The sequence below is a fragment of the Lagopus muta genome, chromosome 1 (assembly GCF_023343835.1).
Source record: "Lagopus muta isolate bLagMut1 chromosome 1, bLagMut1 primary, whole genome shotgun sequence".
Taxonomy (NCBI): domain Eukaryota; kingdom Metazoa; phylum Chordata; class Aves; order Galliformes; family Phasianidae; genus Lagopus; species Lagopus muta.
The window spans coordinates 68324170-68385117 of record NC_064433.1 but is presented as its reverse complement, the minus strand read 5'-3'; the positions used below and the strand labels follow the sequence as shown (position 1 = coordinate 68385117).

The 60948-nt window shown below is 39.6% G+C and overlaps 2 protein-coding genes across 3 annotated transcripts; both read right to left on the bottom strand.

Annotated features, from left to right (window-relative positions):
* Window positions 1-201: 201 nt before the first annotated feature.
* SAMM50 (SAMM50 sorting and assembly machinery component) lies at window positions 202-21153 on the bottom strand. Of its 2 annotated transcripts, XM_048964211.1 has the most exons (15): window positions 21020-21153; window positions 19003-19113; window positions 18013-18114; window positions 16957-17044; window positions 15079-15185; window positions 13203-13333; window positions 12900-12987; window positions 12230-12358; window positions 11258-11329; window positions 10178-10264; window positions 8205-8275; window positions 7545-7612; window positions 6320-6466; window positions 4849-4990; window positions 202-4034 (listed from the first exon to the last, which is right to left on the bottom strand). In XM_048964211.1, the coding sequence occupies exons 1-15, from the start codon at window positions 21038-21040 to the stop codon at window positions 3989-3991; spliced, it is 1410 nt and encodes a 469-aa protein (XP_048820168.1). In that variant the 5' UTR covers window positions 21041-21153; the 3' UTR covers window positions 202-3988. The 2 variants fall into 2 exon arrangements, with proteins under 2 accessions (XP_048820168.1, XP_048820178.1); XM_048964221.1 differs by lacking the exons at window positions 19003-19113; window positions 21020-21153 and adding an exon at window positions 18707-18877.
* Window positions 21154-21281: 128 nt separating this feature from the next.
* On the bottom strand, window positions 21282-38671 carry LOC125701748 (1-acylglycerol-3-phosphate O-acyltransferase Pnpla3-like). Its single transcript, XM_048964199.1, has 9 exons — window positions 38378-38671; window positions 34440-34672; window positions 33628-33693; window positions 30661-30870; window positions 29518-29578; window positions 27481-27693; window positions 26394-26526; window positions 25185-25301; window positions 21282-23350 (listed from the first exon to the last, which is right to left on the bottom strand). Exons 1-9 carry the CDS (start codon window positions 38562-38564, stop codon window positions 23059-23061), a joined length of 1512 nt encoding a protein of 503 aa, XP_048820156.1. The 5' UTR covers window positions 38565-38671; the 3' UTR covers window positions 21282-23058.
* Window positions 38672-60948: the final 22277 nt, after the last annotated feature.

Below are 60948 nucleotides of genomic sequence, written 5' to 3'. Positions count from 1 at the left end.
AGAGCTCAAGGCCAAGCATGCATCGTCTCCACAGACAGCAATAGTTTCTGCTGTTATTTCCACTCTTTAAGTTAACATTAAGATCGATATTTTGGGTAAACAGAAAAAAAATACACACAATAAAACAAATCAGTGGTAGGGGTTAGGGGAGTGGGAATGAACAGTAGCTTTACTTATGCCAAAGAATGATGTTCATTGCTTAATTGCCCGTTTCATTTATTACACATCTTTTTGAAGAAAAAAAAATCGTGCAAAATTAAACAATTAGCAAGGAAGTCATTTGCATTCTATTGCCAGGTTAGACCATTTACAGAGGTAATTTCCAGTGCATCCAAAATAACCCGAATGTGTACAACAATTACAGGTCACACTGAGGCACACAGATGTTGATCTGCAGCAGGACTGCATGGTGGATGTTTCATGTCATAACATTAACACTGTAGTCTTAGCTTACACTTAGCTTTAAGGCATTATTGCTATCCAACCCCTAGAGAAAATAAAAGTCAATTGCTTCTCATGGCAGAATTGTTTTTTATGAAACTGTAATCAGAAAAGCTGAATACAAACTCCAACCAAGAAAGCAGGGGCTGGTTCACAAGCTATGCACAGTCCAATGACATATGAAACTGAACTGACCGAAGTAAAGCACTTGAAATGTAAAGACTTATATGCAAATATCTGTCAATAATTGAAAGAAAACTACAGAGATACATTCATTCACCTCCCGCTTTGGTATCTTGTTTGTTTATAAAAGAAACTTTTCAATTTGCTGCATAAATAAAAGCATATCAACCTATTGCAAAATGAAAGGAAGCTGGATTGTTTGAGATCAAAAAAAGAACCTCTATGGCAAAAGAAAGCAAGATCACACTTCAAAAATCAAAGCAAAATGTGGAGTTCAAACAAACAGTGATCTTCTAAATAGGAAATGAAGAACTTATGTCAGGACTTCATCAAGTGTTTGTTAGTCTTTAACAATCTAGCTGGCCAACAGCCATGCAGTGACACAGCTGCTGAGTGGCCCTCCATCTGCAAAGCGTATGCTGTGTGCAGAACAGCTTTGGGGATGCAGCTCCATCATGCATCTGCAGCCCCTAGGAGGAACTATAAGCACTGAAGTAACTACACAGATGAAGAAACTGCCTCGGATGGTACCTGCCACCTCAGCACTGTTCACACAACATTAAGGGCCTGCAGCCATGAGGTCCAGCACTTGCAGATATTTATCACCCTCTCACTGTCACAAACTGGGACCGTGGCTGTAAAAGCAGTAACAGCTCAACTTCTCTGTAAGTACTGTGGTATCCAAGACTGTCCATTTAAGCAAACATCATGCTTCTGAATTGCAGTTATTACTGCAGGCGTTCCTTACACCATTTATCCTTTTCCAGTCATTCACTCTATGACCAGAAATGCACTGACTGGTTTTGTTTAGCATTACAGCCAGTTCTGCAAGGATTCTGCTTTCTACCTATCTTATCCATCCCGACTACAAACATCTGCAACAAATTTCAAATAGGACTAAGGATTAAATTATTCTTATCTATATTATACTCAAGTAATAGCACGATTTGGCTGTTGGTTCCAAAGGAATACGGGAATGCATTCCTCTATATTTTGTGCATTTTTAAATGCCATAGGAAAATGTGGTCTTTCAACATAATGCAATACAGGCAGGGAAACAGTGACTCAGGTAAAGGCTTGTGATTTTTCCCCAGTTTATTATCACTGGTAATCCTATAGTGTGTGGTAAAGCACAGGCTGTCAGTGGATGTGCTTAAAACATCTGTTCAGCCTTTAACAAAGTTCCCCTGACCATTCCTTCTTCTATTGCAGAGATCACAGTTTTCTCAACTGTGGACCAGCTTACTAGTGTGCAGAGACTGAAGCTGACACAATTTCTACTCAGGAAGGCTGCCTTGCCATTTAAATGGCCAAGCGATGATAGCTTAGGAATCTAAAGGACTGAACTTGAGCAGACCTTAATAGCAACATCCACAAGCCCAAGTTCAAAGGCAATAAAATACATCTAATTTTATCAATATGAGCAAAATGAACTTCGAACTCCTGGGAGAAAATCCTAACAGAATTGTGGTATCTAAACATTTCCATTCTTCACACTAAAAATATTTCTCTATGTCAAAATGTGGATGGTGTTGGAGGAAAAAAACTAACATTTGTTGACATTCTTAACATAGTGTCATCTTTTATCTTACAATAACAAAAACTCAGAAATGCTTTGTTAAACATATTTGCTATAAAGGCTGTCAGATACACACACTGAAAAGATGTTCTTTACATTAAATGTTATTTGAAATAGACTTCTGTCATTCACACAAATTTTTGTTTTGAACATCTGTGATCCTGTTTATGTAAATTAATAAAACTTTATAAAAAGGGGAAGGATGTTAAGAGGAGCTCTGCACAGACATATCCTAAGCTTTGTATTTTAGAAAGTGAGCTAGCAACAGGACCAGATTTAGTCACTGTATTATTGCAAAAGCAATACATACCAGCGGTAATAGTAATGCATACAATTGTAGTCTCTTTAAAGAGAGTGCAATGTCAGTGCTAAATTAGAATCATAGAATGGTTTGGGTTGGAAGGGACCTTTAAGATCACCTTCTTCCAACCCCCTGCTATAGGCAGGGACACCTCCCTCTAGACCAGGTTGCTGAAACTTCCATCCAGTCTGGCCTTCAATGTTTACAGGGAGGGGACATTCACAACCTCTCTGGGCAACCTGTTCCAGTGTCTCACAACCCTCACAGTAAAGAATTTCTTTCTCATATGTAGTCCAAATCTACCCTCTTTCAGTTTAAAGCCGTTTTCCCTTGTCCTGTCACTGCATGTCCTTATAAAAAGTCCCTCCCTGGCTCTCCTTCAGGCCCTGTTCAGGTACCAGAAGGCCACTATCAGGTCTCCTTACAGCCTTCTCTTCTCCAGGCTGAAAAGCCCCAGCTTGCTTAGCCTGTTCTCGTAGGGGAGGTACACCAGCCTTCTTATCACCTTCACGGCCCTCCTCTAGACCTGCTCCAATAGCTCAATGTCTTTCTTGTGTAGGGGACCAAGAACTGGACGCAGTACTCCAGGTGGGGTCTCATGAGAGCACAGTAGAGGGGCAGAATCCCCTCCCTCGACCTGCTGGTGACACTTCTCTTGATGCAACCCAGGATACATTTGCCTTTCTGGACTGCAAGCACACATTGCCTGCTCATGTTGAATATTTCATCAACCAACATTCTCAGGCCATTCTCTGCCCAACCTGTACCTGTGCTTGGGATTACCCCGACCCAGGTACAGGACCTTGTACTTGGCCTTGTTGAACTTCATGAACTTCCTCTCAAGCCTGTCCAGGTGCCTCTGGATTGCATCCCTTCCCTCTAGCATGTCATATTCTTGGATTTTAGTACTTACTATGATAGATAGCTGGAGTTGAACATTTACAGTATGCAATTCAGATTGTATGAGGCACTTAAGTATAGGTCATTTTACAGAAGTGAAACACATTTGAAACAGCACATTTTATTTTACCTATAACCACTAATTTTGCATCAAATCATTTTTATGCACTTTGATGATGGTAAAAAAACTGACCATACACAAGCTTGGTCATCCCAACACTCGTGAGACTTGCAATTAGAAGTCTGAAGGCTGCGCAGGCCAATGACAACTACAACCACATGGAAAGAATCCAAGAACCAGTCTCCAATGAAGTTCTGGTATTTTAAGAAGCAAAAGATAAGTAAAAGCTGTAAACTAAAATAGCTAGCATCCCACAAATATTCTCCCATCTTTGACAAGAATCAGAGGTACAAAGAACTTTTAAAGCATAATTTTTTAATGTAGTTTCTTGTGGAGTTGGAGGCAAATCATTCAGATGTCTACCAGTATTTCAAGAAAAAATTAGACCGTATCAAGCTATTCTGAACTCTTGATGTCCATTAGAGAGCTTATCTTCATATTATTAATGTGAATTGTTTCCACGTTAGAGGAATCTGATTCCTGCTCCAAACTGAACACCATCACATATCCTGAGAAGAAACAAATAATAAACAGCATAAATGAAAAATAAGGTACTGATAAAATCAATTTTCCCTGTGCCTCAATTTCCAAGGTTTCTCATGTCTGGAGGGTCACAGTTCAAACTTTAGCTGACAAAGGCTCTTTCAACTAAATGCTTTGTCAATGTGTCACCCATATGGAGTGCTTACATTTTCAAAATGAAGTCCATAATTTTCAAATTGCTGCTATTTGTTCACAATTCACACGGATGGCAAGTAGAAACATAAACGAGTCCTATATGAAACAGCATCTCACACAGTATTTTTGCTACTACACAGGCATGAGGAGCTCCCTTAAGCTTTTTTATTATGTATTATAACATTTTCTTAGTGTAGAATAATTGGTTGCTAACAAATTATTTGTTCTCCCTTTCTTTTTTTCTGTAATTACACTTGCGTCCATTTTTCAAGCAAAGACATTAAACTTGTGATTTATCCAATCATTTGTTTTTGGAAGGCTTAGGAAAATCCCTTGAGCTGTTTGAGTGATCATTTCTACTAAAGAAATGAAATCTGCTACACAGCTATTCACACATTTCAACAGCTGATCTCAAGTTCAATGAACTATGAAACCTGAGATATAAACAGTCTTAAACTAAGAAGTACTGTGAGACAAATGTGGACACAGCCAGCTGAGAGAAAAGAGCATAAAATGTTAAAAAAAATAATCTCAAAACTGGCATGGAATAAACAACAGACAACAATTCTCTCTTCCAAAACCAGACAGAAGTGCAGTTACTTTTAACACTAGTTACTACTAAAGGAGTCAGTGTAAGAAACAAACCTGTCACCCGACTGTACTCCCATGGGGAAACAGTAATTAAGTTCTAATCTAGCAATGTTTCCAAGTCGGAGCACTATTCCAGCACCGTAAGACCATCGGATGTACTCTGCCAGCTTCTGCAGGTGAGCTTTGGGACCATCACCTGAATGCAAAAGACCAGGACAACAAAGAATCAGAGGAGATTGCTGAGGTGTTCAAAGGCTAGCTGGATTTTAACAGCTAGAAGCCAGACTACTTAGGAGCACCTCCTGTAGATTAAAAGTGTATTACCCACAATTCTCACAAAAGCCAAGGACACTGGACTCAAACTACCCATTTCTAAGACTCTGGCTGAATTTCATTTCCCAGCATAGGGTACCTACTTGCATGAAATGAGTAGTAAAGCCTTAACCAAATCTTGTAGCAAACCTCTACTGGTTTTATAAAGTAGTTATCTAATTTTCACTCCCATATGGATGCCATCCCTCTTCATCAAGCAAGATATTCTATATCAAATATCACTATATCTCTGTAGTGACTTTCACTGGGATAGAGTTAATTTTCCTCATAGCAATCCATACAGGTGCTGTGTTTTAGTTTTGTGCCTAAAAGAATGTTAATAACACACTGATATTTCAACTATTGCTAAGCAATACATGCACATCACAAAGGCTTTCTCTATAATCCACTCTATCCCCACTAGAGTAGGCTGGTGATGGACAAGAGGCTGGAAGGGAACACACACAAGAGAGCTGCACCATGCTGCTTAAAGGCATAGCCCATACCAGGCAATACCATGCTCAGCAATAAAACTGCCTGGGAGTTTGCCATGGGTTACTGTTCCTCAGCACCTGGCTGGACATCAGTCAGCTGGTAGCCAACAATTGCTTTTTATATCACTTGCTTTTTTTTTTTTTTCCCCTCCTCTTTTACTTACTACAGAATGCTTGAGGTTGGAAGGGATCTCTGAGATCACCTCCCAGAACTGATTAAACAGATACTGAAAAAGCATTTACTAATGCACTGCAATACATCTTGAAAAAAGTTGGCTATGGGAGAAAAAAAATTCTCATCAGCCACCACACCCTCATCTATATTACACACATCTATACCATTTATGCCACCACTTTTTACTTAGTCAATTCCAAAAGCCATTATAATACCACTATAACATCAATTAATCAATTACTACACTGATTTGTGAACACCACCATGACAAAGATACTACTGCTACCATGCCAGCTCTCCTATAGTTGTGCTATAATTTATGTGAAGAGTTAAGAAAACTACTGGCAATATGTCAAATACACAAGTTCTTAGCAACAGCTTTTTGACAGCCACTGAAATATATGTAGCAAACAAAATGCTTTTGAGCCAATAGGCCCTTAGCAGTTCTCTCCTTCTCGCTTTTGTATATAGAGTATACACATATATTTATAGAGAGAGAGAGAGAGAAGCAGATTTTGTTATGTACAATTCTTCTGAGGCTTACCATAGTTAAGATTGCAGAGGTTTCCGGCATTCAGGAAGAAATGTGTTCGGAAAAGGTCTCCAAACCCTCCTCGGCCTGGTCGGAAAGGTAGAGGAGTGTAGAGATGCAAACCTCCAGCCCAGTAGGCTTCTCCTCCCAAGTAATCACCTAGTTACAGAAAATGTTGAAATGAATGTTGTAAATGAAAGCATTTACTGTGGAATATCTTAAAAGAACCGGGTCTTAAAGAGACAAGAACACATCCTTTAAGTTGCTCTACACTGCACTGCTACCCCGTTCACAGCTCTTGCCAATTGCTTCTAGCTCTCCCCAGCCTCACAACCATCAAGTAGAAATTAGGATTTACACCATTTTTCACGCTTTCCAAGTGAACCAATCTTTTTCTTCACGCCCTCACCTGTGGCATGCACCTGCTTGCAGTTCATCAGAGGTTACCTTCTGAAGCTCTTCCACATATTTACCTCAGTTGTAAAAATGGGAAATTGATACAGCTAAGCAAATAGTCTATAATAACGGCAAGTCAGAAGAGTAAGAATAGAACTGAGGAAATTCCTGTCTCTCAAAACACCTCTGATGATCAGATTGCCTTTCCCCTAAGCTGCCTGAACATATGCTGAATCAAAAAGAGATTCAATGCCACTATTACTATCTTTCAGGACTTTTTTAAGCTCAAAGGCTTACTAATTAAAGAGACACACTGGAAGTTTGAAACTTATTCATCCCTGCTAAGGACCACAGGTAAACCTGGAAATAAAAATATGGTTTTAGAAGTTCTGAGCCTCAAAAGTAAAAGAAACAGGTGCCAGGAAAAAAAAAAAAAAAAAAAAAAGAAAAAAGAGTTCTGGCATATCCTTGATTTATTTTAGGTAAAGCCATGCACTGGTGAAATTCACATTAAGAAGCATTGGAAAACTGCCTGTATTTTTATATACATTAAAGGTCTGAGGTTAATACAAAAAGAACAAACGTAACAGTAACCTACAGAAGTCTGAAGGCAGGCTTGGTTTGTAGAAGTACTTACAGCTTCACTAAGAACTACTGGGTTTTGTTCCACTGTGAACTAATATCTAATGACAGATCAGAGACATAACTCCTCTTGGAATCAAAGAACTTAAAGGGAGCAACTATCTTAAAGCTACAGAAAGCTTACAGACAGAATTTGAGGATTCGTTACAAACTAATATTTTCAGTATTGACAGAAGAGCAGGAATTAAAAGTTTCAGACCGTCACTCTGGGGTCCAATGCTGTACATACTGAATCCTCGCACACTCGTTGGTCCACCAAGGTAAAACCTAGTAAGTACAAACAAATCTAGTTCAGTGCTTCACTTGAAACTACTCACACTTTTAACTTTGTTTTTCAAAATTACACATGACTTCATAACAAGTCTAGTGAAGTCTGCTATAAGAATTTGGATAGAAATACTCTAGTTAAGGTCTATTACACGTGAAGCCAACACAGTTGACAATAATTACTTACTATAAATAAGTCTGAAGTCTAAATGATTTCTGTTGATGATCTTTAAACACAGGCACTGGAGGGCAAAATTGCCTAAAAAGCCGAGTTATTACATGACTTTACTTCTAAAAATACCTCCAGTGTTATTTATGCCCAGTATGAAATGTTGAAGATGGTAAATACCTCTTAGAAATAGCAAATATTGATAGGCAGAGCTACTATTATTGAATTATCCCTCCCCAATATGGAAATAAAAACCAGAAAGCATGTCTTGATTATTAACATGCACATACAGCTAATTAGTTTATTTTTATTATCCCCCAAGTCAGAGCTACTTCTGCTTCTCTATTCTGCTGCACAGTTTGTTTCTCATACATTACCTGGGTTGACTGAAAGAAATTAAGAGACATTAAAAAGAAACCTTACCTATCAGCTATACTGGACGGCTTGTCTCCAATGGGTACGAGCATTCCACCCCAAAGTGATGCTGAAAAAACCTTTGGAGAAAAAAAAGTTGTTGTTTCTCTTTTTTCCTTTTTACTAATATGTAGTATTCTATTTCCCTAAAAAAAATGCCATTGCTTAATAAAGGCACAGCTCCCTTTAGTCTGACCAAAAGTTTCAGGTGTTCACAGTGTATGCATGGATCTTCAGTAACTGTAGTTTTAGGAAACTCTTGATCATTGCTGCCCTCTTTCAATGCTATGCAGTGCTGCACCTTGAAGTTTAAAGTAGGAAATTTTAAACCAAGCACTGCTTCCACTATAGCTAAAGAGAGCACTTGTCCAGCTCTGACTTTCCTACAATTTTTCATGCCTTGAAATAAGACAAACCCTGCTGACATAAATTACTCCATGCATTTTTAAACCAGTAGGAGATTACATTCAGAAAACAGAAATAATTTTACTTTATCACCTGACTGTAAATTAGCCTCACAAATGAAACCATTTTCCACAAATCACTATATTGGCATCAAATACATACATATAATTACTGCTTATCTATACAGTAACTCCTGGAAGTCAAATCACTGTACTAAATACATTTAATCATCTGCTTGCAGTCTGTGTACAAAGCACAAGTACCAAGCAGTGAACTCTACTGTCAACACTTAGGCTAGAGGTGCTGGGCAATTTCTTGGTGCGCAGCCTGCTCCTGTTACCTTCCATCCCCAGAGGCCCAACACATCCCTCTGTCACGATTAGAGATGAGCCCATCATCAAGTGCATACACATCCCATTAAGTAGTACACAGCATATGCAAAGGCCAGGTGCACGCCAGTCCGTGCTCAAAAGAAATAGATCTCATAAAATTATCTGTATCTTAGGATGAGATTTGCTTCACTTTTATTCATGATGTAGCCATACTGGTTAGTCATGACTGAGAAAGAAGGAAGACCTTTTTGCACAGCCAAGAAGTTATTAAATTACTTCATAGGGAAACATGCTGTTTTGTTCAATGGAAAGACAGCAAATACATGTAAGATGACTAAAAGCTCATCATGCTATGCCCGTTCTTCCACCACACGATGTAATGAGAAAGGGCTATAACCAAAGTGCTTTAAAATGCCTTTCCATGTTGGCCTCAAAACTTCACTGAGCTGAGTCTCCTCGGAATAAAAGCATGAAACAGCAGACAGAGCCTTACAGAACCACCACTTTATTAATATCTGCACTACGAAAGTAGCTTTGAGTTTTTCCAGTTATCGCATTGGCATAACATATTTCCAATCTCTTCATTATACCACTCCTTTTTAGAAAACTATTAAGGGACAGAGATTGTCCCAACTTTTTAAACATTATTTATTTAAATTTAGTATGTTGGGGTGGAAATTATTGCCGCCTCAAGTTTTTACATCTTCATAATGGAAGTTGCTCTGAGCCTTGTAGTGAAACCACTTTTCCTTTCTTTCCCAGCAGTTTTACATATCAGAGATAATCATCATATAATACATGCTATGATTCCAGAATCAGTAGCACACGTTCCTAATTTCAAATGGTGAAAGCTAACTAAACCTGAACTCAAAAGAAGCCAGACTATTCACAGCCAGGTGAAAAACATTTTCAAAAGCCAATCTTAGAGAAATTACAAAAAAAAGACGTGCCCAACATTCCTTCTGAAAGGAAAATAGTTCCTATGGGGAACTGTAGGACAATTCCTTCTTTCCAAACTGTCCAGTTCTCAAGTGAATATACATGGCAGAAACATCAGTTTAGAAATAAGAGTATTTCACTTCCAAAAAAAAACACACACTCAGATCTCTACCATCCATCTTTCACTTTGATCATCTTTTTTTCAGTCCACACTCATCATAAGACAGTCACTTCATCCATTATGAACATAAGTTCAGTCACTTCATCCATTACTTCAATGACTAAAATATCTTTTAAAAAAATTACCGAGTCCCAGAGAAGCTGCTTATTCAATTGCAATTCAAAATCTTCTTTTAGAAAGCTCACATCTCCACCTGTATATCCAGCCAGCTCCTGCAAAGACAACAAAGTTTAGAGTTGTGCTGGGTATTACATGTTTCTTCCCATGCAAAATTCACCATGTGTGCATCCACATAAGCAGTGTTTTCTGTGTACGAAGCACATCAGATACTGAGACAAATGAATTCTGGACGAATGAAAAAGCAGACCTGACTCTCAGAACTTATCTATCTCCTAGATAATAAATCTGTTGCTTTCTAAGCCCTCTTGTAAGCAAGAACACAAAACAAAAAAACTTGAAAGTCAATCAACCAAAATCAAATCTCTGATGTTTATTTAGTACCTATGAAGTCTTCTCAGGTGCTAAACTGGGGCTGAAGAACCGAATACAAACAGTAGCATTACACAAACTGTAGTTGAATATTAGAAATGACTGAATTGGTGTTACACACAGCATCTAAGGAATGGTATGTTGACTAAACCCTGAATTATAACTGCCATTCTCACTCAGAGGAATTCTCTGCTGCAGCAGCACTTCTAGTTTCAATGGCATTTCAAAGCAATCTGCTTCTGCAGCCCTGCAGAAGTTAATGCTTCTGAAGTACTAAACCCTATAGCACAAGAGACAGGTTTTCTAAAAGCTCTAAGTGCAACAAGAGTAAAAACCACATGTACCCCACTCAGCGTTATTTCTATCCCATCTTTCTTACTTTTCAAGTAGCAACATGACCAGAGTCTGGCAGCTTTGCAGTATAGTGTCAGGAAACTTCTGGAATCAAGTGAAAACAAGGGGCCACTACTGCCTACTGAGTGGAGAAGAGATACTGTCTTGTGATGAAGCACCTCTGCTAATAAATACATCAGTGCTAATGGCAAGAAACTGACTGCACAGTTTGAGCATGATACAGAAATGAAAATGTGCCTCAGTTAAGAAAAAAAATCATGTTCTTTAAATGGCACACTATTCATCATCACTCTATTCTTGTCAGTTTATGAGATTACATATACGGATAATATCCAGTAACAATAGAAGTGATTTAATCCTACCTGATTAATTTTCAGCAAAGCACCTCGTTTGGGCAAGATTGAAGAGTTCCGGGAATCAATGACCATGGCATGCTGGAAAGAATCAAACAATTATTTTTCAGTTCTCATACCCACTCAATATCACAAAGTGACACCATTATTTTCCAACACAACCTGTGCACACAGAGGGAGACAACCACAGCTTCAAGCTTGCACAGCTCCATGGATTTGAGAAAAATGTTTCAGCAGTCTAACTTAGTTTTAACTTCAGAGGAGGCCACATCAAATAAATACATTTATTTACTTGACTAGCAATAAATAGCAATAACTTTCGGCTCTGATACACACATAGCAGCAACAATGCCCCACTATGTATCCCCAATTTTGTGACATTAGCCTGCTAATAGTTTATAACCCACAATTTGACCTACAAATTAAAAATCAGCAAAAAAAACTGCTATAGGAAACAGTATTCAGAAATGGCACAGCAACTGTAAGATGAAAAAGGTTGTTGAACCTATTTTCTTCAGCATAAAGAAGGTGGTGCAGCATGGGGGAGGTAAGACGGCAGTGCTCAGAAAGACAATGAAATCTGGCCTTGCAACATCCCCAGCAACAACTTGTTGGATGTGCTCTATTCATTACTCTGCAACAATTCAACTTTATTTGCAGAGGTTAACAGTGCTGACACATAAGTAACCAATGCTGCAGCAATAGATGCTAAATGACAAGGAGGGTCTTTTATACAGTTCTGAAGAAGGAACAGGCAAGCATACGTAACAGTCAAAATGCAACAGCCAACTTTGAAAAAATATTTTCTCTTTGGATCTCCTGGATGACTGTGTGAATGACCAAGCACAGCAGAAGACATATCTGAAGAAAAACACAATACCTACTTAGAAAGCCAGACAAAAAGCTCCTTTGGGATCATTCGTAAGACTGCGATTACTCAAAATAACATACGCCCCATATAAGACAGGAAGAAAGCCTTACAGATACAGAAGATTTAAGAGAGTGTCCACTTTCTTCTCGAACAGAAAAGGATGCTGTTCTAGCAAGACAGCCAAGCTCTCTCCACACACCCTCCCACTTCAGTGTGTGATTGGTCTTCCAGATTGGAAACTACAAAAGAAAAAAAAAGAAAAAGAAAAGAAGGAAAAAGAAAAGAATTGAGATAGTAAGACCATTTTGCTACAAAATTAAAACAAACACTTCCCTGAAAAGAACTCTCTCTCTCTCTCAAGCTTATTCATACATGAGCCTCTGCTTTTTCTTTCCACAATTCTTTGATCAGAAAGAAATAATTTTTCATTCTGGAGTAATTCTGCTCCAGCCAAGAGAGTTTCTCCAAATAGGTGCAGACAACTCCATTTAGCCCAGATGAAAAATATCCTGAACTGGGTTAATATGGTGAGCAAAACAACCATCTGTCTTTCTAAACCAGTGCTTTAAGCATTAAAAACTTGCAGAAAAATGCAGTGGCATTTTCATACGGCGAAAATAAAGATTACATTCCAAGGTCTCTTTCAAACAATGACAAATTTACACAAGTAAAAGTGTTTCAGTCATTAAGAAAGTAAAGCAGATATTTGTGAAAGCCAGCTGTGACCTGAATTATATGTAAATGAAGCATGTGCTCCACAAACACTTGTGCTACACTTACATTAAATTCTGTTGATATTCCTCTATCAGTTTCACGAAGAGAACTCCAAGGGAACTGTCCGGTTACTTTATACAGGTTAACTGAAAAACTGAACCAAAACGTTACTGGTAGGTTTGAAAGGGAAACTATTTAAGTAGGTGGAGTTTTACATTATCACAAAAAATTAGGAAACCAGCTCTGATACTTTAAGACTAATAGATCTTCAGTAAAGGAACAGACTGGATTACTACTCAGTGAAACATCTTACTAACTGTTCCATATTTCTTCATAAAAAAAAGAGATACTCAGAAATGTATTTCCTACTTTCTTTCGAAGTTTCCAGGCTGTGGCTTGAAGAATGACAGGCCATAGGAAGTTTCTTTTGTTCCATAGGAGAACTGGAAGGTTACCTTTTCTGCACGTCCAAAGAGATTGGGGAACTTGAGCCCAAGTACCTATATAAATAAGGAAAAAAACCACCATTTCATAGTTTGCTAAGTTGCATCTTAATCACATGCTGAAGATAGGTACCTCTAACCTGAGAATGAGAAATATAGGCATTAAATATACTAGAAATTGAGCAATTTTTTTCTTATAAGACAGGTTTTCCTTTGCAGTGGCAGCAACAGCCATCATGATACTACACGTTATGGTTAGAATCATCACCCAACTTTTAATGCTGTGCAGTGCCTGCTGACATTGTGTGTTCTCACTGTATAATCAGTACTGCTATTATTTCCAGCAAGATCTCCCAGCCAATCTAAAAGGCCGGATAAATCTTTGGCAACTGCAGACTTTTCAGCAGATCACTGGGAGAGCTACCTGCCAGGTAGGGACCGTCAGAACCATAGCAATAAGCCAATGGAAGATTATCAGTACAGTGCCACACTGATATTTCTGTTCTGAAGAACAAGATATTAATGGCAATAAAACACACCATTACAACTTTCCAGGTCTGAGATGAATTTAGGGATTAGGATAAATGTGAAATCAGTTCAACTCTTGAAGAAACATAGCTGCTGTCAAGACCAGTGTATGCTTGTGCCATGCTCTTATCACCCAAACATTTTACTTCTCAGTAACAAAATAACATCAAGTAGAAAGGGAAGCTGAGTACAAAAAGAGAAACCAAGGCAGCTCTAAGACAGTTTTCAAATGCACTACAACCATGTATTGGATTTATGTGGCAAAGTTTTCATGGCTGGGGTCTGCAGGATTAGTCTCAGTGAGAAGAGTCCAGAAGCTGCTTGAGACCAGACAGAAGCCGGTTCCAGTAGCATTCCCTACTGGTTTCTTTTGGACTGCAACATCCTGGACACTGCTCCCAGCAGCATAGATGGACAAGCATTTCTCAACTTGCTTGGTTCCAATTCTCCCTGCACTTACATAACACCATTACCTGACTCGTGCAGTAACTTATCCAGGTTAAAAATACTTCTAAGAAGAAAAGGATGAGTCCCTTGATCTGGCTTATGGACCAGACCCAGGAAGAGCCATGCTGTGCACATGCAAAGGTAGAATGGGAGCAGGACTAAGCATAAGAAAGCAGGATGTACTTAAACTAGCACTACTGTTAACATCAAGATAACAGAACAGCACAGCATTTACTTCTTTCAGTTGGTAAATATTCTTCGCACAAGATTTTAATCAGATGCATTCTGAAGTGCATCAAGTAGAAATAAGTTCCACAGTTTATGTGGTTGTGAAAAACCCAGTACTCTGCAGCCCAAAATAACTGGTACTGGGCTCAAATCAGTGAAGAACCAAAACAACTTCTAAGTCAAATATAAAGCATTCTGACTGAAAAGAAAAAAAAACCCCAACATTTAAATAGATCTCATTCAAGGTAAATGCCAAACTACTTTATCTACTAAAGAGACCAGTATCTTAAATATTATAAAAAATAATTGAAATAATTTTAAGAATTAAAAAAAATCCAACATACTGAGATAACATAACTGAGTTGCATTTGTACAACCCTGCCCGCACAAAACAAGCTTTTGCTGAACGAAAGCCTGACTAATACAAAGGCTCTTTAAAGACAAAAGTCCAACAAAGCTTTAGTAAAGCAGGATCAAGAAAATAATTTGGCCTGGATCAAGTCCTCACTTATTTAATCACTAAATTCCTTGCTATGCTTGAAACATGGAAGTTAGAGGGCTATCAAAAGGAATTAATAATTATTTGAAATGATCCATACCATACTGCCTTCATTGTTGCCAACCATAGTGTTATAGCTTCCAGTTAGCCTTCTCAATTCTGTCACCTCAAAGGTTACATCTAAACCATTCGGAAGGGCATCATCTCCTAAATAAAGAAAAAACTGTATCTCTAAAGAGCTATTTAGAAAACAAATAAACACAGACAGAAGACAACTTCAGTTTTTTGAAAGCTAATTGAACTGAATGATTATAAAGAAACTATTAATGCAAAGAAAAACAGTTTGGTAAAAAGATGAGCAAGGGTCTGGAGGGCAAGATGTATGAGGAGCGACTCAGGCCCCTTGGTGTGTTGGGCCCAGAGCAGAGGAGCTGAGGGCAGGCCTGATGGCGGCTGCAGCTCCTCACAGGGAGCGGAGGGGCAGCGCTGAGCTCTGCTGTGTGACAGCGACAGGGCCAAGGGAACGGCATGGAGCTGTCAGGGGAGGGCAGCTGGGGGTCAGGGACAGGGGCTGCAGCACAGGGTAAGTGGTCGGGCCTTGGAACAGGCTGCCCAGGGCAGTGGGCATGGCCCCAGGGTGAGAGGAGTTAAAGTGTTTGGTCATTTTCAGACATCGGGTTTGGTTTTTGAGTGATAAGACAGGAAGTTGGACTCGGTGACTCATGTGGGTACTTTCCAACTCAGGATATTCTATGATTCTGTGTTGTGTGTGCATACAGAATTTTGTACAGTGGTCCAGACATAGCAAAAGGAATGCTGTCATTAGAGCAGAGCTCCCAGCACTTTACAGCTAAATGCCAAACAACAGAAATTGTCTGGTTCCCTTCAGGCTCTGGATGCGGCAGCTGTTCCAAAACACAGATGTCAAGGGTACCTAATTCTGCTTGAAGCAGCTGGGACAGCAGCCCATTGCTAACAGTCTGTGGGACTGCAGTGCTCTTGCTTCTCAATAGCGTGACTTTCTCTTGCTGGAAAGAATACTGACAAGTTTGCAAAGCAATCACAAGACAGAAAATGCAATTAATGCCTTAATGAGGAACCTGCACACACTCAGCTGCCCCATATATCTTGTAAGGTCATTTTTAATTAGAAGCACTGATACAATTACTAGTAATTCCTCTAAGCACAAGTTGATTAATAAGCCACCAGTAAAATGAAAGCACAGAAGGTATTTTCAAGCTTTTCCTCAAGTGTTTATTCTTTCTCTGAAAATGTGGATTAAGGCACAGGTACCATAATTATTTCAGCTGTGGTGGTTAACTCATTTTTGCATATATTAACTAATAGTTACACATATATGCAGTCACACTGAATCACAGAATCATAGAATGGTTTCGGTTGGAAGGGAGCTTCAAGATCATGTAACTACAACAGCCTGCTACAGGCAGGAACACCTCCCTCTAGACCAGGTTGCTCAGAGCCCCATCCAGCCTGGCTTTCAATGCTTTGAGGGAGTGGACATTCACAACTTCACTGGGCAACCTGTTGCAGTGTCTCACCACCCTCACAGTATTAAATTTCTTCATGTCCCTCAACCTGCTGGTCACCTTTCTCATGCAACCCAGGATACAGTTGGCCTTCCGGGCTGCAAGAGCACAGTGCCAGCTCATGATGAATCTTTCATCAACAGACACCCCCAAATCCTCCTCAGGGCTGCTCCCATCTGCTGCCTAATCTGTACGTGTGCTTGGATGTAAATACATCGCTTTCATACAGATAGTGGATATAGACACACATATTCTCATATATAGAACACCTACGTTTTCAAATAAAATATAAAATATATATGAAAAATATAAAGGTATATGAGAGAGCTTTGGAAATTATATAAACAAAAACAATCTGACCTGTGACACAAGGAAATGTACACTATAGGAGTTTATGTAAAACAGGTGAGTATTACTGAAGCAATACATACCTTGACAGGTATCAATCAGAACCTCTACCTGTCTAAAGATTCCTAGACGAAGCAACTTTTCACGAGCTTCATGTGATTTTCTCATTACCTATAGGATAAGATAGGTAGCTCAGTACTTCAACTTACTGAAAATAACCAGGATGAAATAGTTAAGGTGCTGCTAAATCACACAATATTCACAGATTATGTATACAAACACATACATGTGCTTTCAAAACAGATCACAACTGCTTTAACACTCAAACCCATAAAGAAATTAAACCAAGAGCATCTGGCCAGATTTCCTACCCAGCCTGCAACCTAACTCAGATGCTTAAACCTATTATTCAAATTGGTTTCAGTACTTAGAACTTACACACCTATTTACTAGGCCCATGCTTTTGATAAAAAACAAACACACACACACATTAATCCACTTAAATCTAGACTAGTTTACAGGTAAAGCCTTGATTCCTTTTTGCACTTCTTAAAGTTCAGAAAGCAGGCATGCCCTAAATAAAAAGGTAGCATGCACACTTTGCATGTTAATTTCACACACACACTCTTTTTCTACCCTATCTGGAGATAAAACTCAGTGAATTTCATGACAAATTCAGCAGTGTAACCAAGGACTACGAGGGGACATATGCAAAGAAATTGCATACAAAAGAAGAATATGGACTACATGGCAACTGCCCTGTACAGCCAGAAGAAGACAATTCCTGGCAGCCACACTACGGGTGCTGATCGTCTGTTCTGACTACTTTTCTTAAGCAAATTAACTGAAAGTGTCACCTGTGGAATTAGCAATTCTCAAACAGGAATGGTGAACCTGAAAATATCTCGGAGTGCTGTCTGCCATCTCCCAACACCTTTGAGCTGAATGCATCAGAAAATACAGTATCTGCCAGTACTGTCTGTTTCAGTTTGGCTTCCATTTGACAAGTTTAAAATCATTACAAAAACTGGCAAAACTGTCTCATGTCTGAGAAGAGTAGCCCAATGCAGGAAAAGAGAGAGAGAAAATCATGACCTGAATTTTCAAACAGTAAGTCTGTTATTCATCACAGTACTTACATCAATGAGATTTTTAGCCTTGAAAACATCTGCGATTTCATACATGATAATGTCATCTTTGGTCCTTCCAAGTCCATCAAAATGCACGTGCTGAACGACCACCTAAAGGCAACCCATGTTTAAAAACAAACACTGAATTTGCATCTAACAACGAGTATCAAAACCATCTACACATAAAATAAACACACGCACAAAAAAAAATTGACATAAAATCACCCATACTATTGTCCAAGTGAAAAACCCAAAGATTCCTACATCAATTCCTGCTAACCTACATTATAAGAAATCAGTGCTGCCTACAATTCTGGAAAATTGTTCCTCTATCAAGGGAAGAGAAGAAGGCTCTAATACCAAATCTAATACTGTTTCAAGCTGAAGAGATAGTGGACAATTGTTGCTGGGATTTCTTTGGTGTTATATGAACAAATCAGTCACCGCAGAAACCACATCAAGATACTCAGACATTTAAGACAGAATATGTAGGTAGCTGTAGCTAGCCATGTGTTTTATCTGCTACAGAAAGAGTAGCAGATACTTAATTCTTTCCCTGTATGGAAAGAGTTAAAACAACAAAAACAACCAAGCAACACAATGCCACAAATTATTAATATTCAAACTCTATTAAAACTGTATAGAGTAGACTATAGAATAAAGGAGAAATAAATTATGTAGAAACAAAGATAATGCACGATACCTCTTCCCTCTAGCAAGGTTAAACACAGTATGGGCCAAAGCAGGGATCTCCTTCCACGTGAAATAATTAAAAAAAAATAAATCAGCACCTTTTGCTGAAGTTAGCATTTACCATGGTAACACAATTCATGTGATGGCAGTTTACTCAAACGTGGCCAATACTGTGCCCTGCAGATTAAGGGCAGTTGCACGGCTCACTACTAAACAGCACTGTGGATGAGGTTACTTCCCTCCTTGAGGGAGGGTGAAGAGCAGCACCTGTTAAGAAAAAAAACAGGATATTGCCTGGGTACTCACATCTTTGTTTTCAAGAATTTCCTGCTTGGTTTCAGGCTCGACTTCAACCAATTCAGCTTCTTCTCCCAAGGCCCCAAAGTCTGGCCCGCTTGCTGGAAGGGGCTCCAAACTCTGGAAGGATACAAGGAAATGGCATTTAATGAAGTGTGCGATTTGCAACTTATCTTCTGCAAAGGAGAAAGGTGACTGCTCCTGAGCCTTTGCTCATCTGGTCACAGGGGAAAAAAGCTGAATAGAACCATGAAATGGGGGGAGTTACCAGCACGTTTGTTACCTATATGTCTGTTGTCAGTTTTAGTAAAAGCTAAATAGCTTCTATGTCAAATAATCTCTCACAAACAACATCCTCAGCTCTTCCAAGAAAAATCTTATTTTTAAAGCACCCTTCCTGTGTTAAACAAGAACTCCACTTCTTTTTTCATCAGGGAGCCACTACTTAGTTTGGGTTTTTGGGAGGAGCGCGAACGATGAACGATGAAGAAAAAAAGGTGTTTTCAGTGCACTATTTTGCTTTACATGTATCTTTATGCTTTTATATTTTAATGTCATTTAAAAGTATCCCTCCATGTGACATTCAAGTCCCAGCCATCAGAGCTTTCAAGGTGAATGTTTTAATTAGAACTGTTTCTAAAGAATATGGCTTTATTTACTACACCTGAGAAAGTCCTAAAGTAAGACTCTTATCACAAGATGACAGATTCAAGCTTGAGTGAAGGCAGGGTTACCTGCAGAAGCAGAGGTCAGGGTTGGGTAACTCAGTAAATCCACTTTTAGTCTTAAGTTACTAATACAGTCCATGCTGAATTATTTAAGGAGCACTGGGGTAATAAACTGCCGTTACACATCAGAATTAAGTTACACAAGCAATGCATCCTCTCTAGCTTGCAAGTTTTCAGGCATACATGAAGTGCTCTGCAACCACACAATGCTCTATAGCAATACATACTGCAGATGAAGAAAATCAAATGGTGAGGCCCTGGCACAGAAGCTGTGGGTGCCCCATCCCTGAAGGAAATCAAAGCCAGGTTGGATGTGGCCCTGGGCAGCCTGAGCTGGTTGGCAGCCCTGCCCGTAGCACGGGGTTGGAACTGGGTGAGCTTGAAGGTTCCTTCCAACCCAAACCATTCTTTGATTCTATGAATACAAAACTAAGAATATGAGAAGTTAGTCATGGCAATTAGATGCTCCGGAACCATGACAGTCCCCTGCAGCAATGTGCCCCTCAGTTGACTAAGTGCCATATAAAAGCCTTCTTGTATTCAACAGGTGTGGAGAAGAGAGATGGGCCTGGGGTCTGGAGAAACTGCCCCAGATCTGCACCCCAGATAGGCTGGCTGCTCAATGACCACACTTGGTTAGCAATGTTGTTTCCCACAGGGCTGTCAGACCCTGGAATGAACTGAACCTGGTCCCAAGTTGGAGCATGGTACAGGCTCAGCAGGGCAGTGGCTGCCAGAGTTCAAGAAGCATTTGGACAATGCTCTGAGATATAGAGTTTGGATTAGGATGACCCTGTCTGGAGACAGGAGTTGAACTCGATGATCCCTGAGGGTCCCTTCCAACTTGGGTCACTATAATTCCACGCTGTTTTGGCCTCAAGGTTGACTCCCCGTGTCTGCTTTAAGGGGAAAGCAGCTTAAGCAAAATACACTTTACATTTTACCAAGCAGGGTGCAGATCTGCTCTGACTTCCTTACGCTACAGCCAGCAGCACCGCCAGCCTCTCCCACCTTGTCCTCCGATACCCCACGGCCCGACTCCTTCGCGGCCCGCCTCCCTTTCACACAGCGACGCGCCAAAGCAGGAACAGAGCCGCCCGCTCATCCCGTGCCGCTCCCGCACGGCAAGCACCACGGCCAGCAAGGAAGGCAGCGCCCACAGGCGATCCCCGCCGCCAGACAGGAGCCGCGGCCCCGACCCGCTCGAAGGTCGCCGGGATAGCGCGGCCCCAAGGCCGTTCTCCCGCAGGCCCTTCCTCCCATCCCCTCCCCTCCCCTCCATCGCGGCGCTCCCCTACCCGGGCGTGCACGGTGCCCATGGCGGCACGAGCTGACGGGCGCTCGGCGGCGGCAGGCGCGGAACCGCTGCGCTCAAGGCCGCAGCACGGGGGCGGCCATGACAGGAGACCCCGCCCCAGCGCCCATTGGACGACGGGGGCGGAAGGGGCGGGGCGAAGGGGCAGTGCCTGGAACCGGGACAGCTTGACCGGAAGTTGGGGTGGCGCTGCTGGGACTGCGTGCTGCGGAGGGGCGTAAAGTAACACATAGACACCAAAGCCGGACATTTCATCTTTTAATTGTGGTTTCAATAACATTCCATTTGAGGATACATACACACCAGACAGGAACAAAACAGGTGAAGTAGAATAGCACCAGGTGTCCGTAACAAGAATGTGACAGTGGAGCTGTTTGGCCCCCAACAAAATATCATTTTCATGCTGTACCATTTAGTACTTCAAGCTTAGGGGAATGGCAGCTGAAAAACTGCTTAAAGGCTGGTCCAATGCAGAAACACTTGCTCCTGGAAAACCTCTATGTACCCACACTTAAACTCCTGAAGGAAACTCTCCCATCTCTCTCCCTTACATACTGTTACTCAGCCCTGCTGCTCCCTCACCCCAGTGCTCCCCCTGAGCACCCCTCCATCTCTTCCCTGGGCCACCGCTGGGTTGCCCAGAATTCATATCCACACACAGGAAGCCTGCAAACATCACACGCCTGCTGCAAACATACAGCAACCTGACATCCAAAGACAGAGCTGCTTCCTTCCATTGAAAAGGAAGAAAACACATCTAAGACATGGTACTAAAACAGCAAAATTGGTAGTTAATCTCAACAGGTACTACTTTTCCTGAAGTATTCACACACTGATACATTGTCTTGATTACATTTACACAGAACCTTCGTTGAAGGAAGCATTTACAACACTTATCACTCAATACAGATGTGATCCAGTCCACTTTCAACCCATTATTTGAGAACTATTTGCACAGCCCCTGGATACTGCTGCTTCCACCAAGTCTTACAGATTTGCTTTGTTCAACAATTGTTCCTGAAAAGCTCTCCTGGGGCTTCCGGAGCCAGAAAGGACCCTTTTTTTCCTCCCCCCAACTCGCCTGCAGCAAGAGGAAAGTGAAGGAAGAGCAGAAAAACGTCCTGAGCTAGAAGTGAAATAAACGGATCAAGAATGATTGTGCAGCAATTGGAGAGAAGACCAAAACATTAGCCACAACTCAATATACTGAGGTACGTTAACATCAGCCATAAAGTTTAACACCTGAAATTACTAATCACAGCCACTATTTTACCTGCCTTTCAATACTTAGTCAAGTATTAAGCTCCTACTGAGTACACAGAAGTCCTATGAAGTCACTGAAACTACCTGATCGCATCTCAGGTGAAAGCATCCCAGTTCTCATGACTTTTTCCACTGAAGTATTTAAGAAGGGAAAGAGCCACAGAGGAACCTGAGCAGTCATTATCAGCTGTGCAATATGGACAATAACCTAAACTAACACTGTTCCTACATTATCTCATGCAGACAACTATTCCGTAAATAGAAGAGTATGTTTAACATAAGGCATACAGACATAGGAGGCCACTAAAAAGCACAAATGTGTATTTCCCTTTATGAAGTACAAATCCAACTTCATTAAGTGCTATAAAAGTGATCCTAAAACATGTTACTGGGAATTATGTTTTTAAAAAGCTTTTGTTACCAATGCTTCTTTACCAAGATGTTTACAGAATTTACATTTTTTGTCCTGAAAGTAGATTTAAAAAACGAGAATCTCATTTCCAGAGAGACATTGTTTACTACAAACCTTACTATAGTTTACTGAGCTGGTGCTTTGACAGACACGTAGTCTGTCTCTTCCCAAAGGAGCCACTGTTTTAACGATCCATAAAACAGCAGAATTCCAAAGGCAGATTTCTCAGGAAGCTGTAAACATTTTTCCAAGACTTATTGGCAATAAACAAAGTGAACTTTAGTCCTTCAGGATTTAAATTTCTCTGCCAAATTGGAATTTTGGAAGCTGTGGAATCTATTTCCAAATTAATATTCTGGAGCAGTTTGGAAACTTGTCTCTGAAGAGGAGTCAAAATCTATTTCCAAACCAGACTCATCAGAATTTGGAAGAAAATTAGGATAGGAGTTTAAGTCTGACTGCTCCTTTGTCTTAGGAGAAGCACGTTTCATGACCGAGTCCATGTAGCATGAAGATTCCCAGAGCCAGGTTTCAATATCCGCAGAAGAATGAGGCATTTTAAGACGACAGTACGAAGAATGAAATTCCACAGTAGATGGGGCAGTCTGACATTTTCTTAGTGGTGTGTAATTGTCTTTCCTGTTTAAGAAAGAATAAAAAAAAAAAGAAATATCAGTAGCATTTCAATGATGTCTCTATTACTACTCAGATTTCTTATAGGGAATCTTCATATCTTCATGACAACACTATAGGAAAAAGGTTAATTCTAAATGTATTTAATGAGTTAGGACACAACAACAGGAAAAAGATCTTAGAACAACCATATCTAGAAGAAAAGCATCCTACCATTATGCAGTGTCCTCAGAAGTATATATAAAATTGTTAAGTTACAAGTCACCACACTATTCTAATATGTTTAGAAGGGGAGACCCAATTGGTGCTTTACCACTTGAATAGTTCTGATCTCCCCAAGCTACCCACTCATGAATCACAGCAATTACTGGACATTAACAAGCATGGTCTCAACATTCACCAGGAAAGATAGTTTTTCCTTAAAAGTTCTTTCTCATCCCTTGCAGTGCCTTTAGGGAAACAAAGGAAAAAAAAAAAAAAAAAAAAAAAACAACACACAGAATACCATCATTCACTCCCCTCTAAACAAACTCCCCATATACATGCTTCAACATCAGTTTCTATACTTGAATTTCAGATGCACTAGAAGATACCATCCCAGCTGGTGAAGCTCCCAGAAGAATGCCTAAACAGCTCAAGTTTTCATGAAATTTAAGTCTGATTGCAAAAGAGAAGCTAGATCTGAAGACATAGGAGGAAGAAGGGAAAAAACAGAGGGATTGTTTCTTTTTAGAAAAGCAGCAGTAAGTTCTTGATGGATAATGAAACACAGTACAAGCCCACAAAGAATCAGCTACAGAATATAGTGCAGGTTTCTACATACACAGCCCTGGGACCTAGCCATCTGAAGGGGAAATCCATTTAAAGAAAGGCTTCAGAAAACTTCAAAGTTTAACAGTGTAAATGATTCTGTGGGTAGGGATCATTGCTGTGCTTTAACCCCAGTAGGCAGACAAGTACTATACAGTCACTAGCTGTGGGCGGTTGAAAGAAAATGGAGAGATAAATGCATGAGAGTTTATGTATTGAGATAAACACAGTTTACCAGGTCAAGCAAAAGCTACAAGCCAACCAAAACAAAGGATTCATTCACTACTTTCCATCAGCAGGCAGATGTTCAGCTATTTGTAGCACATCACACATCCTGATCTGTTAAGTCTGGATTTCTGCCTTTTCAAACCAAATCTTAGGAGAGTTCATTTTTATAGCCACTTGGACTTCAGAGACAGCCTGCAAACACCAGCTCTACTCTGACAAGGCTGCACAACTCACTGTTACAGCAACAAGTCTAATTTAAATGGAAAATGTGGGCTGCCATTATTTTGTAGAAGTAGTTCAAGATCCCTGGGCAAACACTAAGCTCCTCAGCAAAAGGTGAAACAAATGGCAGTCTTAGATTCATACCAGGGCAAGTTGTCACTGATTCCTGCATATACACAGCACTGAGAAGAGTAACAGAAGCATTAAGTCTGGAAGGTTAAATCCCATACCAGTTTGATAGGAGAAGCATAATGAGTCTAGTTGCAAGTGGGTTACAGAAGAGCTCTCTCCCATGGAAACAGAGGGTTTTTATTTCTCTATATGGAAACAGAGAATTAATATAACTCTACCAATAGGTAACACCCCTTCATCTGCAATACACAGCAGTCACTGATGAACTACAAAGAACTCCATACAGTATACTTAACAAATAAGAGTCAGAAGCAATAAGAACCATTTAATGCTACTCTTGAGAAAATTATCAAATCCTTTTAAGAGGGAAACTTATTACTACTTGAAGCTCTGTTAAGAGAGAACTTTTAAAAATACATAATTAGCATGCAGCAGCACACCAGTTTACCTGGATGTACAGAACAGCCTCTTTTTTGCCTGGGAATAAACTGTACCAGCAATCTGAAGAAGTTGCTCTTGCATCCATCGAACATCAGCAGGCATGTCAGGAAACCAGTTTACTAACCTACAATCAAAATACACGAGTTAGTTTGTAAACAGAGCTCACGTTATATTCCTACATAATGCATCCAACAAAGCAGCTTGGGGAGAACAACAGCTGTGTTAATTCCCTCACCAATATCTCCAGATCTTCTCAACCTCTCTAGATTTCCATCTAATTCACTCATCTCTTCTCTACAATCTAAAGAAAAGAGCAGCACATATCACAACGTCTCTGATCTATGCTGAGCATCTGACCAGCATGCGCATTCTACCAAATTCTAGGTAGACTACAAAAAATTCCTGTCTTTGAGTCCACTGTGTAGTAGGAACTTCCTGCTGAGTTTAAATGTTACATGGCAAACAAGAACAAAAGAAAAGCACAATGGAAGTACAATGAAGGCAGACAAAGAATAATGTTACAAATGGGGAAAAACCCACATAATTCTGTTGATTGCCTCTCATTTGAGGAACGTGGAACTTCTGCATCATTTTAAGTGACGCAGGGAAACATTTTACTGGAGTTCTACCTGGATCTACTTACAGAACATTTGATTTCTTCTAGTATTTTCTAAATAAAGTAAAAGCATGTGCAATGCACATACTAGAATTCAGAACTCAACAGTTTAGGGTTCACAGCGTATAGTTCCTCCTTTGCAAGAGTCAGAAAACCTTTAAAATCAGCACTGTTTCAAGAGAACAACCCTCAATAAACCTAAGCAAACCCAATAAGAAAGTTTGTTTGGCAAATAAGCTCTTAGATTTCATTCCTGACTTCAGGAAGAAGCAAAAGCAGAACTCCAGATGGAGTTCAAATACCACTGCAGGATATAGAAATAGTAGTGAATAATCTGCACAATCACAGGATTAAAGGTGCTTCTTTTGAGGAATTAAAAAGCAGTTTTTAGCAGTAAATTTATTATTTATTACATTTTCTTAGTAGGATTATTTATATAGATTGTAGAGGCTTTAGGAGGACGCACCTTATGTAGGTAGAAGTAACTCTCTTTGGACAGTTAACATTTGAATTATAGAGTATCAGAGCACCTATAAATCTGAATAAGCATTCAATTATACTCAAGTGCAATTACAAAGTGGTTCACGAAAACTTTCTTACCGTAAAGCAGCAGAATAAGCAGACTCCACAGGTAATGTATATGGTAGCATCAGATAGGATATCACCCGCATAGGGAAGAGTTTAGAGAACTGAGCATAGAATCCATTGGGTTCTTTACAAGCTTCCTGAAGCGCTTAAGAGTAATTGTGTTTGAGAAAGATGTTAGACCATTTGATTAATTCACTCAAGTTTTGGTAATCTTCAGGCAGTACGATCAAGTGTTACTGAATAAGGCTCAGACAGAAACTGGATATAAGGCAATCTCAAGGCACTTATCGTGAGTACTCTCAATGCTATTTTAAAATATGGGAAGCACTGGCTAATAACGCAGAAATAAAAAGACATTACTCGGAACTGTTAAGCAGTAAATTTAAATATTAACTTCTGATGAGATGTAAGTATTTTTGGAGGTGTGAACCTTATGTATTTCAGACAGCATCCTTGCCTTGTCTGAAACTGTGGAACTTTAAGAAGTTTAAATTCTAGAGTTCCACATATTCCAGTTTTCATATACAGCTTTCAGAAGTTTCACACTTCATATTTTATTCTCCTAGGTCACTAGGACTACAAATTTCAGATCTTGGAAATACCGATCAGCATCAACAAGAAAATTTTAGTAAGAATTATAGACTAAGAAATATGAGAAGTGCTCCTGGTCTATTAACACCTTGTTAAGACAACAGGAAAACCAGGCAATTAGAAATCTACTGAAGTATGATATAAAAATAAGACAGGGGTAACCAGTGTTTGAATTTGAAGTTCAACTTTATTGTTAAATATACATTTACAAAGATACTGCAGACTTACAAACTAAATTCAAAACTACTTGAGAATTTAATTCATGCCTCCACAGTGACTCCTTTGCCCTGTTTCAGTCTTATTCTTGTAGCTAAATCAAGATACACATTTCCATTTTCTACGTACTTTGAGAACATTTCTGATTTCAGCTAATCTCTGATGTCATAGGGAGTAATACAATTAAATAAAATAGCTTTTGCAAGTTATAAGATTAGAGTAAGGTGGTGGGGTAAGATGGGAAATCACTATTTGCCATTTAAAGTTACAGAACACAGTCTGAAGAATGTACCTTTACGAAGCCTAGGAGGTAAACTCTCAAATATGCTCTTCTCCAGAGGCCACGGATTTTGCTTCAGCTGGTCACCAACTACTTCCACTTGAGAAGTTTCTATTCTGTTGTTTTCAGACATATTTTTCTTCATATAGTCAATGTGTTGTGCAGCTTCATGAGGATTTGTTTTTGTGAAGGACAAGCTGACATAAATTGAGTCATTCAGAATACCTGGAAGAGTCAAGAGCTTCCACTTAGGCTCAATCCACAGGTCTTCAGAGTATCTGTACTTTGTTTATCATTACAGGAGATCTTATCCTGAAGGAACATTATCTACCTAATGTCAAATACACTTGTTCTTGTTCACTTGTTCAAATACACAAGCAGACAAAGATTTATTCATCATTACGACTACTCTTGTACAAATTTAGATCTTACTTTAAAACAAATTCTGAAGCAAATGAAAAAAGTGAACAATTAATTGAAACTGAATCTGAAACACAGTCATTTGCCAAAGTAAATGCAAAGTGAGCAGCAAAGCAAACAGCTTAAAGGAGATGAGGAAAAATGACATTTTCATTTTAAAGAAAACATCTGCAATGCATCAGACTAGAATGGGAAATCTGACACAGAAGGTATCATAAGAATACTTCGAGGTGCTGTCACAAGGTGCAGAAGGAAAGAGGTAAATATTAAGATACATTCAAAGTATGAAACTAAATTAGCATCTGTTGCTGATAACTGTCAAAAGTATATACAAAAGATTTTAGCAGAGAAGTTATCTATATTTAAGTATTCTGGATGGTGAAAAAAAAAAAGGTAGGAGCTCCTGTAGTTGAAACAGCTTAACAAGAAAGTAGATGCATAACTAAAGAGTTCAGAAAGGCTACAGTAAGAAAAAAGTATCACATCAATAGTATGAAAATTAGGACAAATAGAGCAATGCATAGGGGATATGAGGGAAAGACTCCAAGAAAAACCTGCAAGCAATCTCAGATACAGCATCAGATGGAAGTGTGCACACTGGAAACTCATAGGCTGTGTTCATGTACTGCACCTATCTTAGCACAGCAGCCCCAAGCTATAGGCACGTTTGTGCCTGCAAAAAGTTGTGCTTTTAATTATTTTGCAAAGGATCTAAAGTGGGACTCTCTTAAAAATTATTTAACAACATTCCTAGAAATTAAGCTCTTAAGCAGAACTGGGATGTTCTTGAACATGAAGAAATTGTTTCAAGGAAGCAGGAATAACATGTGCTTAGAGTACAAGCACATCAAGCTACAACTACATTACAGCACATTAGCTGGCACTAACTCTAATAGTACAAACACCATAATTTCCATTCCTATAATCTGAGCCAGCATTATTTGCTTCTGCACCTGAAGAGTACGGGGATAGCATCTCATACATTCATACACACAGTTACCTTCATGCTAAATAGTAAATGATTGCTTTTAAATTGTCTGTCTCAAAATTGAACAAGGAATTAGATTCATAAATATTTTACTGTGATTCAGGAGAAAGAGAAGATCTTTCAGTTATTCCTAAACTGATCTGGATCCCAGTAACTGCTACATTTTAAAGACTACTCGTAAAGTCTTTCACGATATAGACAAAGGATTTATCCATTACTTAATACTATTGCTAGACAGTTCCCAGTTCTGGATTGTAATGTTCTTCCTACAAGTTTACTTGGACAGTACAAGAGAGGAAATAAGATTGCACAAGAGCATAGTCTACTCCTATCCTTTGGTATTAAGGCAAAAGAAACTGATATAATCTTTCTAGAATTGTGAGTAGAATTCATTGGTAATTTCACTAAATGATACTAGTACTGACTTAACACAAGAATGTTGAAAACCCTGAAGTGCAGTTTTTGTGTGACAACTACCTCATGCCAGTAGTTAAAACTATGATTTCTACCAGATGAAATTCAGAATGAGAATATAACTTACAAAACCCCCTGCTCCCCTCAACCCTTTATCAAAAAAGCACCAACTAAAAACACACAGGTTAACAACATATCACCAATAATCATCCACAAGAGTAACATACCATTCTCTTTCAAGAATTTAAAAGCATCTGAATATCCTTGCTCACAGATCTCTCCTAGTACCTGCAAGCAGAGGGTAAACAAGTCAGCAAATCAAAATTCAGATCAAGAGTTTATAAAATAAAAAGCCACTTACAACTATCTTTCAACCTTGTTAGTGTAAAATTTTCTTACAGTTGCTATAATCCTATAGATTCGGGTTAATAAGCCTACTGTGTGACACACAGTCACGCATACGACTGCTTTTCTGTCATCTCTCACAGATGCACTGAATCATTCAGTAAAAAGGACAGCATTCTAATGGCTTAGAAGAACTTCCTCTCTCATTTCATGTCTTCAGCATAATGTCAGAAGCAAGTAACAAAGCAACAGGGTGGCTTGATGGAATATGTCAATTCCCCTCTTCCCTCCCCATGCTTCCCAATTCCCAAAACTACAAGAGGTCAGCTGTGAATTCTCATGTTCCAGCTCAAACTCAGCCTTCCACATTCAGCAGATGCAACACCAGCTCATCTACTAATGTGCACAGTAGTCCTGGACAAAAGAAAAAGATTAACATACACATAAGTAGAATTTAATGTTTTTCTTTTGCAAAGTGGCTAAAAAAAAAAAAAAAAAACAAAAACAAAACATCTACAGCAATCAAAACATTACTTCTCTGTAATGTATCCCAGGTAAACTGGCAGACTGTTTTCTGTTTTGGTTTTTTTTGTTTGTTTGTTTTTCTTCCAGTTTCAGCAACTGCAATTCTAGTTATTTCCCTCATCAAGTCTGCAATTAAATGCTTAGCAAGGCTAATATCTGATGTAAATGATTTAGAACTTTTGCAAAGTTCTGAAGAACCTGGTTAGCAGGTAAACATGAAGAGACTCTAACTTGACAGTTATTAATTTACCAGTGTGGATTTTATGATAGAATCCTGTGGTAATTCCTAAAGAAACAGAGCAAGACAATAGCAATTTACATCAGAGAAACTAAAAAACAAACAAACCACTAGCACAGACTATGAATAATGCAAATAAGAAGTGTCACAAGAAAACTTTATACGACCAGATAAAGTGCTGAGATCCCTAGAGCTTTGTGCAAAAGCAAAGCTTTTATACAGAAAAATGTTTCACTAAAAATACATGAAGGCAGTGAGTTACCTTAGGTTCTGGTGGAAAGAGTGCTTGTGTTAGACGATAAAGGTTCCCCAAACTGAGCTGAATGCTGGTGTTAGTCACATTCATTTCATGAAAGTTGGCAGAATTGCCCTTTGGACAGATATCACACTCCCCAGCAAAAGGTGAAACAGTGATGGTATTCTTAGATTCATACTGAGGCAAGTTGTCGCTGATTCCTCCATCCACATAGCGCTGCAAAGATTAAAAGTAAAAAGAACACTGACATTTTCTAGCTAGCAAATTTCCCACGTAGGAATTAAGCAGCATTTACAACTAACAGAATGGTCTCTGCTATGCTCCCAGACTAAGCATTTTGAATAGCATGCTTTGTCCTGTAGTTCCACAGAAAATCTAAGAGTGTTCTATTTGGGATTTCTTCCTGTGTTTAACAAACAGCAAATCCATTTTAAGGATGATAATCCCACACAACATGCTCTAGAATAACTAGCACAATTGTTTCCTCTTCCTCAAAGGACAGCGCTAACCAAAGAGGTACTATGGTGCTTCTGTAGAAAGAAGAGAAGAGAATAGCTCTACACTTCCAAGTTTCAGGTTCCTCACTATTAAAACATTCTGTTTAAAGAGCTGCTTTTAAGTGCTCTTGCAATTACAATTTGCAATCAAAGGATAATAAATATTCAGACATTAAGAAATTGCTAATAAAAGTGAAACAAAGCTTTGCACAAGTGTAGAAGTTTCCCAAGTTGTACTTTTTTGTGTGTTTTCAGCTGCCCACAACCAGAGTTTTAATGCATCATCATCTCAAGCATTTAGGACCCAAGAACTGAAAAGTGCTATATGAGGTAACAGATCTGTAATGCAGCAGCTACAAAACTCAACCAAGTCACTCACAATAATCTTCTCTCCTGTAAGGCCATTTTTCGACAGATATTCTAACAGCATCAAAAGATCACCTCCTGACCAACTTTGCTGTTTTAGTGGCTCCATTTTCCTCCTTCCTAACCAGGCATCAGATAGAACTTGTGGATCCTTTCATAAAATGGAAAGGCAAGGCAGCTTTAAGCAGGAACAATCTGCTCAAAGCAGTTTAATATGGATTGATACTTGCTCCCCAAGCACTGTGAGAAACAAACTAGGAATGAGGAAAAGGACAGCTCAAAGCAATTTATTCAACATACTTTTCTAGAAAAGCCTGTTCCTACCTGTCAGCTTTCTTGGACACTCTTTATACCCAGCAGTAAGCAGCTGCTGACAAACTTCCTACAGGCATATAATGCCATCACCAAACGCTATGTGGAATCATCATAAGATGTCTGACCAAGAAGGAAACGCACAGCCACAGAATGCAATCTTCTCATTAAATTACTCAGAAGTAGAAGCACATGCCTGGATTATGTTGGTTGGTTTTCACTGGGTTTTTTTGTTTGTTTGTTTTTTGGGGAGGGAGGGGGGCAATGGGGATGGCTGTTGTCATTGTTTTTGTTGGTTGTTTTGCTTTTGGTTTTTTGCTTTTTGTTTACAGTTTCTGCCTATCTGATCCCCTTAACATGTTTGGAATCTAAACCCATGGATATGATTGAAAGGTGTAAAACAAAAACCAAACAAAATACAGTAACAATCATCAACCCAACACACTTCACAACCAGCAGTTAGGTAAAAAGATGACCTCTATTTAGATCCCCTTTTTTCCCAGCGAGTGAAAGACAGATAGATCTCAGTCATTCATTTTGCTAAGCACACACTAGCCTGGTGAGGCACATAGCTTGTGCCTTGTCACAACGTAACCATCTCTTACTAAAGACAGGAGGGAGAAAACGTGGCAGAAGGAAACTTCACATTGGGGAAATGACCTCAAATCCAACAGAGACCAGCCACTGGCAGTTCTACCACCTGAGAATAGCTAGCTTAGAACTGAGGTTGTTTTATATCATGAAGTCCTTCAGCAAACCTGCTTTTTCTACTGACACTGGCCACGCTTTCAAAGGGAATGCAACACAGTCTGGAAGGTAATGCTCTGAAAATACTCCAAACTTCAGTTGTTGCAGCAGATGCACACAGGTAAAGAGCTGTTGCACATTGCTAGTATTGCACAGTTATTAAACATTTCCCACAAGTCTCTGTGTTACATGCAGGAAGCACCAAGCCACTAAATGGCAAGAATCTACAAAGTTTAAATATTGGACATTCTACAGTATTTAAGCCCTACAGGAGTCATATCAAGCGGTAAGAATACTACGTTTGCATACAAGTTACAACATACCTCCTAAGCATTAAAATGATACCAAAGTTATTGCAAATAACAAAAGGATAAGGTCCCTCCTCCTTCCCTTTCCTCAAAATAGGGCCAAATAAAGCATCACTTGTGCATGTTTGTACTCTGAATGAGGTCTTTTAAAATAACATTGTTGTCTGGTGACAAGGACTGAAGAGCCAGATAATCCTGGATCCACCTAAACCTTGGATTCAGTCCAACGTCCTGTTTTCATAACACCTTTAATCTGGAGGAGTTTAAAAAGACATACAAGGTTCAGAAGTACAGATAAAGAAAAGTCCCCCTACAGTTCTAATCACTTTTGCTTTAATTTAAGCATTTCCTGGCTATCCTTGACCTTTTAGTACTTACAGATAGCCTCGAGAACAGACTGTAACCAATCACTTTTAAGGAATTATTATTATTTTTAATTTTTTTTTTTTTCCCCCCTGCATTCCTCCCCTCTCCTTGTTCAAAGGAAATGAGATTTGGAAGTACAGAAAATACAACTTAGTAAAAAACTCAGCATAGCCATGAAGTATCAAGAGATCGTGTAACCATGAGATTATGTGTATTAATGGAAACAGACAAGCAACTTGTAACAAACATACAGGTTCAGTACTAGGAGCTTTGATGAGTGTATTTCTTTTATACTATTATAATACAAAAGAATATACACTGTTTTCTTTTATTTTCAGAAGATCTAAAAATAATTCCAGCTGTTAACAGAGACTTACCACACCTCTAAATGATGGCGGAATTAGGCCACAATAAATTGGGACAAATGAACTACAGATCAATGCCTGCAGGAAAACGAGATTATATAAATTAAAAACAGTAACTGCTCTGTTACTGAAGTTATCATTTACATTCATCTCTTCAGATGCTAGCAAAGCCAACTGAACAAGCAACAAAAAAAAGAAAAACCACCCAGGAAGTCCTCTTACATAATTACTAAAAAAACAAAGTTATAATCAAGTATTATTTCATACAAAGGATGAGGACATTCAATTTTGTTATTAATGTAATCATATTTCATCTTAAAAGAAAGATTTACAAGACGATCATCTGTAGAAATATTAATTAAAAAAGTTTACTTTAATTCCCTTAAGGTACACATTCTCTGAGAAAGCCATGCAACCACTACAGGATACCTGCATGACTCCAGAGGAATGATATTGTACTAACTTTTACACTGATATTAAGAAATAATTTTAAAAAGCTACTTTTTAAATGCTTCCTGATCACTGCTTTTATAAGAATAACTCTGCAAAATATTCTTCATGACAGATACAGTTGCCTTAGATGCACAGCACTTTAAAGGCATATCTGTTTTTAAGACGGATCTCTTGCACACCTACTCACCTCATTCACAGTTACATTAACTGGAAAAACTTGTAAATGAGTATCCTAATAAAGTTTGAATTAATTTTTAAAGTGCAGTCAAAGTAACAGTGACTTAAGATGTTTAAAATCAAAAACGCAACAGAAGACATTAAATGGACTCAAGGCTACCAAAACCTCAAAAAGTTGCCAAAACCAAACATACCTGGACTACTTCTTCTTTAGAATTAAAATTAGATATCAGTGTGTTTTTACCATCTGAGACTCTAGTTAGCGAAATGCACAATCTGCCCGATGACAACAGGTGAGTGTTTTCTGGCAGATTTCTCATCAAGCCATCTCTTATTATCTTTATCACATTAAATGAAGGATGAAGAGGACCAAGATTCCGCTTTCTAGCTTCTTTGGCTAACGCTAGAACATCCGCACATGCTTCAGCTGCAAATAAAACACAGCTCATTTAAAGATGGAAGTAAAAACAAACAAACAAACCCCACGCTTCCATTACTAAAGCATGTCTAGAGCTCCAACTGGCTGTCAGCATGAAAAAAAAAAGACATCAAGAGATTTTTAACACAGAAACTAACAGCCCATCAGTGTTTAGCTGAGTCTGAGTTTCCTGAGGAAGAAAAAAAAAAGGAGTCACTAAGACATTCAAATAGTTGTGTTCTGGTGAGGACCCAGCCACTAAGTTATTTATATTTGTTACTGCCATATAGATTGTAGATGTAAAACACCCATTTGAAATACTCCAATTAAAAATTATTCATTCTGGAAACACGTTCTTTAAAAAGAAACAAAGATGAGTAACCTTCCACCAGCACAGATGTATTCCATATGCAACATCTACAAAAATTACATAACACACAGATTTAAGCTCCACACTATCTCTGCTGAAGAAGCCTTGGTTCATCACAGCTAGTAAAATTTGTTTGACATTAACAACACATACTGTTACAAGACACAGCAAAGGAAACATTTAGAGGAAACCAGATAGGGAACCTCAGCAGGTTAAGTTTTTAAAGCAGTAGGTAAGGAACACAGTGGTGATTTGCAACACAGGTCTCCACTTAAATAGGCTTTTTTATTATTATTATTAAATAAGATGTCTGTTACCTATCGGCTTAAATTTTCTCCAATTAAATCAGCATTTAGAAACTAGAGCAAACCACTACAGAGAACCATTGTTCCTACAGGACACCTACACTGCTCTAACAATCACACACAGCCATGTTTAACAAGACTAACAGAACAGCTCATCCACCTGACTAAGTTTTGTTTGAACACTGAGCATTATGCTCCTCCAGGGCATACTTTGGGGATATTGCCTGATAAGCCAGTCAGCTTGGAAGCGGAAGGGGAGAAGGGGAAGGAAGGTCAAAGTAACAGGTCATTAACCTGAGTGATACATTACAAGGTCACCCACAAATATGTTCAGAACCTGCAAATTTTAACTTGCATAGCTCATTTCTAGAACAGATAGGATTCAACTTACCAAACTAATCATCAACAATGCACTAGAAAGAACTTCGCTTAAGCTTTTGAGTTAAATTTTTTTAAAATATTGTTTTTCTACAGTATTATTTTCTCCTCTCATGTAATAATACTTCAACCTTTCTTAGCATACTAAGTCACAGTTTTCTTCTAAGCATGGCCATCTGTGTGGGTGACCACAGCATCACAAAAACATCAAGTATCCAAGACATCTATGGAGAAGATCTAAACTGTGAGCACCTCAACGCCTCCTGTTTGGATCAATCTAAAATGCACATCATCCTCTCAAGTACAGCCACCTCCAACCTCCTCCCTTCATCTTTCTCTGATCTGACAGCAGAAAGTTTCCCCCTCCAGCCACCAAAGAACTCTTCCCCCCTCCACCCCCCATGTTCAGTGGCTGCTTACATTAACTCAGACTACATACTCTAGCCAACAGACAACAAAAAGCATGAAGAAAGCCTTTACTTAAAACATCCAGGTACAAACCTCCAAAAACCATACAACCATACAAGTCAAATTAAGTCAGAAATTCTGTATACAAACACAAAAGTAGTTTTATGTGCAGAGACAAGGACATGAATTCTGGGCTGAGTTCAGTCAAGTTTTGAACATTTCCAAGGACAGAGATCCTACTGCGTCTATGGGCACCTATCCCAACAATTTCCCCATGCCATGGAGATTTTCTTTTCTTTGTATCATAGAATCACCAAGGTTGGAAAAGACCTCTCAGATCATCAGTTCAACTGTCTGCCCATCACCAATGTTTCCCAGTATCTGCTCAGAATTCCCCATGCTCCAGCTGTGCCCCTTCCACCACACATCTCTCAGGAAAGCTGACTCATCTTTCTTCCTACAGTGAATGGCAACTGTGAAAACATGTGGGACGTACAGCCACAACTGCAGAAATAAATACTGTGTATTACACAATATCAGTGTAAAAGAGCCGCACAGTACAAACCAATGAAGTATATGAAATTATTATAATGCTTCTTAAGACCTTAATGGTGACCCTCTGCTTTCAAAGAAACATACAAAATTAGCAGCTATAAGGATGCAGAATGAACATGGGTATTCCCTCTTATTGTAATAATTCAAAGATCTTAGAATGTGGCTGCTTTTGATATGTCTTCTAATAACCTCAAGTGTCTTTAGAAAAGATAGTTTCTAGGAGAGACACTCTCACCCATAAAACTTAGTACCAGGGATAGTGCTCACAAACACACTAGTTATTCTATTATTTACAGATAATTCCACTTGGCACATAAGAAAGAGATGACACTGGAATAAAATGAAGTTTGCAAGTCTTAGTTCTTAAAACACTAAAATTCTTAAAAGCTGTGGATATCAAATATTTTCAGGTAAGCAATCTGAACTGTTTTTGAGCTTATAAGCACTTCTGATATTCAATGCAGCTTCCTAGACCTTTTAAGCAATCTACCACTAATTAGAACTTAATACTAGACATGGACTAAAACTTTTGCCATTTTATTGAAGAGCTCCCCAAAATTTTGAAGAGAAAAACCAAACCCTCTCTCAGTTCAAAACATGTTCTCATTGTTTTCTCCTCTCCCTCTGAAATGTAAATATACAGTCTTACAGTTCTAAGCCCGTTAGGGGTACCACGAACAAAGACTGCCAGTTTTGAGTCACAAGCCTTTACGCAACTGATGTTTTTGTTCTAAAAGGAAAATCATTATCGGATTTGCAGAAATTTCATACATTTCTCAAAACACTTTCTAGCCACTATTTAAAACACCTTAATATTTTATTGTATCAAGCTGCTTTAATAATTCAACATGTCAAGTTTACTAGGCCAATATTTTGGGGCTCTCACAAGCCCTCAACAGCATGGTACACTTCTCGCACTGTCAGGCAAGCAATATTTCACAACAGAGTGCATTTACTTGCAAACTAGTATCTGTCATCAAGAAATACCTGGTACAGACACAAAACAGCACTAACTCGATTACTTAAATCACAGCCAGACCGGTAGAACACCTAGTTACCCTGAGCTGGAAGGGACTCACGGTGGTCATGGTGTCCAACCCACTGCGCTGCACTGTACACAGAACCACCCAAAACCAAACCCCACTCCCGAGAGTGGTGACCAAACACTGCTTGAACTCCAGCGGCTCAGTACCACGACCCCGGGGAGCCCAAGTTCCCTCCGGAGTTGTCCCTAACAACTTATTGACATCAGCCACCTTAAATCAACACCTACCACCTTAACCAACCCACCGTATAGCTGGCGATACCGAGGCCAGAGAAGGGAAGCGCGCTGAAGTCAGCATCAGTGCTGATCGTACCTCACTCAACCTCAGCCCAATGGAAGGAAGGGAAGCTATAGGGGCAGCAGGGCAAAGCTAACTGAAGCTCTAGCGCAAAGCAAACCGGAGCAGGGACGCGCTCGTTTCCCAGCAAGGAGCCCTGCGCTGCCTCCAGCCGCGGGCCGGGCCGTGAGGGGCGTCTCCCGCACAGCCGGCAGCACCGCCCCGACCCCTGCACAACCGCGGGCAGCCGGCACCGCTCGGTTCGGCGGACTGCCGGACGGACAAGGTCGGCTAAGCAGGAACGCGGCCCGCCACCGCCGCCCCGCACCCAGCCTGCCGCCCCCGCCCGCCCCGCTCCGCTCCACTCAGCTCCGACCCAGCGAGCCGCCTCCGACGAGCACGGCGCCGGCCAGCGCCCCGGCCGAGGCGCCGTAGATGTGCCGGGCGTCGCGGATGATGTGCGGGGCGTGCTCCTGCAGACAGGTGGCCGCACCGATGTGGTAAACGCCCAGGAAGCCGCAGCCGGCAAAAGAAACGCTCCAGCCGCGCTCGCGGTCCAGCATGGCCAGCAGCGAGGCAGGGCGCTGCCGCACCGAGCCGGCGCCACTCCCGCCGTCGCCCCGCCGGTCAGCTGGCGGGGGCCCTTCTGCGCCTTTACATGGCGGCCTCGCCCAGCACCGCCCGCCCGCCAATCGCCCGCCGCCCCTCGCCGTGTCACGATGGCACAAGGCGGCACAGCCAATCCGCGGGCGGCCTCAGAGGAGGCCCTGCCCCGGGGCGCGGCTGCAGCACGCCGAGGCCGGGAGGCCGCTCGAGGCCCCGCGCCTTTTAGTGTGTAGGTGAGGTGGGGAGATAGCGGTGTGTGCTGTGTTGTGGTCCAGGTCAGTACAGTATATAGCTCGATGGGAAGCTCTCGGCTCTGCGTTTCTCAGCCGCGGACCTCGTGCATGGGGTAGAAAGTGCAGATTTAGCAATTTTCCCATTATCCGATACTCAGAAGATCATAGTGCACATGTGATGCATTTAAAACAGCATCCCGTGACATTACAAACAAGTACAAGGAGAGCAGCTCGATTCATCTATACCCCAGCAACCAGCAGGAGCCAGGCACCTCCATGTGCCCAAACACCTCCAGAAGTTCTGTAGCACAGCAGCACTGCTTGACAGCAGATGATTAATACAGCACAATAGAATTGAGTTGGAAAGGGTCTTCAAGATCATGAAGTCCAACCGACCACCTGACCTACCAAGACCCACCACCAACCCACGCCCTCCCATAACCACCTGCAATGGTCTGCATAGTGCTGTGTGGTGTGCTGCTGTGTCACCCCGCTAACTCACCAGGGAGCAGACCCATTTGCAGTGCAGCGCTATGGAAGAGCTGTCTCATGGCCCAGATTAAAAGGTGCCATCCTTGAATCAGCACAGCCAGGCTGGTGTAGCAATACCATCACACTTTCAGGTCTGCATGGTGTTTTCTTCGCCGCTAGCTCAGATATTTCTGTGGAGAGTTGCTCTGCAGGCCTGAGAGGTGCTTTAAATGATTCTGTGCTCAAGTGCTCTGGAAATCTCAAAAACATTTAGGGCAGGATTTATGATTATGAAAAAAGGCACCGGTTTCCTCTCGTAGTATAAGAGGAACCAGTAGTTGGATGTGACTCCCATCCCACTCCACAAATCCCAGAGTTTCCATCAGGATCCTGCTGTAATGCTGGTAGAAAGCGAGTGGCTCAGAAGGGAATTCACAATGTGCTCCCCAAAGCTGTGCTGTAAGAAAAACAGAACAGCATCTGAAACCCTTTCAGATTTAATTGCCTGTCAGGGCTGCTGGAAACCTATTCAGCCGCCTGCATGCACCATCGTATCCTAACACCTTAAAAGAGACAGAGAGGAGCTCACACTTTCAAAAACACGCCTAGGGGAGGTTGTGTTGTGCAATTTATTTGCAGGGAACACTGCCAGGAAGAGCAAGAGTCAAGCTGTTTTTCAATCTGAGTGGCTGGAAGCCAATTCTGAAAAGTCACAAGATAGTTTTACCAGCAAGATCTTGAATAATCCTTGGACAAAATATGTGCTATCATGAGGAAGTCTGAATTTTGTCTCTAAATGAACACCATAAGCACTAGACCATACTTTCAGTTTCCCTGTCTCTAACAGCTCCCCAGCCACCTGCATCTGCTTGGCCCATGCATCTTCATTCTTTCATCTCACCAGTTCCATAGGCAGAGCAGAGAATGTTCTCAACCCAATCCTACCTGTCCTTGTGGTGCTTCTCTTCATTCAGCTCACAGAGAAGGAAGGAGCTGAAAATGGAGAGGGAGCCACATCCTACACTTCCTAAATTTAAAAGTGAATGACCACTTTTTCCTCCCCGTTTTCTTCTAAAAGAAAGAGCCATCTCTTCTATTTTTGTGGCTTCTTGTTTATTTGTTTATTATATTCTATCCACTCTTGCTCTCACACTACTCAGAGCTTACATACAAGAAATCACCATTTCTTAATCCACGCTTTTGAAAAAGAGGCACTGAAGTGCTCAGAGAGGGACAGCTCTGACCAGCTGCAGAAACTGGACAGGGAGAGCAAGTTAAATAGCAGGGGAGCAAGGGATTCTCAGGGCATTATTCCGTCAAGAGATTTTCCAGTGCTAATCTCAATTTTGCAGGCAGAGATCAACTCCATTTTACAAATTATTTTTAGCCCTAAGCTGTCACTACAAGTCTGTTCCTGAACCTCATTTCTTTAATAGTTAGGAGTCTTTGCATTTCTACCGTACAGTGATACACAGCCATTCATTATGATCTATTCTTACACTCTGTTCTTTTACTTTAGTAACTCTTTCTTTCACTGACAATGCACAGAGTGATGAGCCTCGTTCTCTGCCAGCCCTCAGCCGTGACACTCAGGTAGCTGGGCTCCTCCAGCCCTCTGTCATGAGACAGGTGCTGCAAAAGTGCCCTGACCAGTCCTGTAACCAGTCCTTTGGACAGGGCACCACTAAAGCCATATAGTTATAGTCTTTACTGGGGAAGCTGAATCTAATTGTGATTAGTTATATGATTGACTAATACATCCAAGTCCTTCCTCATCTCAGCTTAAATGTTTTGGTTTGGTGATTTTTTGTTGTCGTTGCTGCTATTTTTGGGGTGGTTATATTTATTCTATTTTATTATTTTTTTAGAAATATTTTCCTCCTTACACAACACGAAGTTTTCTCTATACTGTACTCCTCCCTCCTGCACATGCCTATTCTTTTTTTAATACCAGTTTTTATCTCTTTTGACTGCTCTGCAACAGATCTTATAATTTCTCTACTATATCATCTCCAGCTTTTTAAACAGCTTCTCATGCAAAATATCACCAGTAGTACATGTAGACAGGATGGATCCTACTTCCCTTGCTTGGAAAACCAGCTGTCTCATCAAAAGGGTAAATTTGTTTAAAACACTGAGCCTTTGGCTAATCACTTGCCTATCTCATCTCCTTTTTATCTTCAGGCCTATAAAGATAATTATTCTTCCTCTCAAAACCTGTTCAAATCTTTTGTTGTTGTTGTTATTGCTGTTCACATTAAATTTATTCATTTAATCCCAGGTACAGGTTTATCTGTTCTGAATCTCATAGCTTTTTAGTATAAAAATCCTATAAGCTAGCTCTGAAAACTGGGCCATTTGAGAAAACTGATGCAACCTCTTCACAAGCCCTGCCAACTAACCTTACTGTTGTACAATATGCAGTTTCAAAATTGTCTTATTTTATCTCACATATACTGTGCTGCAATCAGTGTTGCAGGCATCCTAAATCCTTTACTGAATGCACTCCATAGTCATTTTTTCAGTAAGCACAGGGAAATGAAGTAAGGCCTCAGGCAAAGTAATAGAAATTTAGTGTTGTTTGATGGAGTAGCAGGAAATGTGCATGCAGCTTAAACATCTGCTTACAGATGCCAACCAAGCCCAGTGCTTAGCATGTAAATTCAACAGGCATGCCATCTGTCCATTATGTAGCCACTGTAAGCTTCTCCCTTAATCTTTTCCTCTTAGCTACAATGCGAATTATGATTTAGGTGTGCCGTTTTCCTAAGAGACTGATTAAATCCATTGTAAAAAAAAAAGAAAAGTATTTCTACAGTACTTACCACTACTTAGAAGAAAGATACCATTGAAGTACTAAGTTTTACTAAAGGTTTATCATTTATAGATAGAGGAACCACATAGGACAAAGCATAAGTAGGAGGCAATAAAGGAGCACTGCTGGACAGGTGACAAGTAATCAGGTCTGAGATCTTGAGGGGAGAAAGAGTATGAGCTCTGGTCTTTTTGTTATTCCATAATTCTTATTTATGTACCCTGAATATGCCAATTCGTCAGAGGAATTAATTATAATCAATAAAAGATGGATTTAATATCCTATAGTCAACCTGTGTTGTTTGGACACATCCTACTACTATTTGGGTGCTATCTTCTAAATTGGAGGTCAGAAGTCCAAAAAGTGCATGAGGAACCACAGGGCCAGGGCAAGGAAATGCTGCTTTACAGAGGGAGGTGAACTAAGGACAAATACTAATCATAACCTGGAAGGGAGTCCCATTATATTCTTTGTGCCAAGTCTCCACAAGCACACTGCTGCTCTGCTCACTGACTTCTGCCACAAGATTTATTTCTGGAGAGCAAGGACTGAGAATGTTATTTACACTTTCCTGAAAATAGTCTGTTACAGTTTTTCATCTATTAGCAGCACCAGCTAAATTACCCTCTACTCTATTAGCCTTTACATAATTCTTGGCCAACAACTGGATTCCAGATCTTCCTAAAAGTTGTATTGACCAACAGACAGATAGTTTATGGCACTATTTTTCTGTTCACACAGTCCATTAGGTTTTCAGAGGCCTCAGGTTAACTGCTCAGGTTTCATTGCCAAGAGATTGAAAGTAGGTCATTTTAGTGAAAGACACTGACCTGCTTTTTCCTTGGGTCTGACCTTGCTAGTCTCTGAGAAAATTATTAGGGTTTGGATTAATGTTTTGGTGAATATATTCCTAAGCTATTTTAGTAAGGAGTAATAAACCTACACAAATTTCAGCATATATTCTAAAAATTGGTTTGTACACAGCTAATGGTAGATGCTGACAGTTTCTAAGCAGTTTCAATACAGCTTCCAAGCTTCACTTCATAGTTCTGATGTATGCTTTGAACTAAACTGAGAGGCCTGTTCTGAGTTTTATTTGGCAGTGGACTAACAGACACTGTTTTAGGCAAGGGGAAAGCAATCATAAAGATGTATGGGACAGGAGCAATACAAAAATCTATAAGCAGGTAAAGCTATCTCTGGAGTTTTCTGTGGGTTTCTGTCATAATCTTTTTTAAGGAAGAAACAAACAAGCAAATCCTAAAACAAACAAGCATGCAATTCACTTTAGAAAACAAAACGGCAATTTCACGTACCTTTTGCTAGGATCCAGCACTAAGTCATTCTGTAAAGATGAACTCCTGTTTTCCCAGTAATGACTGATGCGTGAGGAGAGTAGAGCCAGCTTTTGAAAATTTCAATGCAGCGCATTACGCTGTATGCTCTTGGAAAATTGAAGACCAATACTGGAAGCTATATTAGAAGAACTTTATTTGGTTCCTGGTAACAAGGAAGCTATTTTATAAGTACTGCTGAATCTCCAAACAGGAGATCTTCTGAACGACGTTCATCTAAATACACTATCTGTTGAAATGCTCCTTCTACCACCAGCATTCACTGAAAGTGATATGGGAAGAGAAAATATACCGTTCTTTTTTTAATTCAGTTTTCAAAACGTGCTAAGTAACAAAACATTCAGCTCATTTGCCTTTGACTAGCTTGTTTGTCAGCAGGTCTCTGTAAAGAACAGAACAGATTTTAGGCATGATGCAAGTGACACATGCTATCATGCACTCTGGATCATGGTGCTGCTAGCAAGAGTCTAGTTAATTTGCACCACATGTAACCCACTAATCAAGTGCTCATTATAATCAAAAGTATGAGTATCCACCTCATGCTGAAGGAATTATAACAGTGACTGAATAAAAATCAGTTAAAATTGTCCATATTTTCATATTTGGAGAGTGGCTGGAACCCGTATAACTAGTTCTGATAGAAGAAACATTGAGTTTTCATATCTTGAATTCCTTGGTGTGATCTGTTTTTCATCCTCCGGGTTAAATAAATCTTGAGAGTAGCAATTTGTTTCTCACGCTTGATACCACAGCTGTTGCCTTTATTCTTCATAATTTCATAATTATTACACAGAACAAATAGCTTAATGCTATTTCACATTAATATGGTCAAAAATTGGTCTGCTGTATTTTCAAAGCATTTTTGTTTCCTAACCTTGTGGCCCGATTTCTATGTCTATGTGGCAATAGTCTATTGCAAAAGACCACTTGCTGCTTTATATATCCTACGAATATTAAAAGAGAAACAGCAATGCCTGCACGCACTGCTGATTTGCAACCTTTGCTTTTCTCATTAGTTATTTTTAAAGGACTAGGAATTTTTGAGGTGGAAAACTAATAAAATTGGGTATTGCTAACAAACTCAAGGGAAAATTGAGACCTCCACTGGTGTTAGATTGTTCAGATCTTGTCTTACAAAGCACAAGTTCCTTTTTCTGCTTGTAACAAAGTTATTGGAATTATGTTTTCTCTCTTTAAGCTGTGTCATTTTTACATTAACAATATTTTTAAATAATAATTCTAGCTATTACTATATATGTTAACTGCTGTGTGGTAAATAATTTTGTGACGTAGAAACCTGATTATCTTGTCATAAAAAGGCCTAGTAATCAACATTTTACAACTGCTCAGACAGTGTCACAGCCTCCTCTATGGTCTTGACCTGAGAAGCAAACCTGTTATTGCTCTAAAGATTACGTACTTGTCTTCCCAACTCTAGTACCAGTGGTATTCAGGAAATTGCTCTAGAGATAGATATGTAGATAATGAATCATTTATCCAGCCAAAAACTTCTCAAGAGTTATGATACATTTCAAGATAATCCATTAAGATTATTCTGCATTATTTTGCATTCACCTACTTACAGAGGTTTCCATTCTGTACAGAAATTTGCTACAGAAACAGCTGATCCTTCACACAGCACTGAGAGATGAAAATAGAAAATTGTGGAACTAGCATTTGTAATAAAAGGAAATTATTGCTTGTGTAAATAGGAACCAGTATAATTAGTAACCAGTAAGCTGCTTATCGTGCATTAGCCCCTTTCTTAACATTTAAAAATGTGGTAAGAAATTCTGGAGAGAGGATTAAGGAGATGAGCATAGGTGAAGATGCTGTCAACAGAGTATGTGGGTGTAAACAGTAAACACTGTGTACAAATGCAGGTGTTTATCATAGTAGTCCTAGCTCTCTTGATTCTTTAAATATCACAGATTTGAAATTTCTCTATTTCTTCCAGTTGGAGAAGGGAAGAAATGGATACCAAACAGTTGTACTTTGCAAATGACTGGATGACAGAACCATATAATGAGAGCATAATGAGAGCAGGGATTGCAAAGTGCCACAGAAGGTTACCCAAAGGAGTTCAGACAATTTTAGTCTTTCAGTACATTAAATACTGAGCGTTTGGAAAGCAGTACTAACCTGAGAAGTCAATATTCTTTGCTGTGCTCATACAAACATCTGTGTACAGTTGACTGACAGGAAGAACTACTGCACCAAGAAATAACTGGTTGTCCTCTGGGGTGTTTCTCAACTTAAGCAATTCTGCTTCTTGACAGTGAACTCACAGCCTCACTGTGGTCAAGCTTTCTTGCTGTTTTTGCAAGCTAGGTGACTTCAGGAAAAGGGCTGTACAAGAAATAGCAGAAGGAAGGAACATTCCTTGCACATATTGGGGGGAGAGAAGCTGAGGCTGGAGACAGCCTAGGTGCATGTGATGTACAATGCCTGCAATGCACAATGCATGCAATGCAGTGTTTAGCAACCTTTCTGAGCAGAACAGCTGTACTGTATACATAGGGTAGGATTGTAAGTCATCCTGGTGTTGCAGAGAAGCTAGATGATCATGTGTCATGACCTAGTTTAATATTGTAGCTCGTTAGTTGCTAGTTTTCCTACATGTGAGGATGAAAAAGGCAACTGGTAGAGTCTGCCTTTTCCCAAAAGGTCTCAGAGTATCCTGAAGTAAGCTGAAGAGCTGGAATTTTGAAGCAACCAGTGGAGAATACCACTAGAGAAAGTAGCTGAAAATATCAGAGCTGGCTACAGCTCCATCTGTGGGCCAAAGAGACGTTACAGAAGTGGTCCTAAATGACTTTCTTCAGCCTCAGCCTCTGTTTTAATTACTGAATTAATGTAAAGAGAGTGATGGTCAAGGCAAGAGCCTATAGCATCCTATAACTTTGCTTGTCAGGAATAGAGAGCTTTTTCTATTTGTTTACAGAAGGAAGATGTTATTTAAACTCAGTGAGGAATGCATCTAAGCTATGCATCACTCACTGACTTAAAGTAAACATCCATCCTCACATTCTCTTATTGGTTATTTTAGGCTGTTAACTGTGCTGAGCCCTGGTTATTGCAAATCCCTTTTTGAGGAATTCACAATTCTTCCCATTTGTTGCACAGGAAATTTAAGCATAGCCTAAATTCAGGGCTGTAAATTTTATCCCAGGGGATCAAGCTTTTCAAGGTAGCCGTTGAAACAGCCAGTACACCTCACTCCTCTTGCAGATGTAATTATTTCATTTTAATATAGCTGACATTAGATAATATCTAATTGTTTAGCTGTTCAGTAGGCAGATTATATGCACAGCAGAAACTGAGAAACTTCCATGTTCCCAACTTATCCAGGAATCCTACAGAAGTTCACAATCAGCAAGAATTTTACTCTGGACTTCCAATATCATTAGGTGTTTGAGTGTCATCGTAAATCAACTACCTATCTGTTGTTACTACAATTAGAATGAATACCAGGTCCAAATCTTGCACTGTAAATCAACCTATTCTTCAAATCTAGAACTTGCATGCTGGTGAACTTGCATGTAGTTTTGAAAAACAGCAAATCACTCCACTGGAGTGAAACCTTTACTTTGAATAGGTCTTAATTTGTTGCAGTGATTTTTTTCTCTGAGAAAAGTAGTATAAAATTTGTACTAGAAAGATAAAATGTTGTTCTATACCCATAAAATTTGACAGCAACAATAGCTGACAGGTGACTTACACCTACATGATAAGTCTTCTAGAACTTCATTTGAGGACCAGGGATAACTAGAAAATGGGCTGCATGTAGTTTTACGGCTTAAGAGGAGCAGAGCTGTGACAGGAACTACCATTTCTCTTTTGTCATTGAAACTTAAGAGAAAGGGGCTGTAGCTCCATCTGTCCTGGAAGAAGAACAGCCAGAAAGAATAAACAGGAGGGGCAGACTGTGAGAGTAGAAATGCTTAACAACATCAGTTCTCTCTAACATGTACAAGGCAAAGTCACCCAATGTCCCCTGTGCATGGTTAGCGTGCTTGGACCACTGTAACCCCCTTATCAATTCTGAAGCAGTTGTATGGGGAGGAATTCCTCATTGTACTCAAACTCACTCTGTAATCCTATAATAAGTCAGTGGAAGTCTTTCCTTTGATGAAGGATTCTGGAACATATCCTTTAAGTACAGGCATAAGGCTTTGGAAGATGGGTGTCACGTGACAAGAATGTAGAATGTGATGGTGAAGAGAGAGTTAAACAACTAATCTTTGGACAAAGCAAGCATTTGTCTGGGCTTGCTACTTCTTACACCGTTGTGCAACAATCTTGTAGGTAACACAGCTGAAGAAATTGAAAAAGGATTTCAGAGCACGTAGGATGAGAACTGGAAGATGGACTTTTGCCCCCTTTAGCCATTAATACAAAGGCTGCTCCAAAAGTAAAGCCTCCTATTTTATTATGTTGGCTCTATGGCAGTTGAGGTTGAATCTTCCAGCCAGTACCCCAGTATATTTTGTTGCCATGTGACAGATGGAAGTAAAGGGGCAGTCTGACAAAATGCTGTCTGACATGGAAGTGTGGAAGAAGCAAAGGTGTGTCACTGAACTCCTCCACACATAAAAAATGGCACCCATTGACATTCATCAACACTTGCTTAGCATTTACAAATATCAAACAGTAGATGTGAGCACATAACACATCTGGGTGGTACATTTCCATTTCAGAAGTGACAACAGTGAGGTGAAAGAGAAGGCACATTCTAGGCAGTCAAGCACAGAACTGTGCGCAGAGTTGAATATCAACTTCAATGTTTTGAAAATGATGGTGGAATATTGCAAAGTTTGTACCAAGTGGGTCTCAAGAATATTCACACAAGAACAGAAAGAACATCATATGCAAGTTTGTCAAGGCATATTGAACAGCATCATTACTGTTGATGAGACGTAGTGTCACCACTACAAGCTGGAGTCAAAATTGCAGTCAATGGAGTTGCAATGTGAATTCTGCATTAAAGAAAAAGTTCAAGATGCAGCCCTTAGCAGAAAAGGCAATGTACACAATCTTTTGAGAAAGAAAAGGGGTTATATTTTTTGATTTCCTGGAACCCGAACAAACCATAAAATCTGACTGCTACATCATGATGCTGTCTAAGCTGAATGCTCCAACTTCCAGAGTCAGGCCAGAGAAGAAGAGAAGCTGTCTTGCAACAAGACAGAGCCAGGTCCCATACTGCTCTGAAGACCACAGAGCACATTGCCAATGCTGGCTGGACTGTTCTACCACGTTCACTGTACAGTCTGGATTTGGTGCCTTCCATCTGTTCAGCCTGATGAAAAATGGACTGCATGGGCAACATTTTCCTAGCAACAACACCACTGTAGCAGCTGTGAAACAGTGGGTCACCTTCGCTGGTGCAGATTTTTTATGAGCACAGCATGCAGGTTATTGTTCATCACTGGTGAAAATGCACAGCTGCTGGTGGTGACTGTTGAAAAATAGTGTTTTGTAGCTGAGAATGTACTCTATCAAATAGTGTTATTGTGCTCTTTGTATCTGTAGTTGTTTCCAAGGAAGTAAATAGGAGGCATTACTGTCAGAGTGACTTTTAAGTATTTAGCATCATAGTTATAGTTGAGGCCACTTCTTTGGATAGAAAAAAATTGCACAAACAATGTAGCAGAGCCTGTACTATCAGAAAGACTTCTATTGGCCTCCACAGGAGAATGCTGAAGGCCTCATTTAACACAGTATGGAGAACAAAGCTTTGTAATTTACAGACCACCCTAAGATACATCTGCTAAAATACAAGCATTTCATTTCCCTGTTAAATGGATCGTTTTGAAACTAATACATGTAGCTGATCCAGCCATTTGATTTTGTATATGCAGAAAATTCATGTTAGAGACATTTTTTTAAACAAAACAAAACAAAACAAAAGGTCATTACTGCCTGCTACAGATATTTTTGTTGCTGTTTCTCAAGAGAAAAATGCATGTACACTGCCACTGTGCATTTGCTATTTTTCCATGTCCAAGTTAATCATGTTAACTGAAAAATAATAGTAATATGCAACTAAAATGGTTTTAAATGAAATATTTTACATTATTGGAAGCAATAATGCAATTGGAGTCATTGGCATCCATGGGTAGCAGTAGTACTTCTAACAAAAATACATGAATGTATTCCTATGACATACCAGTGGCTGTTTATCATCTCTTCTCTGTCACTTTTTTGTTAATAGTCACTTTGCCCATTCTCTCAGCCAGAACTGCACAAAACCCCTTAACAGCTTTTCATTCTTACAGATTTCTTATTCTGAAGTAAGTAATTATGCAGTTTGTTGTCAGGTGTTCCTTTGGACTGCAGTACTGACATCCTTCCACTTCTACTCTAGTACAAGACTAAGGATCCTCAAATTTCTGATCCTTCCAAATTTCATCCCTTTGCCTCTTATCCTTCCAATCTCTGCATGCTTTCCTCATCTGCTTTCACATTCATGTGCCTAGTATCCTTTCCTCATTCTCCTGTCACTGTTCTGATATTTCTCTGATCTTAGGCTTACCCAATTCAGTTAGCTAGACTCAGAACAACAAGAGTGAATAGACTGTTGGTTTAAAAAGCTGAACTGGCTTAATAAAAACTAGAAAGCAAGTACCAGGGACAGTCTTTTCCCTTCTTGGCAGGAGCCAGCTGTTTGCTTGGCTGTGTCTAACACAACTTCACCTTAAGATTGGGGTCAGTGCAGTGAGGCTGATTTGTGGGCAGCCTTCCTTCCCCTCCCTTCAGTGTGCAAAGGAGAAGACACAACACGGTACTATTCAAAGTTGGTTAGTGGGTCATTCAGCTGTGCCTGGCATGAGAATTGATTAACATTTACTTCTTCTGCCCTCTTTCACTCCTAAAAACACACCATTGAAACCAGACGGCTATATACCTTCATTCTTTTGGAAACCTCTGGCACAACAAAAAAAAGTTAAGGAAAAAAAATTGGATTTTTTTTCATCTATTCCTCCCTTCTACTCACAAATCTGCTGTTTAACCCACACGTGTTCAGATACATTTCTATATACTTCTACTGTAGACCATGCTGCTTAAAATTTAGTGATCTTAAGTCATACACAACAGTAAGTTTCACCATTGTCTCATGCCTTAAATTCTTTTCCAAAAAGTCACGGTCTCTCTTCTCTCCCATAATCCATTCTTGTTGACTAATTTAGGTCACTGTGTTTCTCCTCCATCCCTCTCTAGCTGCCAAATGTCAACTTGCTGAAGGAAATTTGGCTGTGGATTGATATGTCAGTTATATTGTGAAACAACTGGACTGTGATCTTAATTTCCAACTAGTATATTCAGATAAATTCCTAAGTTCAACTTTACCCCATTGATAGATCTGCCCCTGACTTGTCACATGGAATACATGACACTACTCCAGAAATAGGAGTAAAGATAATGACCATCCTTCCCCTAACCAAATAATATTACAGCATGGTTTTGATAAGCCAAGAGCAAGGTATTTGCTTCAGTCAATTTTAAAAGCAAACAAAAAAAGTTTTGTCTCAGTGAAGTCAAGCTCTAAGTAAGAGATGTCTCTATTTCTATTCCCATTCTTCAAGAAAGCATTTTGTCTGCAGTCTGCTGTCCAATGACTTCCTACTCAGCCCCATAGGTGAAACACAGACCAAACCCCTTCACATCAACAGCTGAACTGTGATTCTCATTTCAACCAAAGATAACACTCAGACCACAGTCCTGGTACCTAGATTAACCCCTTCTTTGTTAGCTCTCAAAGTGGCTATGCATCTCTGCACACTAGATTAAGATGATACTGATTACTCCTAAGAAACGCAGCAAGGGCAAAGGAAGCTTGTAAAGACAGCAACATATACCAGGAAATGCACTCCCTCTCCTGCAGCAAATTCTTACACTTTTTATCCTGCTAGCACAATAACAGCTTTTCCCTGCCTCAGCAAAATTTCTCCATGTTCGTGGAAAGGGGAAGCTAATTTTAAACCAGGTAAGAAAAAGCATCATTACTTTTCTTCCCCCCAGTTACTCAGTAGTACAAGTGAAGATTAACTGGAATACTAGAAGAAAGAAAAAGCTCAGGTAGTTAAGCAATCTTATCTTTACATTACCTCTTTTAACCTCATTTGTTTCCAAGATAACATAAACACAAGTTCTGCATATTTAGGAAACAAAAACACCACACTGGGTAGTTTTCATCTTTATGCTGTATCAAATTTGCCAAGAAAAACTAGAAGCTTTGCATAATTTTATGGGTGCATTTCAAAGTTCAGTTAGATAATCATGCTTCATGTACAGGACATTTCAGTTTATTGTCAGGATAAGCTGTTATTCTCCTCATGCAGAGAAGACTTCCATATAGCTTTGCCTATTGCCATCATGCCACAGAAACTAATACGTCTATAGGAGAACTAACAACATAAGTACTGAAATACATTTTTAGGTTCTTCACTGCTTCTATAACACTGCTTCTTCACTTCTTTTATACTTCACTGCTTTTATAACACTTTTATAACACTGCAGTGTTATAGACTGAGATGTTAATCACAGATTAATTCCTTCTGGGTATTCAAATACCCATGTAAGCTTTATGTGACAAAGCTGGGATTATTAGCATAAATGTTTTAACTAAATAGGCACATATATGCTCAGACACATCCTAACCTTGGTGTCTGCTTACGTTTTTCAGCCTTTTGAGTATCAAGAGAATGCTGCTTCATGTTCCTACCATAGAAAGCCTGGTCTCAAACAGCAAGATGCAACATCAGGAAATACCAAGATTCACTCATGATCAGCTGCCACAGAGATGACTACAATTTGTCTCAGTCCGTGCCCACTATCTGTTACTGAGCATTTAATTCAGTTTTGGCAGATCTCTCTGACCATAGCCATACAAGCAGAAAGGAGATCATACTGAATCCTAAAGCAAGTGTATCCAGTGTATCCAGAGCTCCATAAGCATCTATTTTATGGTTGCATTTCACACAAAGTAGTTACTGATATTGAAATGGTCACTAACATTATAAACAACGTAAGAGGGAACAGCTGAAGTTAAAGTTCCCACTTCTAATTGTTATACCAACATGAGAGGTTATTTTTAAAGAGGTACTTGACATCCACGTGCTTTTTCACAAAGAAAAGGCGTACAGGTGCATATAAGAAGCCAGGAAGCTGAGATAATGACAAGTCTAGCTAGACAAAGCTATACATGGGACAGGATGAAGGTCAGAAGGCAAGACAGAGAAGCATGGAAACAAATTGATCAATCTACAGAACACTGCTTTGTGGACGCTCAGCTAGCTTATGAAGCTTGTTATGGCAAGCCAGGTGACTCCCCATGACCTCAGATGGCTGTACAAGCTGAAGCACCTGCTCAAGACTCAACAGCTGCTGTCTTATGGTGACTCATTAGAGCAACTCTTAGAAGAAGGTGACACCAGCTGGACTTACCAGGACTACTATCTTTCAGGTATTAGGACTGCTAATGTCTATATTCCTGCCTGTCCTTGAATGTCCCCTTTTTTTCATGTGTCGTAGCATGTCACTGAGTATGTTGTATGTGGTATTTTATGCATCTCATATCACGGGTAAATATTTTCCTTCACCTTTTAGACGTCGTAGGTAACAGACTACTTACTCTGTTGCCTTAACAACAGGCAGCCCTCCAACCTTCCTCCAGCATGTGCTACAATTCTGTCCCTATTAATCTGACCAAAGGACTTTTTCAAAGAGGAAATATTAAATATGGGACTTGCTACTGTTGTCAAGTACAAGCAATCTCTTCTTACCTGTTAGCAGTGTGTAAGCTATGAAAGCTAGCCCTTAACCCATCCTCCAAGAACTGTCCACTCCATGGAAAAAATAATCCAACAAACTTTCACATCGATGCTGTCTTTAAGAGGCCTTAAGAGGTTTATGAAGTCTACAGCTGAAAGTATTTGAATGGAGGTCACCACTGATGGGTCAACTCAGCTTAGTTATAATGCTATAATTCTGATGAGGAGCACGTTAAGACAAGCCACGCTTGTGCTTTTAAATCAGGCAGGTGAGGAGATGTCTAAAGACCATTTCAAACTAGCTGCAAGTCACTGTTCATTTCAAAAAACACAACTTCACATAATTTACGTTCCAAATGCTATGTCTCACAGAAAGTGTATGCTGCTTTTTTACCTCATAGTTTGATGGGAAAGTTCTACTGGAAGCTCTTGACTGTCCAGCTATTAATCCCTCTCTGATAAAGCACAAGAAGGTCCAATTCAAGAAGGTCACATGTGGGAGACCTAATGTATACATCTTGCCTAGTGTACATTCCAAATTACTCAAGCAGTTTATTTACACTGAGCTATAGAGCACTCTATCAGCTCTCAGCCCAAGATCTTAACAAACCTCTCAAAATTCAATCAGTACCTAAAAAAGTATTCCCACTGCTCCTGATTGTGAGCTCTTGTGATGTGTCCACTGAGGGGATGCATCCATTCCCTTCCTTATTATCTATTCTTAACTTTAGTGAACCCAGAACTTCAGCTCTACTTCTCTGCTTAATGCAACGCCATTATTACTTTTTCTTTCCTGAGGAGTCAAACCAGACCAAACCTATCCTCAAAATAAACCAGGTCTTCCAAATGAAGCATTAATGTATTCCTCATTCTGAAGAATGTGTGCACACTTCAGATTCAGCTAAGATAAAAATAAGGAAAAGGTGAAACGAAACCATCCCTGGATCTCCCTGTGATTTCCAATTGCAGCTAGGTGGCCAGGTTCCATAACCTTTACAAATGCCAAAAAAACCCAAGTGGATGAATACTTACACATTCACAAAGTGAGCTTAAGAAAATCTGTGCAGTATTCCAATCACAGTCACCATATTGGACTACAAAATGTTTTAATTTTCCCAGAACACAAATCACATGAGATTGCTTTCAGTTCTTCCAAGATTTTCAGTTTGTTTTCTTGTACTATGGCATGTCAGTAATGCACATGCTCTAAATTTAAGAAACAGTGTCCTGCAGTTCCAACAGGAATTACTTCTATGGTGCATTGTGTTCCTAACATGCATATTACTGTTTTTTATTGTAAAGAAAAATCTCATGTTCCATATAAATAATTAGTTTCCTGACATTCTATCAACAAGCCTGATTCCCTAATTGAAAATAATTCTCACTGAAGCACTTACTATCAATATCCTTGCACCTTTTATTTCCTTCCCCCAATAAACTCTGCACTTACAGAAGACTGCAGCTAATCCTCTCCAGAAGCAGATCAAAATACCACCACCGAGAAGCTGGCACAGAAGCAAGAAAAAAAAGTAAGAATGAACAGCTGAGGTTGGATAAAGGGAGGGCATAGAGAAGTAGCTGTTCAAGAGAAAGTATGGTGAAGTGGATGTCTGAAAACTGCTGTTTCATAAGCTAATCTTAGTGGGATCTGGGACGTGTGCTGTCATTGCTTCAGAATATGAATGGTTAAGTGTAATGCACACAAAACAGCTGCTTTAACCAAGTTCAAGTGACCATCCTAATTCTATTTATAGATTTTATCTTTTGCTTTAAAAATGTCCTGTGTCAACCTTAGTGTGCAATTCCCAGGAGCAGCAAAATGAGTTTGATTCTCAGAACACTGCAAAGATTGACAATGCAAACAAGTCTGCCAATTTTCAATTCTCAAATAGATAAGAGTGCCATATAAAGAAGGACTGAGTAACCTATAATTCTTAAGTGACCCTTAAAACAAAAATATCAGGAAAGAGATGATAGAACAGAGAATGCTGCATTCAGGAAAACACTGCACTGCAGCAGTCATTTTCACAAGTTGAAGCATACATCAAGGGCATGTGAATCTGCAAGTACAATACATATAGTAATAAAGCATTCTTGCTGCAGATCCTAAGATCCAGTTACATTTTCAGGATTCAAAACATCACAGAATGTTCTCTGTATTTGTTACGCGCGTAGGAAATCAGTATTTTTTCTCATTCTAACTGTTAGCTTTCTTTGCAGAAGAGGAACAAAAAGGCAGATCTAAGATCTACCCAATCAAGCACTCTTGCAAGGCACAAGGAATCATATACAGACCTTTGCTGGTACTTCTAACAAAGATTTGTTATAATCTGATGAGCCGTGGATCTCACTAGAAACCAGTGCTCAAATATTTAGCTGAGCTGGAATGTCATAGACCAAAAAAGTGAATGATGGTATAGTATTTACAAGTAAATATATAATAAACATTCCACTAAACCATCATTGACTAATTCTTCAGTTTTTCCTATAAATGCAACAATCTAAAAAGCAAGTACAGCACAGATTAACACAGTGTTGTTCTGAAAGCTTGGTTTACAATCTCAGCAGCTAAAATACATATATATAAGCAATGGTAGTTCTGGTTTCTCAAATCCAAAGATAGATCTATTAAGCCAATTTTTTATTTTTTATTATTTTTTCTTGTTTCATCTGCATGTAACAGGATAGAATGCAATGCTGGTTTAGGCAAGTGAGAAAAACATGAGCAAGAGAACTAAAAATGAATTATGTTTGTCACGCAAGAGAGAAGACTCCCTTAAAGGTCAGATGTTCAAAATCCATCAAGCTGAATTTCTTAATAAATGATTGCATGAAGATGCTCTGACAGCCCCATTGAACATGTGCCCAGCTTTTGCAAATGCAACAGTATAATTAAAGAGTAGTTTGAGCAAATGCTAGAAGAGTTAGGTCATGCAGTACCTAGAACTGCTGAGGAAAACAGAATATTGTAGCTGAACTTCTGTTCACTTTCCCTTTGCACTTATTACTTAGGTTGAGGTATCCTTTTTTAAAGAAAAAGCACTGAAATATATATTTAATTCCAAGACTGCTTCATCCCTGTGATAGGAGAGGTGAAAAGCAATGCACTTTATGCTCAATAAATGTTCCTAGTGTTTTCAGGCATGTTGATTTTTCCTACACATTCAAAGAAATCTCCTTTACTATCCATCTCAAAGTAGTGAGAAAGGTTCAGTGATGGCTGAATTTGACCTGATTTCTATCTGCTATTTAATATTTTCAGAAGAGAATCTTCTTTACTGTGAGACAGATGGAGCACTAGGGTACCTACAGAGGTTGTGGAGTCTTCTTCTTTGGAGATATTCAAGACCTGTCTGGACGCCTACCTGTGCAACCTGCTGTAGGGAACCTGCTTTAGCAAGGGGTTGGATGTGATGATCTCGAGAGGTCCTTTTCAACCCCTACAATTCTGTGATTGTGTGATAATATCTGCAGTTACGCATAGAAAGTCTGAGTTGCGTTCATTAGAACTCTTTTTAGAAAAATTCAAGACACTCAGTTTGGGGAACTCTATATGATTTTTTAAGAATAAATAGAACTAAAAAAATAATTAACATGGTAAGAAGCATTACTTGCAGAGCTCTAGAGCTGTGAACTAATTCCTAGCCTGCTGAGAATTAGGTTGTGAAAACAAACAAGGTCCCCAGCATTCTGTTTGTCCAGTATCAAAAGAAATTAGCCAGAGACTCCTGGGAGACACTCCTGAAGCTTTTCTTCCTCCTGGCCACAAGAATTTTCTAGTCCACAGCATCACTAGGACATATAGGATGTCACTTCATTCTTACTCAGTGTACAACCTAATGACCAGGCTACAGTCCAAGAAAGATGGATGATAGGGACTTGAATCTCTCACATGTGTTTTGCACTTTGTTTAACAAGACCTCCATCCAGATTCCTTTGGTGTAAACATAAAGGTTCATCTGCAAGAAAACCAGATGTGTTCCTTAGGCTTAGTATAGTAGGTTTAGATGTCATCGGAATACAGGTAGACATAGTCCTTGCCATCTGCTCCTGAAACAGCTTCCTGCACCTATCACACAAGCTACTGGACATAACCAGAACAGCTTGCAATGTGAGGCCAAACTCAAATCTTCCAATGCAGAACTTCCGGTCAAGAGCTTCAACAGCCTATTTCACCAGCCAAGTACTGTGGGAGTACTTTATACAAACAAACGTCATTTTGTCTAAATCATTCCGAGAACGCTTTAATTATAAGCTTATTACAGCAACCTCTGCTAAAATGGCATTTTTGCTCAGCTTAGCTTCAGAAGTAGCTCCCCTGAAGCCTAATTTCTCCATTTAATCCATCATTCCTGTCTTATGTAAACTATGTGTGGGTATCTGGTGTTCCCTGAGTTGATATGTTCTGAATGGGCATGCATACATGTCCTGCTGGTACAGTTACAATAATTTTAGAGGGAGGTGCAAAACTAAGCTTTACAACGAAAGACACATACAAGAAAGAATTTATCATATTCTTATGAAGTCTGTTGCCCTGCCACGTAGCTGAAGATTAAACAACCATGAAGTATCATGAGTCAGTTTGTGGCAGAAAGAACATAATATTGGACACATGGTAAACACTCCTACGTTCACCTTTGAAGAGGTTGCTATAAGTGAAGAGGCTTTGGTAAATCCATCACAAAAATTCCTGAAACAAAAGTATTCCATACATTTCGTAAGTAGTGAAAAGCATGAGTGGAAAGGTTAATAAAAGCAAATCAGGGATAAGAAATTAAGAATTCTTTTTACCAGCCATGTGCTGGTAAAACAATATCAACTTTCCTGGAATATAACCGCTAAAAAGGGAAACAATACAAATCAGATAAGTCTACATCCCTAATTCATATGATAACTTACACAGGAATTAGTGAGAAAAAGAGTCAAAAGAGGACTAAGCATTTCTTTCTTTATTTATTTAAATCTAGCACTTATGTTTTCTTAGCATTTGGTACCTAAACAATAGTAATAAAGGTAGTTAGGAATCAGGTTGCTACATTTCAAAGGTTTCAAGTTATATTTAGCAGGTAGGCTTGCTACTGAAGGTATAATGTAGAGTGTTAAAAAAAAATATATAAGGCTATTGGCCAGTCAAATTATTGAATCACATCTGGACATGTGACATGCCCTTGAAACACTGTGAACTCTGTCCTCATTACAAATCCACCCGCCGGAAATGACTGCAACCATTTGCAGGAGACACATGACATCCAAACTACTCACAGGCGATTTCCTGATGCAACTGATGATACATCCAGTATTATCATGAAACCACCAGCCTGCCAACCAATACTGTGCTTTAGTCCTTGTGACTGTTTGTCTGAAGATCTGTATTGCTATCTGTAAGTATTAGATCAGGATGTAGCTGAAGATGGCCTGCAACCAAATCCCTGAACTTTGCAATTGTCAACATGTGGATTTGGCAACTGAAAGATGAGCTGTTTCATTTCCAAAACCTACCAGTGATTCAAACAGTGCCACTGGATGATATTCAGCCAAGCTCTTCCGCTTGTGTATCAGTTCAGAATTTGCAGGGCAGAGTGGTGTTGAAGCCTGTCATGTAGCATGTAGACTAATAACATGGTTTGCTAATTTCCATTAAATATGTCTGGCCACTACAAATTAATACTGGTAGTGTCACAGAACCAATTCCCTGTGGCATTTCTTACACAGGGAAGTTCTGTCAGTTTTGTGTAGTCATTCATCAGTCCTTAAGCAATCCATGCAGGCACCGGTGCAGACATTGTTCAAATCTTGTCCTGCTCCCTGGGGAACAGATTCCTTGTGTTAGGAAAAAAGAGAGAGCCCATCTTCTCCTTCCTGCTCCACACAGGCCTTTGGGGAGTGCACTTTGCACAAGACAACAGATGGTATTAGCAAGATGCCATAAAGTGGCTGCTGCCACTTACACAGTAAGCCTTAGCAAGGCATAGAAGTCTGGCACATAATTTCTCCAGTGCTAGCAGCTGTTCTGTCTGCTGTTATTTACACAGATAAGAAGTGTAGTTCAAAAATTGTATGAGAAAATCTCCCTTTTTTTTTCAGCAGTATTTGCTTGCTACAGCACAAATGTCTGGAATAACTGAGAGGGAGATTTACTTTGCCCTGCATTCACCAGGCAGTAAGGTAACAGTCCACACTTATGACTTGTGCTCTCTAGTGTGAGCTGCAGGAATGACATTTTGATACTTTGAGTAAGTACCTTACTCAAGGTATCTGTCACCACACTTCCTTCAGCATCTTCAAGTTCTTTCCAACCACTGTTTTCCTACTTCTGAGTTTTCTGTTAGAGTCTAGCATCCCCTCTTCCTCAGACTAGCTGCAGCAGAAGTTGGTAGGTCTCTATTACATTTAGCTCTGTAGAATCTGTCATCCTGGACTGCCTAGAATTAGAGGTGAGGAACGAAAAAGAGTCTTTTACAATACCTCTGTATGCATTCCACACATCTATGAACTCAATGAGTAACAAGGACACAGCAGAGGTGACAAAATTTTGCCTTAGGCAACAAAAAAGAAATAAAGCTTCCTCTAAGGATAAGAAAGAAGTAAGCTAAATTGATTAAATCATACATGGTGTTACCTGTTTCTTATTCACAATGCAAGATATGCAGCTGAAGGTAGTCCTGTAATGGAAGCACTGTTATATCTAAAGTTTACAGATAACATGCATCAGGCCCAACCTGCCCAAAGGCTCCAATCAAAGAGAAGAAAGGAAGATTTTTCATTGATTGTAGTCTGTAAAAGTTACTTTCAGTTTTCTACTGCACCACAAACAGGCTGAATTAGTCTAAATTTGACAATTGTCGTAGGTATGTGCTCACATGCTTACAGAATATAAAATAGAGAAACAAAATACTAACTTGACACTGGGGCTCTTGGGAATTAAACCAGTAGCAACTATTCATCAATTAGCTTGACAAATCTGCTCTGAAGTAGTAAATAACTACTTAAGTGTGCATGTGCCACACAGAGTGCTCACAGTTGTGCCAAGACTACCAGTTTCCACTTAAGTTTTCGTATTTTAATGTCTTTAACTCAATGTAATAAAGTAATGATGCCCATAGTCATTTTAAGTGTGTAGATAGCCAAGTTTTTGATGACAAGGATTACATAATTCAGGATGCATACAGTTCAATGTCAGCATTTTAAGTGCTAGTCAACATTAGACTAGCTTATTTTGAGATTACTATATAAATCTTTTAACTTCCTCCATGCCCCCTGTGTGGTCTTTCATCTTCTATCACCCTCAATTTGTTTTATTTTTGAGATCTTTAATGCTCCTGACTACAACAGGCTGAGTGCCATGCAATGCCTTCACCACCCAGACTTGAAAGCACTTGGCACATTCATTGCAGCATTCAGATCCTTCCATCTCTATCTGTTGAACACTTCTATTCTTCCTACACACACTACCTTCATATTGTCTCTCTCATCCCATTCGTTCCCTGTCATCTTCACATGCTCACCTCAGTAGCAGAGGTCTGTTTATCTATTTTTAATGCCTTCCCGTCAATCCATTCCTCTTGCCCTTTCCTCTCCCACAAATTCATTAATAAATGAGGCAGAAAGCTGACTCACTGCTGTGCATATCCATTTTGTTTTCTGTGTTGGTTTGAAGCAGTGTTTGTAATTAACCTGCAGGGGAGACTGTT

Bases quoted from the DNA above. Each gene is read 5' to 3' on its own strand.
- SAMM50 (XM_048964211.1), bottom strand. From the start codon at position 21,040: ATGGGCACCGTGCACGCCCGG. The intron at 12,359-12,899 runs GTAAGTGTAGCA...TTTCTTTTGTAG, and splicing joins GAATATCAACAGAATTTAAT to TTTCCAATCTGGAAGACCAA. The intron at 11,330-12,229 runs GTAAGGCTTTCT...GATTCTTTCCAG, and splicing joins CTCTTAAATCTTCTGTATCT to CATGCCATGGTCATTGATTC.
- LOC125701748 (XM_048964199.1), bottom strand. From the start codon at position 38,564: ATGCTGGACCGCGAGCGCGGCTGGAGCGTTTCTTTTGCCGGCTGCGGC. The intron at 30,871-33,627 runs GTAAGTCTCTGT...TAATCTTTGCAG, and splicing joins CGCCATCATTTAGAGGTGTG to CGCTATGTGGATGGAGGAAT. The intron at 29,579-30,660 runs GTAACTCACTGC...CTCTGCTTGCAG, and splicing joins TCTTTCCACCAGAACCTAAG to GTACTAGGAGAGATCTGTGA.